At 39.5% G+C, this 60,948-nt stretch overlaps 5 protein-coding genes across 6 annotated transcripts in view; 2 read left to right on the forward strand and 3 right to left on the reverse strand.

The window, feature by feature from the left end:
* smad6a (SMAD family member 6a) overlaps window positions 1-3,588 on the reverse strand; it is a 19,308-nt gene extending 15,720 nt beyond the window's left edge. The window contains exons 1-2 of the mRNA XM_039796074.1: window positions 2,159-3,588; window positions 249-302 (exon numbers count right to left, since the gene is read on the reverse strand). Coding sequence (XP_039652008.1) covers window positions 249-302; window positions 2,159-2,900 — 796 coding nt within the window. The 5' untranslated portion in view covers window positions 2,901-3,588. The remainder of the gene's footprint in view (window positions 1-248; window positions 303-2,158) is intronic.
* Window positions 3,589-19,828: 16,240 nt separating this feature from the next.
* Window positions 19,829-23,499, reverse strand: tmem208 (transmembrane protein 208). Its single transcript, XM_039796209.1, has 6 exons — window positions 23,266-23,499; window positions 22,432-22,527; window positions 21,535-21,594; window positions 21,299-21,435; window positions 20,668-20,752; window positions 19,829-20,529 (listed from the first exon to the last, which is right to left on the reverse strand). Exons 1-6 carry the CDS (start codon window positions 23,269-23,271, stop codon window positions 20,392-20,394), a joined length of 522 nt encoding a protein of 173 aa, XP_039652143.1. The 5' UTR covers window positions 23,272-23,499; the 3' UTR covers window positions 19,829-20,391.
* A 1,641-nt stretch (window positions 23,500-25,140) lies between these two features.
* Window positions 25,141-32,827, forward strand: slc39a1 (solute carrier family 39 member 1). 2 transcript variants are annotated; one of them, XM_039795865.1, is made up of 4 exons: window positions 25,141-25,411; window positions 27,384-27,514; window positions 28,160-28,465; window positions 30,998-32,827. In XM_039795865.1, the coding sequence occupies exons 1-4, from the start codon at window positions 25,297-25,299 to the stop codon at window positions 31,349-31,351; spliced, it is 906 nt and encodes a 301-aa protein (XP_039651799.1). In that variant the 5' UTR covers window positions 25,141-25,296; the 3' UTR covers window positions 31,352-32,827. The 2 variants fall into 2 exon arrangements, with proteins under 2 accessions (XP_039651799.1, XP_039651801.1); XM_039795867.1 differs by having other exon boundaries at window positions 27,384-27,508.
* A 2,998-nt stretch (window positions 32,828-35,825) lies between these two features.
* On the forward strand, window positions 35,826-40,885 carry rlbp1a (retinaldehyde binding protein 1a). Its single transcript, XM_039796020.1, has 8 exons — window positions 35,826-35,952; window positions 37,672-37,710; window positions 38,038-38,166; window positions 38,312-38,516; window positions 39,360-39,538; window positions 39,620-39,778; window positions 39,866-39,976; window positions 40,081-40,885. Exons 2-8 carry the CDS (start codon window positions 37,702-37,704, stop codon window positions 40,225-40,227), a joined length of 939 nt encoding a protein of 312 aa, XP_039651954.1. The 5' UTR covers window positions 35,826-35,952; window positions 37,672-37,701; the 3' UTR covers window positions 40,228-40,885.
* A 1,509-nt stretch (window positions 40,886-42,394) lies between these two features.
* LOC120555798 (monoacylglycerol lipase ABHD2) lies at window positions 42,395-60,267 on the reverse strand. Its single transcript, XM_039794879.1, has 13 exons — window positions 60,077-60,267; window positions 58,435-58,485; window positions 58,267-58,317; window positions 57,610-57,651; window positions 57,113-57,328; window positions 54,205-54,380; window positions 53,173-53,340; window positions 51,425-51,608; window positions 50,344-50,436; window positions 49,652-49,753; window positions 49,463-49,532; window positions 49,279-49,363; window positions 42,395-46,317 (listed from the first exon to the last, which is right to left on the reverse strand). The coding sequence occupies exons 5-13, from the start codon at window positions 57,319-57,321 to the stop codon at window positions 46,109-46,111; spliced, it is 1,296 nt and encodes a 431-aa protein (XP_039650813.1). The 5' UTR covers window positions 57,322-57,328; window positions 57,610-57,651; window positions 58,267-58,317; window positions 58,435-58,485; window positions 60,077-60,267; the 3' UTR covers window positions 42,395-46,108.
* Between the last annotated feature and the right edge of the window lie 681 nt (window positions 60,268-60,948).

A 60,948-nucleotide genomic window follows, 5' to 3' on the forward strand; every position in this document is an offset into this window, starting at 1 on the left:
CATACAGTCCCTCAAACTATAGCGCAGACTGCCTGTTTGCACAAACAGAGCCTCCCTATCATATACTCCAGATTTCAGGCTCAACAAAATAGAAGATGAACACAGGTAAAACTCAACTAACTCTGTGTCGCTTTCAACACAAGCAGCTTTTCAAAGATAATCTGTTTCCATTCTAAAAATATGATGGTGACGATACCCTCTGTGTCATTTACTGGTTTGCAATGTGGTCGCAATTCTTCCAAACTCACCCAGTGGCTTGTGTTCATCTGAATGGGACAGAGAGTATGGGGGAGGAGGTGATTCTGGAAATACAACAAAAGTTAAGGTTAAGTTAAAGGCTGTTTGGTCTAAATGCTAAATTATCAACTGAGAAAAAACTAAAACTACTAAACTAATCATGCCTCACATATTTTAGCTGCTGCATGAGTCTTCTACATTAGTGCTGCCAGCTGTAGATTATGTGAAATGATTACAATTCGCATAGTTAATTAGTTTGATATGTTGGATCATGAACTTCTTACATATTTGCAAACAAATAACTCTGTCTTTTGTCTCTACAAAAAGCAAAAACAATTACAATCTGCCACAAAAAAAGCTTTCTTTCCTAAAACACAGCTCAAGATTCTTGTAATCATCAATGAAGAATGTTTAAAATACAAGCTATAGCTCTTAAATCATTATATAATGTCAAATAAATGGACTTCATCTTCAGTCTCATCTAAATCATATAACTAACAAAGTCTTTCATCTTCAGGTAGACAGTTCAACCCAGCTGTTCCTATAGCTAATGGTAATGTAGACCGTGTACCTGAATGTAACTGAGCACACTGTAGGCTCCATGCACTATAGTTTTTATTCATGAGGTAATGTTCATTATTTTGGTTTCTACCTTGCATCAACAGACATACAACAGACACAACAGCACATGATGGCATAACTGTACACATATTTAGTCTTTCTTTTGAACTCCTAATGTGTATAATTCAACAGATCCAATCTGAACCTGCAAGGTTTCCACTGTATCTTTCTTTTGTAACTGTATCTTTCTGTATAGAAGTGTTTGATTGTTCAGTTTTATCTTTATAAAGTTTTCCGTGAAGACATTTGTATTCACACAGGCTCACATGATGATTTCTGTTTAAAAAGCAGCACTGTAAATTATGAGCAATGCAGCTGGGAGAGTCCCGTCAGTCCAAAGTGGACATGGGTTTGCGGCTGCGGCCCCTTTAAGAGCAGAGCCAGTAATTGCCGGAGTCCTCAGTCAGTCAGATACCCAGCGAGTCAGTCTGGCGCCAGCACTATGCAAACTGTATATTATCGGCACTCCTTCACCTAAATAACAAGAGGAGGACCTCCTTGTCAGAGAAAAAAAAGAGCCTAAGTGCAACTTTAGAGCGACCTTCAATTGGATGATGTTAGAAGCAGCAAAGTTTTGCGCACATTTAAATAAATGTGTAATGTGTTTGGAATGTAGAGAGGAAATCAAAGTAATGTTTGACCAGAGTAAAAGCTAGAGTTATTTAACTGGATACTGGATAAAAGGGAGTTTTTTTTTTCCATAAATAAAACAAAACAAAAATTGCAGTAAAACATACGTGATATTTATTCTCTGGGGTTTCAGTGTTGCATTATGCTTTAATATAATTGTAAATGTAAGATGGCTTCATCAGTATTAAGTGACGAAAAAGAAATCACCAAAAGGGGGTTCTTTTTTCGCTTGTGACGTTGTTTGCCACTTTAATCCACAATAGCAACATTCTTTGGCTGCAGGCAAACGACAGTGACTGATTGGAAACTCATTAACGTCATGCTATGTGTTCATAGGGGTATATGGGCCATCAATCTTTATGCTGCATCAAATCGAATTATCATCATTCATGGCGCACTTCACTTTTATGAAATTAACTTAATTCTCTGCAAGGCCCTTTACCTGAGTTCGGACCTCTAGGGGTTCTTGAGGAAGTCCCCCCCACCCACCCCACCCCATCATGAATATGATGGTTAATGTGGTGGCAGTAACAAAATGACATGGGTAAACTTATAGCTATCTCTATGTTACTGATACATTGAAAGTTCAAAGTTCTTTTCTGAGGGGAAAGGTCTATTGTACATCTACCCACGCACCCCAGCACCCCCTTCCCTTTGTTGATGTCCTTACCAGGCCCACATAACCGGCTGTAGTGATAGGGGTTGCAGCACACCTTTGCGCCGTCCACTGCGCCGAAGCTCTGGCAGTGCCACAGCGTTTTGAGCCGGGCTGAGAGCGGCAGGTCGCTCCAGCGGTACACCTTACACAGGAGATACTGTGGAGAGATGTGATGAGCACCGAGCCGCAGCTCAGTGCTCGGCACCATGACACACTCGCTGGGTATCCCTCCTTTGGTCTCTACAGCCTTCACCAAAGTATCCAGAGATCTCTCCTTGAGTCTTTTCAAAAAAGCATGAGCAGTGCCCGCGAGTTCCTCCTCCAGCCCTGCGTGCCTCGGTGCGCACTGACAAGCGCCCCCTCCGTCTTTTCTCGGGGCCCAATAAGGGCTCCGAGGTCTGACATCCCATTCCCCAAACAAACAACACGTCACCGTCCTACTGTCGCCCTCCTGTCCCCGCCGGGAGCCTCTGTGCACCGGGACGCACATGGCATCCCGGTCATCGTCAGGCTGCTCCTCTTCCTCCCTCTCCGCGCTCTCAATCAGGTCTCCAGCCTCCGCCGTGTGTCCCGGAGCCGGGTCAGTGTGTGTCACCGACCGCTGCTCATGTCTGTGGAGCTTTCCTGGGTGTCTGCCACACGGACCGTTCCGTCCTCCGTCACCTCGTCTGCTTCCATCCCGCCCGTCGCTCTCGGTGACCAGACGGCTTCTCCAGAGTCGCCGTACAAGACCTGAGCGTTTCGACTTGAACATACGACAACCTAGACAGTTTTGGATGTGTCCTGTCGGCCCCGTCCGGGTCTCGGGAGATGCCACATCGATTTACACTCGTCGCGCAAGTCCGGGGGTTTGTGCACGGTGCGCACAACATGCGCAGCCGGTGGTCACCGTGTTCTGGCTCTCCCGCAGCATTAGAAAGTAATATTCAATCATGCGTTGCGTTAAACATCCCTACACGTCTAAAGAAGGAGAAGGCTAACACACAGTCACTGCTTAGTGACCTGCTGTTGCCAACTCAATTAAGCCACAACTTTTGCAAGCCCTCTCTCAAAGCCTTCCACACTGCAACACTCTGGAGACCCCGCACACCATCCACAAACCATAGTTAGTCCACTCGAGGAGCAGGGTCAGTTTACATGAACAAAAAGAGCATCAGAAACATTAATCCACAAGGTTTCCAGAGTTTCTCCTTGAGTTTAGTGAAGCCCTTGAACCGTAAAATCCTTCCTTCACCCGATGTAGATCCTCACAACACTGAAACTGCGATGATTTCTGTCGCTGGTGGAAGCAATAATCCCGCTGCAGAGTCCCGGGGTAAAGCAGAGATGGTCGGGGACTCCAGTGCCATACTCCGGGACGGATTCCGTGCTGAGAAGTTGTTTTAAAGAGAGCTGGAATTACTCCACTCTCCACTCCCCTGCAAGTCTTTTTTGGACGCACACACACATACACACACAAAACACACACACACACACACACACACACAGGCACAAGCACACACGCTCCTGCACACACCAGAGTCAAGCCAGACAAAATAAACCCAGGCTTATTTGACTATGATTTTCAAAATAAAACCCTAATGGTTTGATGGAAAGTTTGGTTTGCAGCATTGTTGATCTTTAGGTAAATGCCTACTTTTATAGAGCTGTTTCTGTGCTGTGGTTCGCCCTGAAGCCAGATTGATACACATCATAGATTGTGGAGTGATATGTAGGCCTAACTATGCAGTTGTTTGTAATCAACCTTTTATTATTTTTTATATGAGAAAGGGCATAGTCCGATTAAAGATTGGTCTGTTGTTGCTAATCACAGATCAGTCTACGTTTTTTTTTGTTTCATTCAGTAAAAACACTTGAGGGACAAGGGGAAGACTCCTACACGTTTAAAAAAAATTGTAGGAACTGGGTCAAGGGAGCAAGTGAGAGGTTTAGCTGCAGTATCACCTTTAGGGTAATAGGTGAAATATTCAGCTTTGTGTTCACGGTGGAATGATGATGCTGTTGGGGTAGAGACAGGCCAGATCCATTAGTTTGTGAAATTGTCAGAGACATTTTCCTAAAAGAAGGTGGAAAATTCGTGACATTTGGTTGACGAGTGCAGCTCAGCAGGAGTTGATCCTGTGTCTTCTTGATCTTGGGGTTTAGCTGTTTGCCAATATGGAGAATAGAAATTGAGCATTGTTTCGGTTTTCATGTATTATCTGAGAGATGATGGTCTTGAGAGTTTCATTTCTTTGTTATTGCTCTAAAGCACATTTTTAAAGATTTCAAGGTGAACCAGCGGTTTGATATTCATATACGCTTATTCATGGTTCAGACTGCATTGTCATGTTCAGGGAGCCAGGTCATGTTATAAAAAAAAAAAGGTAACATCTGGAATGGATATAACTCTTATATGTAACCGGTTCTTTTTCTTTTGTGATCCAAAAGCCTTAACCAATATAAAATACACAAGTTACTTTAGAAAGAGGTTAAAGCTTTTTATCTTGAAAAAATAGATATGGTAAGAGTGGATTTTGAAGATCTATAATTTCCCAATGATTTATTGGGAAGTTTATATGTAGCCTATTTTTGTTTCTAAGGAAAACAAGATTTAGCTTTGTTTAAACCAAAGCAAATATTCAAAATTCACCACATATGTTAGATTGTTTCCTTGTATGTGGACACATTCCTTGTTTCTTTTATGTTCAACTGAACTGCTGTAACTGACTAAATGACTATATAGGAGCAGTGTACCATTTTTGGAGACCCCATTACATTTCCCCCACATTTAACAAGTGCACAAAGATCTTTCCAGGAAACATATGTTACTTAAAAAAAACATAATGGACATATTCATTACACAATACAAAAAAGGTAAACGTTTACATTTTACAAAACTTAACACAATGCTTTTATTTTGAAACCCAGATCACTGAGCATCCCTTGTAATTCTGTCCACCCTCTCTCCTCTCTCTCTCTCTCTCTCTCTCTCTCTCTCTCTCTCTCTCTCTCTCTCTCTCTCTCTCTCTCTCTCTCTCTCTCTCTCGGGGCCCCAGAGGAAAGCTCTGGAGCCATTGGTTGATTCCCGCCATCATGTGCCAGTCTAGACACTTTGGCTGCATGGGAGCCGCACTGATTGTTGCGCAAACACGCGGTTTCAAGTTTCTTAACTCTTAAAGACGCCACATCCTGCTCTGCTCAAACTGGAAACGTTGTGATGATCACAGGGAAAATCACATTGATCATTCATGGGTGAATATATAGATGATAATAGATAGTCGACATAGGCCTTCATGGCCTGTAAATGTGCACATGCTGTATAAAAAAGGAAAACACCCCCAAAATTCATAACAACAATAATAATTATATAGACTAACACAATAGGATTGATGGATGATGAGATCCATGTGTTGAATTAGGCTTTATACAACTGTGAAGGACTCACTTGTGACAATATTTCAGTGAAAATCTGTTTGTTTTTTAACCCCACTGCATGATGGTTAGGGTAGTACAATTACAGTATTATTTATGATGAGTAGTCTACTTTTACATGAGAGAATTGTGTAAGACTTTGGCACTAAAGGTGCATTAATCAATTATAATATTACTATGATATTATAGTTATAATTTTAAATACCATTTCAAGGCTCACCCTGTCCTCCTGCATTGCTCCCAATGGTCAGGTCAGCACCTTGCATAGTGAGTGACTGAGTGAGTGAGTGAGTGAGTGAAGTGTGTGTGTGTGTGTGTGTGTGTGTGTGTGTGTGTGTGTGTGTGTGTGTGTGTGTGTGTGTGTGTGTGTGTGTGTGTGTGTGTGTGTGTGTGTGTGTGTGTGTGTGTGTGTGTGAATTGGTGAATGAGAGGCAAATTGTAAAGTTGGGTATACAAATGCATCCATCTATTTACAGGAAGAAGTTAAACTACAAACCCCAACAGCCAAAATATGGACTGCACACACAGAGTTTAGTAGAGGGAGCTATTGAACCTTACCAGCAAAGAGCACAGGGGGTAGACAGGGGTAAACAGGGTATCCCCAAGGGGCATCATGCCAGTCCTCCCACTGCCCGTCTCTGTGCCAACGTGTCTGCCTCCACCCCTGGCATTTTAACAACTCTACAAGTGTTGGTTGAAGTGGATGTTACCTCCTTAGGATTAGCACAGTCTTCCTGGTGGGTGACCATTCACATCTCATATCAGAAGAGTTAACCCTGCGTGTCAGTGGCATGTCCAGGTACAGAATGTCTGCTGTGTATCAGGACCAGAACTCTAATGGGGTATGTGAGGGACGACAGGGCTGGCTGAAGACGTGGGAGTCAAGTTACAATGACAGCAGGAGAGAGTCGAGGAAGATGAGTAGAGCAGTGCGTGTGTGTGTGTGTGTGTGTGTGTGTGTGTGTGTGTGTGTGTGTGTGTGTGTGTGTGTGTTTGTGGCTGCAGAGGGCACCTGTTCAAAATGTGTTTCCCTGTGTAACTCAATCAGATGCAGAGATGCAGACAGGGAAGTGTTTTGGAAGAGCTTCGTCCAGAGTTGAATGTTTAAGTGGCTGCATGAACACCACTGGGACTCGCAGCCCCAGGAAATGTGATTTATTAGTCTTTAAAACAATTTATAATCATATTTTCTTCTTTTTTTTTATACAAATAGATCACAGACTCATGCAAAGTTCAGGAGCAATGGCCATCACACTGGTGTTGTTTTCTATACATTACTGTTTTCTGTGTATTAATACAAAATGAAAAGAAAAAAGTGAGGTGGGGGTTATTACTTTAGCGGAGACAAACACATAAATCAAAGTGGGTGTAACATACATTACTAGTATAGTCAACCCTCAGTTACACAGCAAGTTGTCAAAGTGGAAACACAGCAGGTTTATTACCAGGTCAGATGTGACAAGAAAGGCTGGATGCATTTTTATAACACTAATATTAATACTAATAGTAACTTTCTATGGAGTAAACCTAAACACAGTGATATCAAAACTCATAATAAGTAGGCTACACTCACATAAAGCTGGCAAAGAAAATCTTTAACAGGAACATTTTGAACGAACTTTGGGATCTGATTGTATCATATTGCCCTATCGTTAGACAAAAAGCATTAATGTGTTATAAATTCAACTGGAAAACTATGTAATAATAACAGCAGCAGCAATGACGTCAAAAGGCCCAACCCAAAGTCTAACCAAGTGGTAATTAATGTGAGACAGCATGGCACGAACCTGAACAATATTCCCTCCCTATCACATCCCTATCCTCTGGCAATTCCGGTATGCATTCATGGACAAATACAGTTCCCATAGTGTGCAATAGAATAAGTGTGTACATAGTGAGTGGCTAATGTACATAGAGACAAAGTGCAATACATTTACATTATTTCCAGAAAGAGCAATACAGAATCATGTGCAATAAAATAATTATGGATATAAAGGCCACTGTGCAATCTGCTACAGCAATTGGATTTCATTCTTTTTACTCAACGTCTTCCCTGTATATTCTTATTCTATACTGTATACTGTAATACTGTAATAGTAGCCTATTATTTTCATGTTTCTGTATGGCTCTGCGCCTGCTTGGAAATGCAACTGTAATTACGTTGCCGACAATGACAGTAAAGCGCTCTTAAATGACCTGAATCTTGAATCAATAGTCAGGGAACTGTTGAGTCTTCATCACTAAAATTCAAAGAGGACAAACTGGCCGGCTGACCGGAGAGACACTGGTTATTGGACACTTGACAAAAAGCAATAGTCTGTGCAGCCAGACCATCATTGAATTTCATGTTTACTCATTATTACTGTTCTGTGCGCACTGATTCACTAAACAGAAACAGAAGATAAATAGGGGAAGAAGAATAGAAGAAGATGAGAAGCATAGCATTCATTCAATAAAATAAAGAGTTTAGTGCAAGATGTGCTCAATATGTGATCGCAAATGTTCTTTAGAAGTATTTTTTTTGATATTTTATGTTTTTATTTGATACAGTAGAGATGACATGAAATGAGGGGTCAAGGGTCACCTGCTGGAATTGAACCAGGGACACAAATCTCTGATGAAAGTATTGATCTTTGTAATATTGGAACTATTTTCGCTTTGCACTACCATACACTCACCAAGGCTTAGAAGGCTTTCAAAGTTAAACATGTTTACAGACCTTGCTGTGGATTTACTTTAACAAATAGTCCCTATGGGCGCCTGGTTAGCTCACCTGGTAGAGCAGGCGCCCATATATAGAGGTTTACTCCTCGACGCAGCGACCGCAGGCTCGACTCTGGTCTACGGCCCTTTGCTGCGTGTCATTCCCCCTCTCTCTCCCCTTTCAAGTCGAAGCTGTCCTGTACAGATAAAGTAAAATGTAAAAAAAAAAGAATAAATAGAAATAGTCCCTATAAAAACTGTTCACATTCTGTGGGATTACGTGTCTATGTTTGTGGAGTACAGTATCTTTGAAAAGAGATTGTTGCTGTTGAAATTTGTAAATGTAATTCTCAAAAAGCTCTGAGCACCATCAGCAAAATTTCTATTAACTTCATTTGGATTGGATTAGAGGCAGATCATTCAAAACCTGAACAAATAAAAAACCAGAATGAAAATATGTTTTTGTTTTGAATAATTTGGGTGAACTGACCCTACCACCGAATCAGTGTCAGCTCAGCAATTGTTACTGACGCCATGCAAAAACACGTCCTGGTTGCGTGTGTGTTGGTGATAAGGTGTGCATGCGAGTGTGTTGTTAGTGGAGGAAGAGGGGGGTGGTGGTGTATGAAGGTTGGTGGGAGAGTAGACAGGGTGTCCGGCACCAAACCACCTCCCAAAATAAACTCAGCCCCTGCGTCTCTGTGTCTGTCCAGCGGCAGACCCATGGGCTCCCAAAGCTCCAGCAGCAACAACAGCAGCAGCAGCAGCAGCAGCAGCAGAAAGGAGTCTGGGGCCCGGCGGCCTGTCACAGGAACAACATGTCATCAGCTTCATCGCTCCCCTAATGGCTCTCCTCTAGACCAGAGACAGTAAGTTGCCCCACCAAGGCGGCAGTTCACTCTGCACTCGCACACACACAGACACTCACATGCGTACATAAACATTCATGCACGCACAAACACTGGCCAACACCGGAGAGACTAGGAGGCCCCGTTATGAAAACATGCAGCAGTGCTGGAGATAATGTCTAGCCAGACCTCTGGACTCACGCCAGGCTGCCCTCTTGATCTGACGTCCATAGGAATCTCGGCACCGAAACACTGCCAAGGGTTAAGAACATTAGCCAGCTAAATGAAGTATCTGTTGGGAGCTGATCCTGACTTAAATGAATAGTTCAACATTTTGGGAAATACACATATTTAATACACATATGCAGAGAGTTAGATTAAATTGATACCACTCATACGTGCCTGTTGAAAATTAAGCTACCGCTAGCAGCCGGGTAGCTTAGCTTAGCATAAAGACTGGAAACAAGTAGAAACAGAAACCTGGCTCTGACTGATTAAAATCAACGCCTTCCAGCACCACTAAAGCTCACTAATTAAAAGTTAAATTAAGTTATATCTTTTTTGTTTACTCATACAAAAAACAAAATTATGAATTAATCATCAGTCAGAAGCAAAGCTGTTTCTTAGTAGTCTTTATGCTAAGCTAAACTAACCAACTGCTGGCTGCAGCTTTTTATATGTAGCACACAGACATGAAAGTGGTATGGATATTCTCATTTAGCTCTTGGCAGGAAAGCGACTAAGCATATTTCCAAAAATGCTGAACTATTACTTCAAACACATGCACAAAAGACACAGCATGGGAGATGTATTTTTTTTTTGGAGGATGCTAAGTTGAATTAATATGCAGCCTAGTACCAAAATATTCAGCCTGCTTGTTTCTTAATGTCACAAGTCGCCTGAACTGCTTTCCTTGTTAACAGTTCTCAGTTCAGCAGAACACACCCATCCCCGTCTGCCGGACTTCTGGCACCAGAGAGGGCGTAATCAGGCCTCTCTCTGCCCTCTCACTCACAGTTCAGCTCTAATGCTCCACCATCCCTTTGAAACTGCACTCAGCTACAATTTCAATGAATTTCCATGCACTTTTTTTTCAAGGGCCGCATATTTATTTTCTTTCCCTCTTTTTGCAGTTCTGACTCTTCTCACGCTCACCACTGGAGCTAGGCGAGCCGCTGGCTCCACTAGTTAGCTCATTAATCACTCTTCTCTTCTTCCCCTCCGTTCTGAGAAACAGAGTCACTAATTAATGGAAAGCACTTTATGACAGAACATAGGGGTTTCCTGGAAATTAACCATTAATCCAGACTTCCATTATAGGTCTAATAGCATGAGGTGGGCGGGGATGGATGGGTTTGAAATAGAGGAAAAGGGTGATAGCATTAACACCACGGTAGAAACAAGAGCTGTGTAAAGAAAATGTGTAAAAAAGCTCATTAATGTTGATGCAAGTATCATCCAAGTTAACATCTGTGCAGAATGATGTATGCTGGATGTTCAAAGACACATTTCAGATTATTTAGGTGTTTATTATGTGCAGACTCAAGTGTTAACTATTTTGGGGCTTTTATTAGATAGATATAACTAAAGAGAAACTAGAATAACATGCAGTACAGTTGTCTGAACTCACCCAGAACATTGTAATTACATGCCATGTGCCACAGACTATTAGGCCATTAATCATTATCATTGGATGCATCATATTTCCTCATGTCTATCAGAGTCGCTAGAAATTGTTCAGCATAAATTCCCCTCGATTTGATATCCTATTACACTTCGAGGTTTTGCAATATCCTTCCTTGTCAACCAGCTCATTGGACACACTGTTGCTAGAAAACACATTTGTGTTCAGGCTACACCATAGCGTTCAAGAATACATTTTGATATCAGTTTGACAAACAGCTAGTTTGGCAGAGTCTGGAGCAGCGTATGAGCTCAGGATTTAAGATCTGATGTAAATCTGTTGGTCTAAATTTAAAGTAAACACAAAAATGGCCATGCAGCCAGAAATATGCTCTGTAGTACTCGAGCTGACACGATGTTTCCCATCTAACTATTACTGTTTGCAGTTTCTCTGAGACAAACAGGCAAAGAACCTACCTGTCATCCAATTATTATACAATCTCATGTCTTTCGGAATCAGGATGCTCACTTTATATGCAAAATCAAAAATACTTGTGTCTTTTGCTGAACCAGAGTCACAAACCACATTCATACATGGAGTTCCAGTCAGTCCATACTGTAGCTCCTTGGGCAAATCAGACACCAACACCTTTTCCTGGGATCCTCATAAAACTGGGTCTGGATTTGGTAAGGTCCAAGGTTGTAGGGCATGAAAATTGTGCGTTTGTTTACTTTCACAGTATTGTATTTTGTTTAGACTTCCATTGGGGGGAACAGTATCTAAGAAAACAAGGAAGGAAACGGGATTAAAACAAAGGAAGAGGAAGGGAACCCAGTGTGATGGAGCCTGTCCCTCACTGATCTTGGTTCAGCCGGAGTCATGCGGACAGTGGCGCCACCGCTACAACTAATGGCTGTGGTCACTCATGGAGGACCTTTTATTTCTTTTTTTAAAATGAAAGCACAAACAACATAAAGTAATGAATGGAGGCAGACTTGATGTGGCCTGTTTTAGTTGTTATCAAAACTTAAAATCAGTCAGTGATACTCATTGAGGTCAAGTGCAGAGGAAGAACGTGTATTGGAGAGTTTACAGATTAGTGGGTGCATCACATCACTGGATCATGCGATTATAAACTGCAGGGATGTCAATGCTTTGTTGTGTGCTATTTTATGGCATTTTACGCTTTCATTAGACAGATTACAGCAGAAAGATGACAGGAAATGAGAAGCCAGAGAGGGGGAATTACATGCACCAAAGGTCCACGGCCAGATTTGAATAGGGACATTGTGGTGGTCAGCACCTTCACACAAGGCTGCAAGGGTGCCACTGTTCGGTGCTGCTTTTAAAGTATAAGCAAATACGCTTAAATACATTATTTATGTACTGTGGCCCAAAATCATGGTTGTTAGCAGTGCAAGTTACTCAGAAAGTGTAATATATTACTCTTTACTTATTTCTCCTTAAAAAAGTAATAATATTACTTTACTCATTACTTAGTATTAAAAGTAATTAGCTAGGTTACTCGTTATATTACTATATTACTTTTGCCCCCCCCACACACACACACACACACACAAAATTATAATAATATGCAAATAGCATATGCTATCATTTTTCACCTGCTGATCCATGGTCAGTGGTGTGAGCGGGGACACTGCAAGGAGCATGGTCTATTTGCATATTTTCTAAACATTCAGCTTTACAATTAACAGTTAGATTCAACATGTACATTTAACATTTAGATTTACATTTACAGTTACCATTTAGATTCAACATGTACATTTAACATTTAGATTTAACATTTAGATTTAGATTTAGATTTAACATTTACATTTAACATTTAACATTTAACATTTAACATTTACATTTAACATTCAGGTTAAGTTTTGACATTTAGATTTAATATTTAGATTCAGCATTTAACTTTTTATTTTACTTTTAAAAACATTGTTGACAATATAAAATGTTGTTTTTCTACACAAATTTCTGTCTTAAACGGAGAAAAATTAGCTAAATGTGAGGAAAGTGAGCTAACGCCACACAAACACTTTTGGCTGAGATATTACAGAATAGCAAATTAAGGACAAAAGCCAGACATACAGCAACAACATGCATGCATGTAAGACACATCGAATACATTTGCTGGAATACACATTATTGAAATATGTAGTGTCACAAGAGTTTGGAGAGAATTGTGACTCTGTGTGTGCAAGTTATTACAAACTCAAAGTGTGAATGTAACACCTTCCTCTGTGTACCATGAATTATTTATGATCCATTTAGTTCCAGAGCAGAACATTCATCATTAACTTGACATTTCTGCCCATCTTCTGATTAGTTTGTCCAAATACATGTATCCACAAATTAAGCACTTCATGTAAATGATGTGTCTCTAAATCAAAAATAACGTTAGTCTAATCCTCACAGTCTCAGACAGTTGATTATTTAATCAGGAGATGGCAGCTGCATGGGGTTGCTTTAGCCAGCAACTTTTGTACAAAACACAATTTGTTATGCCTTCAAGTTCAAAACCTTTCCAGTGATGACTTGGCAGACAACGGCCTAACAACTTAACTTAATCTAGACAGCCTAACAAGGCTGAACTGAGAATAATGACTAAAACAAACCATGAGATCCTCAGGATGTTTTAGTCATGATGTTCATGATTTTCAGAGTCCAGGTTGAAATCAAGGTCGGCTAGCACTGCCTTTGTTTTAAAATCTCACTATAACCCCCATTTTTGGAGAACTGACTGAAAAATATTTGCTTGTTGGTTACATGATAGTGCTTTTTGATGTAACTTGATTTATTTATTTGATAGCAGACAGAAAGACTGGAGACATTGAAGGAAATAGAGAGACTACGGGGTATGACTTGCAACAAAGGTCCCTGGCAGGAGCGTTGCTCTAAACCATAAGACCACATAGGTCATTTGTTCCTACCCTTTAATACGACCCATAGGAGCCTTTTGATTAATTAGAGCCCTTGGCGGCTGCAGGAAATATGACCTTCAAGAGCATTTTCCATTCTTATATCTTAACTTAATGGTCGCTGTTTAAAACATGTTGTTAACGTTGTGAAATGGTCGCAGTTTGGTTAAGTTTAGGCTTGTTTATGTTAAAAAAAAGATCATGGTTTGGGTTCAAATCAGTACATTTGTTACGTCACTTCACTTCCATGACATAATTACGCATGTGACGTAGAATGTGACGTAGTTCTGTTTCTTCAGTAAAGTTAAAATAACTCGCCGTCTACTTTTATTTCCAAACAGATTTTCAAACAGGACACGGAAACCGGTCTCCTGTGTGAAAGTCCTGTGTTTGTTTGACACATCCACCTCACCTGTCACCCATGCTCAACAACTTTACAAGTGGAAATACTAGTAAGCAGTACTGACTTTGTTTTGGGATGTAGCAAATGACTAAGTGACGTGTAAAACATTAACTTTTTGTCACCTTATATTTAATTTAATAATAACACCAGACCGTCTAAACAAAGTGTTGCCTTACACTGATGGCCACACTTTGGCAGCAGAGCTAGATGTTAACTGCAATATAAAAGTGCGCAGTATTATTTTTAACTTATGTAACAGCTAGACAACAGCATAGATCATTTTTGGGGAGGTGTTTATGTGAAGACACCTAATTCATCTTGAAATATGTTATAGTCCAAAAGCAGAATATGTTTCAGAAAAATTTTCTTAAATGAATCTGCTAATAGTTTACTATTAGCAAACTTTCTGAGTCTCAATATCACGTTACATGACTTCCTGCATTGCCATAATAATGACTACGGCCAATAGAGGGTGCCGCCTAACAATAAACGTAAATGCGTCATAATTGCTGCTTGTACAAACGATGGGATGGGATTGTTTTCCAGGGGAGGACATGAGGAGGTCTTGATTATTGACATGCATCATCATTATTTCACTAATTAAACAAAAATATCCAATCCGTTCATTACATTGTGAGAAAATGTAGAGGGAGTACTCAGAGATTTGGGTGTGGTAGCGGCTAATGTAGCATTGAGTTGCTGGCCTCAAGCAGAGATAAGGACCGGGCTACAGAGGTCTGGTAAAAACACTTTTTTCTATCTCCAAACTGTTAGCCCAAATTAGTTGACTTCACTAGAAATTTGTGTGAAAACGAGTCGCCTTAAACCGTCTTTTTACACAAGGTGAAACTTAACAGGTCAAGTTGTATTAACAGAACGGTAAGTTTATGCAGTAGAAAAATCAATTACATTAGTAGTCATTACTAAAAATCATTAGTAAACTTAAATTACTTCTTTCTGGAGTCATGTTGTCTAAAATAAGCATGTTAGATTTAAATGCTTAGAAACAAAGCAAATTTAAAACATTAGGTTACTTATCACTATTAAGAAATAATCTGTTCTTACATACAGGGTTTTTCTCCCTTTATGACAGTATATATTTAAGAGAAATATATTCAAAACATTAGTTCCAAATAAAAAAAAACAATCATCATACAGAAGATTGAAATTTTCAAATGTATTGTGCAGCATGGCAAGTTCCAGTCAGCAGACCGAGTCACTGATTTCCAATCAGACAGTGTTTGACACTGAATGCTTTCTCCCTGCCCAGACCCCATCAGTCCATACCACACCCAATGGAACAACAATAAATGTAAATAAACACACTAAATCACCAAACACTAAATCAACCATACAAAACTAAAACCCAGATAAACAGATACTATAAATGCACACCCAAAACCTTAACAGAACATTATTAGAACACACACAACTAGGACAGAACCCGTTCAAAATGTATTTTTTTTCTTCCCGTGAGCCTTTGCACCGCTTGAGCGCAGAACAGTTCAAATGACCCCGCCCCTCCCCTATAGAAACTTAACATCCTTAGTTATCTCTGCTTAACATGATCTGTGCACTGCATACTTAAGGAGAATTATTACAAACACCTACTGTGGTTTAGTAATGAATATGGTTTTAAACAAAACATGAAAGAATAAGTAGTGACCACTAAAACGTTTAATTACAACTAAATCTGGGTTTACAGTGCACACCCCCAGAGTTATTTCATTTTCCAACTTGTAGTCTTCAGCCCAAACCAACACTGACTCAAGTGACATGACATGAGGCAATTTTGTCCGCTGGAGCCACAAAAGGCTTTATACAACGTTTGTCACATATGTAATAGTACTCCTCAAGAGAGGCTTTAATGTGCAAAAAGGGTCGAGTTCCACCTGTAAAGTACTGAGTACTTTAGTAGAAATACTAGTAAGCAGTACTGACTTTGTTTTGGGATGCAGCAAATGACTAAGTGACGTGTAAAACATTAACTTTTTGTCACCTTATATTTAGTTTAATAATAACACCAGACCGTCTAAACAAAGTGTTGCCTTACACTGATGGCCACACTTTGACAGCAGAGCTAGATGTTAACTGCAATATAAAAGTGCGCAGTATTATTTTTAACTTATGTAACAGCTAGACGACAGATAATTTTCGGGGAGGTGTTTATGTGAAGACACCTAATTCATCTTAGTCCAAAAGCAGAATATGTTCCAGAAAAACTTCCTTAAATGAATCTGCTAATAGCTGCGGCACATTAACAGATGAGACATTACGTCTATGGTTTTATTGATTTGTCTTCAGCTGGTGACAAACCGGAGCTGATGACCAGCTGGCAGGGGTCGAAGCGAGATGATAAACAGAGGGGACAATCTCTGAGGACGGTGGACTATTTGCCACCAAGTCTGATGTTCAAGATGCATTCACACACACACACACACACACACACACACACACACACACACACACACACACACACACACACACAAACCAAATGGGGCATGAATTCTTCACAGCTTCCTTGTAAGGCCATAGGAGCTGTGAATGCTGCCTGGCCGGTGTCATCTTTGTGCTTAAGGATGACGCTGGAAATAGTGATGCGTATTTGTTTCTAATTAGCTAAAGAAAAAAATTAAAGATGTGTTTGTCTTGTACTAATACCAGCCACTCCTTCCTTCACTACAACCCAAACTGTGAGAAGTTTTTGGGTCAGTTTAGTTTGAGTCAAAACAAGGTAGAAACAGAGCAGAGATTATAAACTTGACTACACCCACTGCTCAGCCAAACACACTCAGAGAGCGCTGATTCTGTTTACACAGTGGAGGCTAAATGTTCAAGGGAACACACTCTGCATCACATGTAATTGCTTGTGATTCTCTCTCTTCACTTCAACGACTGGGAGTGCTGTAGTTCAAGGGTCAAAGGCTCCACTGTTGCCCAAATGCCCCCCAATTTCCTGTTTTGTCTGGATCTGTGAGTGTAAAGGGATCACAAATGTTAGGGCCATGTTCTGCTGGAGCCAATGAGACAAAAGGCTCCACTTCAACGGATTCCTTCCCCGCTTTCTATCTTAGATTAAATGGTTTACCTTAACTTGTAAGCATTTATTCTACTCTCACTGGTAAAATGGGTTTAAACTGTACATACAAAGCCTGAAAATGGAATGCAGCTTCTCCCTTCTCAACTCCCCTCCTTCATCTTGTCAGGATGAACCCTTTTTTACTGCCATGATAAACAAGAACCTCTCTCTCCCACTCTTTTTCTTTTCTCTCGATCTTAAATCAGCAACCAAGACAGGGACTCTCATATGCAGCAATATATTTTAGGAGATACCTCTCTGTTCTGTGTTGCACCACAAAGTAAAGGGGAAAAGGGAAAGTTTGCATATGAGTTTTTTTTTTTCAGCCACAAGGTACATTTTTTCGAAGCTTTCACTGGGCAGTTTCTAAGCAGACAATAGGTTGAGATAAACATGTTAAATCCCCCTTTTCTGCACATCTTCCTACAGCCAGCAAAAACAAAGTACTTATGTGAGTTTTGAGGGGGTGGTGCTACATGCAAGTGAATGGCCCCAGTGCTAAATTACACTGCAACATGGTCCCTCTCAAAGCCCACATCTGGGATTGGCCCTGACAACTGGATGCCGTGCTGCTCTAATTTTGGTTACTTTGTTTATAACCCTATAATAGAGACAGTATAGGACCACAGGGCAGGAATGAAGGAGGGCAGGACACAGGCAAAGTAAAAGCAGTCATTTAGAAAAAAAAAAAAAGAAGCTTCTGGGGATTTCAGAAAGAGCATAAAGTTTAAAGTGAAAATAGCTGTTTGAATGTATTAAATTAAAGTAAATGCCTTGCTTTTTCCCTTTAACATGATCCACACCATCACAGTGATTCCTCTTCAAACCTGAACACTGCAGGTTGTAGCTTGTTAAGGTTGGGTAAGCATGGATGTAACAATAATGAGAAATCTGTAATTATATTGGGAGCAGATCTGGGCTTTACCAGCCCACTCAGTCTCTTTGGAGTCTGAGCATGAACATAATCACTGAATACACTTTGTCAACACTGGATAGAAAGAATAAAGTCACTTAATAGACTTGATAATAAACAACATTTTCCCCCTGAGGACAAGGCTCAACGCACCGGATGGAAACAGAAAAGTGGTTGGCATTTCTTCAGTATTTGGGGATTAAACTGTCATCTAAGAGCTGATTTGTCAACTCTAATCTTAAATCTCTAATCTCAAATATGTGCGCAGTTTAAAAAAAACAAACAGATGATGACGTTGAAGTGTTGCAGCCAGTAACTGATGCTCCACTTAATTAATTTGCTTGACGTGATCTTAGACTGTATTTAAAATAATAATTTATAACAACCTGCTTGCTGTCCTCTTAAAGCCTGAAGCTCCCACATCATTCAGGAGGCTGAAGTTCTCACGTCTTTAGCGCAACTGAATTAAATGTAAATTCTAATATTGAGCAGGAAATAAAAAACAAATTCCAAGGTTAAGGTGTTGTTTTGTGGACTTCTATCTATCTTCTTGTATCTTAAATCAAAACATGTCACTGTCAGGTGAAAACCGTTCTGTTCTCAGATGCAAATTGAAGGATTGCATGACTCTTTATGGATCGAAAACATCCTCTCAAAACACATTATAGTCAGTAATTTAAAACTATACTAGTGCTGAAACAATGACTCAATTACTCAATCAACAGAAATGAATCAACAATAGTTTCGATAATCGATTATTTGTTTAATATTTAAGAAAAGTAGCCTAAATAGAATATTTTTGGATTTTGGTCTGCTAGTTGGACTGAATAAAAATTACGGCAACAACCGCTACTCGCTGTCCTCTCTACCCGACTGACACACTTTCTTGGCTTAAAATTACGGCAACAACCGCTAAAAACAGCACAAACTCACGGTTCTCTCTACCCGATTTACAGCCACCCTTTCTCGGCTTAAAATTACTCACCGTTTGTCGGCTACAGCTGCTGAACAGGCTACACGCTATAAACAGCCGTGGCCCACTTGCCTGGTCTTCTGGTAACTTTAGCAGTTATGGCGTGTTAGCATGGCGGTGTTAGCCAGGACCAGTCGGAAGCACTTTACTGGCTGTGTCTCAGTTGTTTTTGCGAGTAACCAACTCGAGTACACTATATAATTCAATGCGAGTATACAAATGTTGAAATGATATAAAATGCCCGTCCTTTGTAGCCGTGATAAATTAGCCTGAAGCTAACGCTTAGCTACCTGTTCAGGAGGAAATTAGCCAATTCGGCATCCTTTTGGGCTCTAAGCTGTCTCGATCTTTCAATTATATCTCCAATATTTACCCGGGCTTTGTTACTTCTCTGGTCACACAACTGTTAGAAACATGCCATGTGTTTTTGTTTTTTTATAGGTCGGGTAGAATCTATCTCCGTTGATCCAGTTTGTTTGTTTGCTGCTTCCATGGCTGTACTACAGCTGTAGCACGCTGGGTTTGCGTTTTTGCAGGTTTATGTCTGAGCAACAGAACTGAACTAAGCATTTTCCCAAGATAATTATGAGCCATTTCCTATTAGAATTACATTATAACCCCTTGCAGTATGTAAGACCTAGCCATTTTAAAAACCAATGTGTTTATTATGCTCCAAAGACTTCATTAGGGCACCAAAAGCAAATGTTAGCCTCCTGGGACAATTGAAAATAATTGCTCAATACAAAGCCATGACTGAAGGCATAACGTTAACAAAACACACTGAAAAACTTCTTGAAACACATATGATCAACCCCACATACTGGAGAGATTTCTTTTTATTGCAAAAAAGTTATTTTCCTATTAAAACTTGAACAGAACAGAAACAGCTGTGTCATGAAGGATCACTGATGAATTCTGTTACATTAGAGACATTTTTTTGAAAAATAAAGTTAAGTAAAGATAAAAGACATGCCATGAGAAACGTGGCATGGACAAGTGACTCATTTTAGCCACTATATCGCTTGGAACACTTGATGTAAATCTGCAGGGGGCAGTGTGACAGGATTGTGCAACATCAAAAACTCTTAAATCTCTGTATGAGGATTAACGATATATGGACCGTGACATTATCTAAATAGGGAACATTTAATTTCATAAATTAGGGAGAAAATCAGATTACAGGAGAAAGCAGAAGGAAAACAAACACGGAAAACAAGATTCCACGCTATCAGATTTGGATTGAGTGTAATTTAATAAGAAAATTTCTTTCTGAATAACTGAATAACTTATGAGTTCCTCGCTATCTGTATATTAGATTCTGTGTATAAAAATACTGCTCCGTCTGCCCTGCAGCATCAGAATCTCTTTGTCTGTCTGCGCTCTTGTCTTTTCTGCTTCTTCTCATTCACTTCCTCTGATGGCGACTGGCTTTCTGCCATAAACCAGGGGCCCAGGAAGTTCACCCACAGCAGGTGGACGGCTCGGGCCGGGGCCTGACACACACACACACACACACACACACACAGGAGACAAGATACAATTATAAAGCATGAGAAAAGCAGAAAAGGAAAGGAATCAGGCAGGAAAATAAAGGATTTATCCGGGAAGCTGGACACAGAACATCCTCTTACCAGCAGCCAAAGATACCAGAAATAAGAGGAGATTGTGCTGAGCACTTGAACTATGGCTGTGAGCAGGATGACATCCTTCAGGTGCCTAAAAGCAGAACACACACACACAATAAATTATCACTGAAAAATGACATTTGTCTGTACACACAGATAAGAACTTTGTGCCTTTCAGCAAAGTTGTAGGTTTAGTTTGGGAAAATTGGGGGACACAATGAATTCAGGGGTTCTGTAATCAGAGAAAAACAACAATGTGACAGGTATTTATTCATATACTATTATATTTAGCAAGGAAAATAATAATAATAATTAATAACTATTAATACAAAAACTCTATTGAACATTACATTTAGTTTCTTTGATAGAAAAGTGAAACTAATGTACTAATTTACTGATGATGATTTTTCACTTGCCATGTCATTATATCACTACAGATGCATCGACTTCTCTTCCCGTCCCCAATATGCTCCATCAATCAGAGGGTTAGGACAGACTGCTCTCAATACACACCTGAGTATAAAACTGTGTGCATGTCCAAGTTGTTTTTATAGTGTATGTAGACTAAAGACGGAGGTTCTCTCCCCAGTATATTTGAATTCCACTTGTATTTTGGCATGTATCTCATCTTACTTACTCCGCCATTCCCTGCTCCATGTTTAAGTCTATTCCTCCGTCCAGGAGACTCCCATCCTCAGCAAACGCAGCCTTGGCCATGGCAGACATGGAGCGGTAGCTCCCGACATACACTGCTAATGCGAACACAAGCAGCAGCTACAGGAGGCATACAAGGTGTTAGGGCCAGGAAGTTAATGGTACATTAGATTTGCGGTATATTGAGATTTTAAAATCATCTTGATTATTTACACTCACCCATGTCCAAAATGTAGACGAAGTGTAGAAAACCACAAGATTTACGGCAGTATATATTGCCTGTGCAGGAAGAGCAGTATATTTGAAATGGGGTTTAACGACATGACAGTATAATAGAGCTAAAAATAATGATTCAATCATTTTAGCCTTTTTTAAGCAACATGCAATATGTCAAACATGATCTGGTTCCAGCTTCTCAAATGTGATGATTTGCCATTTTTCTTTTTCGTATATGAGGTATATGAATATCTTCAGGATTTAGACTGTGGCCTCTGATACATTTCATAGATTAAACGATTATGTAATTAATAGAGAAAATACTCAGCAGATTAATCGGTTATGAAAATAATTGTTAGTTTAAGCCCTACAGTAAAATCCATCATAGGTTTTTCTATACAAAAATATGGATTTGTTTAATATCTCTGGTAATATTAGGCCATTACAGCCATTGTTGCAAACCAATGAGCAGGACCGCATTATGGTCATTTTTTACTATATATAAAAGATATTTTTATCAATATCACAACTGAAAATAACTTATGCTATGAAAGAGGATATTATCTATATTGCTCACTCCTAATTTGTAACTGAAACAACTGACAGTTCAACACACAGTCATTTCACATTAAAGTGTAAACGTAAAATAATGTGACACACCTTACAACATACAGTCAAGTCTAAAATTGGATCCAGCGTTAGAAAGTGAAACAGTACAGGTCGGCATTGATTCAAGCAACTTGCAGAACTGTTATTTGAAGAACTGAAGTTCGATAATAAGAATAATAAAAGGGAACACAGACATCAGTGAACTAACCTAAATGTGACACCACCCTTTCAAGGACTGTGTGACACTTTCTTCTGACTGAAACAACTCATAAACAGCATTGAGGTTCTTACGTTAGCTCCTAGGATGACTCTGGTGTAGAACTGCAGCGTTGCCTCGTTCTCCTCATAGATCTGCTTCTTTCCCTTTGTGCCAACTTTCCCTTTGGGCTGTGGGGCAAAACACAGAATGCGGATTCAGCATTATCAGCCATTCATTTTACAGTTTCTGCTCAATTATTGTTATTGTTTGGAACTGGGACTGCATGTGGATTTTTTTTCTTCATTAATCAATTCATTTTTTTAGTCAATAAAACATCAGAAAATAGTCAAAATAATTCCCCCAAGGTGATATTTCCACACCCATGGGGATGTCTTAATTGAGAGCTCACTTAATCCGCAAAACTGTAGAGTTGTAAAGTTTGTGTCCTCCGATCTTAGAATTTATTAATGCAAGACCTACAAGCTAATCAGAAATAAAATCTAAATAATAATGGGGCTTCACATAACCTTGGAAATCAAATCAAATTGTTGTAAGTTGTGAAGTAGTTAAGAATTAGTTTCTCTCGTAAAACATACGACCTGGAAGAGATTAAACCTGCTTTATGCAACATTTGGACTTATCTTAACTGTGATTCAGCTCTGTTAAATATCCTCGTTTTGGGGGAACACTGCCATAAATCATATTCTTATGAATTTATTATTCCCTACACAGACCAATTGTTAGCTTCTTCTGCAGCTTGTGGTGTCACTGTTAACTGAGTCACTTTGCACAGCAGCGTCAGCTCTACTCAAACCGTTATATAATATAGAAGTGAATCAATCAGTTGTTGCTGCCTCCGTGTCTCTGTTGCAGCCATAGACTCTATATAAAGACATATACATATCTATACTGTGTGTTTCTCTCACCGCCATTCGCTCTCTGAGCCGCTGCTGTTGATCTCTTCCACTGCGCCTTCTTTGACATCGACCTGCGACCCACCGCCGATTCTCCCCGCTATTATATTATTATTGCATCAAAGAAGAAACTCAAAACTCTCCCTTATGGAAGTATGGTCTCCCTGCGGTGTGATTTCTTGTAACACATCAGCATTTGGGGCTTCTGATGAGTTCAACATATCCGGCGCATAAAAATGTCGTCATCAACTTTTTGTCGTGTAGTGTGCTCGAGCATACTGTGCTCGAGTGTGCAAAGTGCACAGTGTGGCGAAGGTGGCTTGTGAAATTTGGTGATAGGGTACCATCTGCTGGTCATAAAAAAAAAACATTAAATAAATACATTATATAATTAATAACGTTACCAACTGAAAAAGACAAGTAAGATAACTTCATTTATTTATTCCTATATATGAAGTTATTCTATTTATTATTAATAATGTCTCAATTAGACTCTCATTCTTATTAATGCACGATTTTATGTTTTTTTCAAATGCATTTCAGCCTTGGTGAAGTAGACACAAAGCTCCTGCTGTAGCCTAAAACTTAACTATGATACTATATTTATAAGTTAATTAATTAATATTATGCATCATTTTTTTTTTACTAATGCTGTGCAGATCATTTGCAACAAGTTAGTAACAATAACTTTAGGGTTGCCAGGTTTGAAAAACAACAACAACCTCTGATTGATGTTTGTAGGCTACTCCTCCAGTATACTTGCTTTGTCTTTTTAGCTTTAGTGCATCATAAAGTCCTCTCAAATTAACATTTGGACTATTTACCTTCTATAGATTACCATAATGACATTTATAACTGCAGACTTGTTTGGTCAAAAGCTAGAATTACCAACATTGATAATTACATTTCTTCTACCCTTACTATTTATGTAGGTGCACAGCTATGCAGTGAGCCAAGCTAAACTAGATGTTGGTCTTTAAGATTTTTATTGGAAGCAATTGACAACCACTCAAAACCTGTACAACAAAGTGATTACACAGCAGAAAAAAAATACACTATGCAATAAACAAGAGTTACAGGCCTACAACATATTGTAAAATTGAATTAGTACAGCAACAAGACAAATGGATTCATAAAAGCATAGATAACATTTTTGTCTCCTTGTTACGTGTCAGATGAGTTGGTCAAAGTTCCACCAAAGAGATATACCCCATCTAAAATTCATGGTTTCAAAAATAATTCAATGCCCAAAGAGGTAAAAGTATTCAATATTTCACAAAATACAATAATTACCAAACCGTCCAAAAAAATGAATACAAATTTGTACAGCAGAACATATTGTCTTCTTTCTTTAAAATAGTTTAAACTATCTCTACCTCGAGCAGCTATAACAGTAAAATTCAGCTTACACTTCGTTGCATCAGTATTAATAATCAGTACCCTAATGTAAAATATAATATCAGTTTAAGGGGACATTTTACTGCAGATTGGGCGCTTTTACTTTATTAAGCTATATAACTTTGTGCTTTTACTTAAGTAGGATTATGAATGCATAATATAGTTGTAAATAGTTTTTATTTTTTTATTTTAATTTAAATTGTTTTATAGTTTTACATTGTTGTATTGATACTTCAACTTGGCTAAGTAAAATATCTTTCACTTTCTTCCACCACTGATTCTTATTAAAGGTCTGATGGAATAGGGGGGGTAGATTGTTCCTAACAGTCAGTACTAACACCTAATTACACTTCATAACATAGGCTACGCTTTGTTGTCACAGGTTAGTAAAAAGATTTGCTTTGGGGCACCCTGTGCAGTTTTTCCGCGATGTCACTTTTGACCCTTCTCGACCACCGTAGCCTGAACGTCAGAATTCATATCGGCAGAATCTTTCCAAACAACACTTCTGGGGCTGCTTCTGTCTCAGTGAAAGTCTTATCGGTTAGCTAGCGGTTAGCAAGCTCCGGCTTCATAAATAACTAATCAAATGATAGTACAGTTAGGGTTGACCTCACTCTTGAACTGACACTTTTATGCTACAAAATGGAATACCTGCTTCAGGTGAAAATAGGCGCTCTGATCGGTTTATTGCTCTTAACTCTTCTTTTTGGATTTATCCCTGCTCGAGTCAAATGGTTCAGAGACACAAACGGGTCAGGTTGGTAAACCTTCATGTACTATAAGCAGCTAACTTTAGCAACTGTTAACGTTAGCAATAGTGTTCATTAAGATATCACAGAGGGACGTTAAAGTCGCCTTTAAACTCCGATAAACAATGTGGATTATGGCATACAAAAAGTAAACGTTTTACTTTGATTGGATTACTTGTTCATTTATTACACCGATGCCGAACTAAAAAGAAAATGTCGCTGATTCATGTACAGTTGTCATTCCTGTTCTACGATGTTTTACGATTTGCAGGTAAACAAGCCAACCTTTAATTGCCAGAAATTTGAATGAAGTTTGGTGTAATAGTCACGGCTTAGATTAGCGCAAGGTACAATAATAATAGTGGTTCCTTGTCACCAGCCGTTTGTCTAAATCTGAATCACATGTTTAAGCTGTAGATAGTGTTGTAAAGGCAATGTAACTGCTATTGATTTGATCAACTGTGACTTAGAAACCATTAACACAGTGATAACAGTGAGTAGTGGTAAAGTGGTTAATGATATCATACATCAAACACGACCACTATTATAATCAAAAACTACAAATTCTTCAGGAAATGTTATAATGTATTTTCTTAGAACATTAACATATGGCTTTTGATGATCTGGCACTTTTTACTAATGCTTGCACCATTACATTGTTATTATTATTATTATTATTATTATTATTATTATTATTATTATTATTATTATTATTATTAAATGTCAACCTAAATGTGTAAGTTCACTGCTACCATTAATAAACCCCCCTTTAACCCCTGGAGTCACCTGACCGGGATGGAGCCTGAAGCCCAAAGCCTTCTTGGCACATGGTCACATTATATGTAACGTTATGTAGCAGGCAGAACAGGGCTGTCTTGAAAGTGAACTTTGGCTTTCTTAAATGGAAGTGAGAGTATCATTTCTCTCCATTACATCCATATGTCTCTTAGTGCTTGCTGAGTCATTTTGACTACTGTGCTTTCATAATCATGATGTGTCATATGATCTTCCACTGAAAAGAATGAGATGCCCGCACTCTGCTAATACTCCCATACGTTTATTGTTTTTAACGTTTCGACCCTGCTGGGTCTTCCTCAGGCAAGTGTGCGGCCATCACGTTCTTTTCAGTTGTATCCAGACCCTTTTTGCCCCTTCACGTCACCGACAGGGATGTGCACACTACCACCACTGCATATGATCTTCCAACAATTATTCTAACTTTGGAAGGAATAACAGGGATTTCATCCCTGTCTCTAATGTAGCACAAACCCATCAGATATAGGCCAATCCAGTTAGAGTTTTTGTAAAATGCCCCATTCTTACGTAGGGCATCATGAATACTAAAGATTGTCTACAAAGGAATGCACAACAGCATAGAAACACATATGCTTTGTTTACTCTACACTTAATGGCATTTTGTCTCTAGTAGGCCTGCACGATAAATAATTATAAAATCGCAATCTCAATTCACCCCTGTTCGCGATTTAATTTTTAAATGACTTCGGGTTTTTTTTTTTTTTTTCTCCAATTAATTTATTGAAAGCATTTGACATTGACATGTTTTAATTATGTAAAGATATGTTCAAGGAGTTTAGATAGAGCCTGTATCAGGGCCATATTTAGTTCAATGTGTTATGTCACTATTTTTGGTAGCCTACTGTACTTAAATGGCCAGTATGTACTTTATTTTCTTTATTCATTGAAGCCTCTATGTTTACAGGCTTGTGGGAATGTGACAATGTGCGATAGGTGCCAAAAAAAATCTATGTTTGGTACTGCCAATATGTATTGTTTTGTCATGGTTCATGTGTGCAATAAACCTTACACTTCGTGAGAAAGAATCGTGTCAGAGAATCGTGATATCAATTCTAAGCTAAAAAATCGTGATTCATATTTTTTCCCCAAACAGTGCATGCCTAGTCTACATTGTATGTAAGTTAATGTTGAAAAACAAGATATGTTTTATCTTTCCATTTGCAGAAATCCACCGCACAGTTCTGAGTCTGATCAGCTGTTTTGCCGGAGGGGTTTTCCTGGCAGCATGTCTGCTCGACATTATTCCAGATTATCTGTCAGACATCAACGCAGAGCTGCAAGCTCAGAAGGTGGAGGTACATCCAAGTATGGACTGATTTGGAGAAGCTCAGGGTAGCTTGGATAAATCGTCCCATATATTAGGCCTGTATACACACTCGGGCTGCAACTAACAATTATTTTTTATTTTAAATCTTTCTGTAAATCTATTTTTCAAATAATCTATTAGTTGTTTAGTGTATAAAATGTCAGCAAGTAGTAAAAAATGCAAAGAGCACAAACTGCCCTTCTGTTTTTCAACCAGCAGTCCAAAACCCCAACAATGTTCAATTCACAATGATAGAAAACAGAAGAAAAAAAACAGCCAATCCTCACATTCGAGAAGCTGGAAATACAGAATGTTTGGTGTTTTTTTTAACTTGATAATTTACTGACACGATTAATCAATTATCTAATAAGACATATGTTGTAAATAAAGTAAGAACAGTCGACAGTTCCTACAAGAACTTTGTAGTTCTTCAAGAATAAAACAGCTATTCCTGTTGTTTTTGACAGAGCACTTTTAGATATCCTATCCTGACTACAGGTCTTTACATACATACCATACATACATACATGTACATACATACTGTACTGTAATCTTTTTACAATCTGTGCTTCCTAATTCTTGACTTTATCAGATTGACCCTGCATACTGATTAATCTCTCTCTGTCTCAAATAGATCAGTTTCCCCTTGCCAGAGTTCATCATGGCTGCCGGCTTCTTCATGGTCCTCATACTGGAGAGGATTGTCCTGAACTGTCGGGAGACGAGAGGGGCTCAGGAGGAGAGGGCACCCCTTATACCGGACACCAACAGGCATGGACACGGCCATGGAACAGGTCCAGATCTGGAGAGCAGCGGCCACCACGTCCACGTTGACTTTCAGGCTCACTCCCCCTTTCGCTCCTTCATGCTTTTCCTCTCTCTCTCGCTCCACTCGGTTTTTGAGGGTCTTGCTATCGGCCTGCAGAGCACGGACTCAAAGGTAAGTTTACCACCACCTGTAAAGTAGTGGAATAATATGACACCATTGATTGGACTGTGTTTCGTGTCACCTGTGACGTGAGCATGCATCCTTAACAAAACGAAAGACCCACTTTTAGAAAAGCAGCTCCATGGCGTTAACCAGAGGTCTAAATCTCCACAGAGATCCTTTTAAATCTGCTGAGACTTCCAGACAATATGCAGCATTTGTTTTCCCCACTCTTGTTTTTCCCCAGAGAATCAAGTTCTTATTTAAAGTTAACTCTTCTTCAGGCTGTATTATATGTCATGCACTTTGTAAACATTTGTCTTAAAAAAGTGCTGCGTAAATAGAGTTGGAATCATATTCCCGACATTCTCTTATTACCAGAAGAAAGAAGGGTTTCAGTTTATAGCTTCAGGACGCTTTGACAGGAAAGGAATCTCGCTGTCATGAGAGTCAGATCTATGTACTCTGGTCACAAGACAGTATTAACAGTCTGAGCATACTATCGGTGTTCCCTCAGGACTTTTCATGTGCATGAAATGTGTGTTATCTGTCTGTTCAGCTGGAAATTTACTTCACTATTTAGAAAATAAAAAAGTTATTTCATGGATCCAGGATACTATGCATCCTGATAAAGTTCCCTTAGCCTTTGGAATTAAAATAGCCCCACATCATCACATACCCTTCACCTACACTATACCTAGAGATTGGCATGGTTTTATGTCGGTTAGCCTAATAGCTGGTTTGATTTGCATTGAGAGATGATCTTATGGAAAGTACCCCATGTTAATCTCTAGGTATGGTGAATGGTATGTGATGATGTGGGACTAAATTCAAAAGGCTCAAAGGAACTTTATCATGATCATGAATAACTAACCTTAAAAAAATAAAAATCTGCCTGCCTCTATGGGAATTTAACATAGGGGTGTACTGACTTTTGTTGCCAGCGGTTTAGACATTAATGGCTGTATGTTGAGTTATTTTGAGGGGACTGCACATTTGTACTGTTATACAAGCTGTAAACTTAATACTTTACATTGTAGCAAAGTGTAATTTATTCAGTGTTGTCCCATTGAAAGATATAATGAAATATTTACTAAAATGTGAGGGGGTACTCACTTTTGTGAGATACTGTATATTATACATGTATATCATGTTTATTTAATTAGATAAATCTTCAATAAATTAAGATCTCATTTTCAAGGGGGCCTAAGTACATAAATATATTTTTAACTACATAATTGAAAAAATACAACAAGATGCCAAAGAACAACAAAGGAAGAAATTATGAATAAGACATAAAATAATAAAACAGACATCACTGTGGTAAAACAAATACATTTTAAACCATACCATGCTGTGGATCTAATGCAAGGACAATCAACCAATCAATCAATTTATATTTGTCACATGAAATCATGCGAGGGACAATTCCAGTGTCCCATTCAACTTGTGCATGATTCATCATGAAGCAGAATGTGGCCGTCGGATAAGCACACAGAAAAATAGTCACCCGGTTGTTGGCACCGGTATCCAGGATCCAGCCGAGTCTCAGCGACAGGACACCTGAGCTCCCGACATCCTGCTGGAAACCGCAGAGGCCACCAAGCTCACTATCTGACGGCTGCACACTGGCTAGCAGGATGCCCAGCAGAGAAGTCACAGTCGGTGTTCAATTCCTCCACGATTGCATCGGTGCCCCCTCTGATGTCAAGATGGAGATGGACCCAGAGTCGGTCCCACTTGTCCATATAGTCGGTATCATAGCAATAGGTCGTAGCTGATAGCCATCTTCACCTTTTCCTCTGTGTTTACTCACAGACAGAGAGGCGACTGGAGAGGTCTGCGCCTTCTAGACAAACATTGATTTAGCTGACAAAAGTCTACTGTATTATTATGAATCTAGTAACTTAATACCTTGAGTGTTTGCATTTCTCACCTTGGTTGCATTTCTCACCTTGCTACAGTAAAGTAGAAGTGTAGCCAGGATGTGGTCAGTACACATAATTAAATTAACAACATAAGCCTGTGAGTTAATTGCAAAAGTTGCAGACTTGCCCATACAGTACATTGGGCTCAACTGAATATATCAATTAATAAGTTACCCATCTGGAAGTGAGCGAAATGGATAAATCCTCGATTGCTGTAATCTAAGAATATGTTGTTTTATATTTTGATGTCGATAAAGTATGTTATTATATTGTAAATTTTCTGGACAATGAAATGAGATTCAGTCAATGGATAAAACAACCAGACATGAGTGTCGGTTTTTGGCTAATCCAGCAAATTGAATACCTGAAAAATCAGTGCACTTTATTGATAGAGCTTATATAGAAATCTAATTTTGCTATAAAGCAGCCCTGCTCTTTGATTTGCAGCATTGCCCACAATTACCTAACATTACCAGAGATATCATAATACAAAGCTACCATGGTACAAACAGTATGGCAAAAATATCCCACATCCCAACATTCACTTTTGTTTGGGTTTCAATAGGAGCTGTTAAAGGAGCTAGAAATAACCATAACACCTCTTTGCTTTCTCCAGGTATTAGAGATCTGCATCGCTATACTTGTCCACAAGAGCATCATAGTGTTCAGCCTGTCTGTGAAGCTGGTCCAGAGCGCAGTTCGTCCATTATGGGTGGCTGCTTACATCGGAGTGTTCGCCATGATGTCGCCTATAGGAATCGGCATTGGCATCAGCGTGACGGAGGCTCATCTAGCGGCTGGAGCACTCATCCAGGCCATCCTGGAGGGGCTTGCCGCAGGGACGTTTATTTACATCACCTTTCTAGAGATCCTCCCACATGAGCTCAACTCCCCCGGGAAGCAGCTTCTCAAGGTGCTCTTCATCCTGCTGGGCTTCAGCGTCATGGCATCGCTGACGTTTCTGGGCTGAGACTGGGAACAGACTGTATTTCAGCTGTCAGTATGTGACCTGGACACTTTGTGGCAACTTCTGCAGCTCACACTAACGTGTATACAAACTATCTTTATTTGAAAAGAAGACGTAGGTTTACAACCGCCCACCTCTGGAGTTTTTAATGCCTATGGAGCAACAGATGTTGGTGTTTTATTTCTTACAATATACTTTTAAAACCATTTTTGTATATATAATTTCTTTTTAAGAGGATTTTATGTAAAGAGGAACCGTTTACTGCAATGATAAGTTTGTCGAATGACAGTGGAAATAAGTGGCACATCACTGAGTCCCCTTATTTGTCACTGGCCTTGTTTTTCAAACATGCTTTGGACCTGCAAACAGAGCATCTGACCTTTGACACTGTTGAGGAAATCACTGAAAACAAAGGGCAATGTTGTATGTAAATCATACCTTGTAATTAATTAAATCACGCCAGTATATCAGTACCACCAGATCTTTAGATGTAGTTTGCCACATCAGGCTGCTTTCACTTGGAATTGCAAACATACTGGAATATCAACATGTTCATATTTTTCCAGTAAACTAGCGTATATGTAAACTGACTTCCTGATGCCTTGAGAATCTGTATGCCAAAATACTGTTTGCACTTTAAGGCTAAAATGTAATCGGCTTTTAACAACACACTATTTAAAAAGTATGATCCCTATTATTTACATTATGTTGACTCACTTAAGTCCATTCCGTTTTGCCACTCTGCTGCCTGCTTTATTAACTTTCTCAATGTAGAGTGCTTTTAGTTCTCTATTTTGATTGGACAAAATTAAGCTTTATCAGCACAAAGAGAAGTGCAAGATTAAGAATGAATTCTGCAAACGGATACGTATGGTATTTCACTAGCGCGCATGCTTGTATTTGTCTCAAGAACTCAAACCAAGCAGGACACCACACTACAGCACATTGGCCACATTATTTCAATGTTAGTAGAGTTAGTGAAAAACAACATATTTTAAAAACAGTGTAGCACACGGACTCCAGCATGTTTCTGCCTTCCGCCTGCTTACACTCAAAGTCCAATTATTGTAAACTGTCTATTTTTTTTGTCACACTTCCTTTTTTAGTCATGGGATAGTCAGATGGTAGAACAAAGCAGGAAGTTGGAAGCTTTGTATTGGTTTATCCTTATACAGCAAAAAAAGAAGTTGTGTAAGTACGATCAAATGTGCCAAGTCTCAAATTTACTTTTTTTTCCCCCTCCATTCAAAGACATCTGATCAAGACTAATGAAACTGTTCCCCAAAGGGAAAACTACTCCTTGTTAATGTGATTTTGTGTAAAAATAACTTGTTTGTACGGTTCAAAAACATCAACTGTCTTTTTGTAAGCACACCTACATTATTTTGTGCCTTATGATTGTTAATCTCATGAAAAACTATTTTGATGTCTGTTGTGTAAAAATTGATCAAAGTAAAGATAAAAGAGGAATTGTCTGCAGACTTGTTTGTTGTGTGCAAAGGTTGCTTTTACTTATGGTGCATTCACTTGCTCCTCGAGTGGTCCCATTTCCCAAATTGGGAAGTACTTCCTTCGACTTGTGTTCATGAGCTTGAGGTTGTAATGTGAAAACCACCATGTAAACCATGCATATTTTAGTTTCTCTTCCTCTAATTTTAATCCAAAGAAAGCTTGACTTAAATCAAAGTATTAACGGCTACTGAACATTTCTGATGAGGGCTTGTGGGAGGTTTGAGGTCATGTGGGTTAATGTGGCAGCAAGCTAACTGGTGCCACTAGGTGGGAGTGTTGGTCCTCTGATAGCCTCCAATAATGAGGGCAGTATTTCACAGGAACATGGAATACTTGAGATTACTAATAAGATCATTTCACAAGATAGTATAACTTTTAAAGACCCTCACTTAATTTGCCTTTTTCACAGAAGACATTTTGACATTTTTCCCTGTGTGAAAAGCAGAGGTGTAAGTGAGAATGAGAATGACAGCCAGACCACACTGCCATGGCTTACTGGGAGCCATCGTTATTGTTATTAACACCTGTCCATGTGATTTTACCTCTCTATCAGTCTTCAGTGTCTTCAGGCTTCTGACATTAGTGGGAAAACTCAGCACGACTGTTGTAATGATCAAGTAATTTAAATTTACGTATACATCAGTTTCTGTTCCAACCACGAATGCTCATCCATCATGGATATACCATATACAGCCTACTATCTAATAGCCTACTATCTAATAAAACGTTCAAATTATAGATCACATGAATATTTTAAACAGCAGAACAATTCATAATGTGCATAAAAATTACATTTGTATTCACCCAGGCCTATTTGTTTGCTTGCATGGTGGCATGATTGGCAGGAATCCCTTCACATCAAAGAGCTTAACAGTATACCAGAGGCCTGTATAGCCACGGCATTGTTAACCCCTGTTTGTTTTTGCGAGGGAATAGGAGGTTATTCATGAGCGTCCACTAATGAGAGCTGCTGATGGAGGAACAACAGCGCAGTACAGTAAAGTCTGCCAGTTCTGGATCACAGAGGCCTCAGTGTGTGGAGGAGGGAGACCCAGCAGAGCCTCCAGCTTCAGTGTGGGATGGATGTTTCCTCTGTTCACCCACAGCTCATTAAGCTCTTCTATCAGCTCAGCGATGGCATCACACTGTTTTCTCCCCTTTTGCTCTCTCAGACATGATGCAGAATGCATCCTAAGCCTAGCACAAGCTCTGCTTTTTCATGCTTTATTCTCGAGGTGCACAATGTCAAGAGGGAAGAGAAAAATATGCAAAATATGTTTGATCATTTAAAACTTTTACATAAACAATTAGAATAATGCACAAAACAGTGTAGCTCTTCCTTTACTATAGTATAAAGACATATCTTTAAAAAGGGTCTGAAAAAGGTTAAAAGAATTGTATGCCATTTTGGGAAATCTCACTCTCTTGTCGAGAGTTAGGCGAGAAGATCTCATGCCCATTAAATATGAAGATAGACCTAGGAGACGGTTAGGTTAGCTTAGCTTAGCATAGCATAGCATAGCATAAAGACTTTAGGTTAGCTTAGCATAGCATAAAGACTTGGAGTGAAATCTGTCTACTCCAAGCCAGGAAATAATTCAGCACATAATAACCCCCATAAACTGTTGTCATGCACACTTAGTTTTTTGTACAGATTATACGTTATAATGTTATAACGTATTAATTTATGAGCTTTAAAGGTGCTAATAGGCAAGTATTTTTATCTTTGGACGAGCTAGGCTAGCTGTTTCCCCCGTAAAAAAAGATAAATGTCCCCTGGCATGGTGTCCAAATCTAAAACAAATTGAAAGGACAAATCCAAGTGGAAATAGAAAGTCTAAAGCCACGGTGAAATTAAATGTGCAAATTTGAAGGTAAAAGAAACCACAAACTTCTGGTGGTGCTACAAGAAAAGTCAGGAGATCACCAAAGTCAATGGAATTCATCCTCTGGGGAACATGAATGTCAAAATGGCAGTCGGTCCAAAAATTGATGAGATGTGTCAGTCTGGACAAAAGTTGCTGACCAACCGTCCAATCAAAAAATAACCTCAAAATCATTCACTGCTGTAAATAACAAAAAGTTGGAGGCAATGAAGATGGAAATAGAAACAGGGCAAACTTTCATCAATCTCCAAAAAATAAAAGCAAACCTGATTGTATTCTAAATTACTGTAATGAATGACTGGCACTAGAAGAGAGGCAAGTTGTCTGATGTTGTGCTATCATGGATGAGTAATCCATAATCTGGGTCACAAAACAAAGTAGTTCCCTCTGATGAGGATTTCAAAGAATGTGCAGAGTATGAAGCATAAATCCCAACTTTCATGTCACATGTCTGGGGTTAAATATCCTTTCTGAATGGAGGACAAGAGGAATGTATGAAACAGCAGGGAGAAAAAAAAACATGCAAATTCTCCTAAGTCATACAATATGATGTTTAATAGGTAAATACCGGTTTGTGGAGCTGGAATCGGCACATTACTGAAAAACATAAAAATCACTTAAAAACCTTTTAATTATCTTCTCATTCTTTAATTTTTCTTATTGATAGAAATCACGTGTGATGAAAATGACCATCAGACCAGAGTACGGTGGCCCAGAGGCGCAAAACACAACAAAATTGCATCAAACACACAGGGTTTTCTAAAATGTTGTGGGGTTTTTTTTCTCTCTAATTTTGTTGTGTTTTCAGAAATGTCATTTCATTTTCTTTTTGTTCATGTTTTCTGTTTTGGTCATTTGATGAGGTTTTTTTGTGAAATGTGTTTTCTAAATGAATGTGTTCCGTGTGTTTTCTGTAACGTCGATGTGATTTCTAAAATTGTTACGTTTTCTATTCTTTTAATGTGTTTCGTCAGCTGTGGTTGTGGTTTGCCCGTCAGGACCACCGTAGACCACCAGAGTGAGGGTCCAGACCAACACACCTCTCCTCCTCCATCCCAGCTCCCCCTTCACTTCGCAGTTTGCATTATGTAGATCAGCCGCTCATTGTAATCCACTGTGTCATTTAACTCCTCCCCTCCTGATCCTCTCTCCTCTTGTTGTCCTCTCTGCCACTCCGTCTACTCCTCTCATCCTGTCTGCTTAAAGGTAGGTCTGCTCTTCAGTTAAAATAGCACTTGCACTGTAAGTACTGTACACTATTGGTATTTATTGATCAATCAAATCAATTAAACTGGTGTGAAAAACAATAATTGTTTTAATTGGATGTTGAATGACAGATTGTTTACCGTAATGGATGAATGTGTCATAAAGTGTGTAAATTCAGTTTCCATGCATTGTGGTTTTGTGCGTTGCACTGTTTGATGTTCTGTATTTGACTGAACTTACAGCCACAAAGATATACCCTAAGTGGTTGATTAACACACTCACGTTTCTTTTCTGAAGAGGAGCTAGGGCATTTGTGACTGTAAATCAACTTATGTCAACATTAGTTTTTGGCTTTATGCAATACTAAATTAACATTATTTGGCCAAATATATGTTTCTGTTCTTTTATTAATTTTAAGATTTAAATGTTTATATTGTATATTTTTTGTAAATTTGTAAATTCTATTGTATTGTTATACTGTATACTTAACAGTATTTTTTCTTTTTATATTTCTTACTGTCCTTTCTGTTTTTATTAAGTTAATATGTTAAGTGAGTGTTGTACTTTGAGAGCAAAGATTAACCAGAGTCAAATTCCTTGTTTGTTTACGCAAACTTGGACAATTAAGCCGATTCTGATTCTGATGAGATTGCTTGATCAGTAATACTTTGGATGTACCATGTCCAGTAAATTTAGTTTGAGATAGCATTTAGAGTGGGTACAGCTCCAGTTTGTGCCTCTCATGTGTTACCATTACATTCAAGTCACACAGGGAAGCATCTGGTTTTACGAAAACAAATACACAGTGAAAACCGAAATGACAGTTTTTTAAAACACTATCTCGCTTACTGCTGTACTGAAGGTATTTAAAAAATGTTAAGAGTATCTTCTAAGCATCTGGATGTAAAGAATATTCAGTTTCTTCACGATAAAAACAAATCCAAACAAATGTGGTAGCCTGAATATGTCCTTGCTCAATTTGTACATGAATCAAAATTTAAAGAATTGTAATAGATGTTGTTATATACTGATGTTTCTGCATATTTTCATAAAAAAAGAAACACATTATACTATTTTGTGTTTTACATCAAGACATAGGACAGTTAAAACTCTTTGTTTTTACTATGCAGCAACAGATTGCAACAGATTTTTATTTTCTATTTCAGATAGTTAAATGAGGAAATATCTTCAGAACAGAAGCAAGTGTTGTTAAACCATCTTTTGGGTTTTTCAAATATCGCCAGGCATTAATTTCGCTTAGCTCTGTGGTTCACATGTAATGATAATACACGAGGAACACACTGGGGCTAGATTTGGTCATTCAGTTTCATGGGAGAGTGGTGGTCATTAGATATCTGCTGTTTTGATGTATTGTGTCAGGCTCTTATGTAAGAGGATGTCTGCTCCACTGATGAGTAAAGAAACCACTCTTCATTTAAAATGTTTGCACATCACTGAGCCAAAGGAAAACGTTTTCCTTTTCTACACCACCACCTTTTGTAGGCTATTTATGTAGATCATTTATGTAGATGATGTAATATATTCCAATAACTGCATTAAAGCTTTTCTGACCTCATGGCCTCACCTTAACAAGCTCTGTCAAGAATAAACTAAAGGTCTGGATAACTCTGAAAGAAAGGTTTGATGTGTTGATTTTCTGTTTGTGCCAATTCTCTTTCTTTCTTTCTTTCTTTCTTTCTTCTCATTCTTTCTTCACAGTTTGTGAAGCTGCTGTGAGACGCTGCAACCATGGCTGCTGTAAGTTGAACTACTTTGCAACACATCAAGAGAGAGCACTTGAGTGTTACTTTGTCTCGGTTTAAGCCAGTTTGTCAGTGTCTGGCCTCACTTCACTGGTTGGCCCTACGACAAAAACATCAGCTCTTGGAGGTTTGACTGTCAGCGCATGATGCTGTTATTGTGCCAGTAGATGCTGGCCCTGGGATGGACCCTTAAGCTGTTTTTAAGAAGTGGCTTTAGAAGTCCTTTCTGTAATCACGTGAAGCAGATTAACCAGTCCTTCACTGGTGTGCATCGTTACGGGTTAGGGGTTTTCTTTTTATTAAGCTTTTCTTCTTTATACAGATTGGGTCTTACCGTATGGTGTCAGAGGAGGAGCAGGCCATGAGGTCTAAGCTGGAGAATTTGTCAGTGAAGGATCATGGGCCAGTGTTTGGGCCGTGCCACAAACTGCCTGGACACACTGTGCAAAAGGTAAAAAAAATAATATTTAACTGGATGCCTGCATATACAGAGTAGTTCAAATCAGAATATTAGTCCACATTGTAGAGACACTTTTGTCCCTGCAGACAGCAACATTTTGTCTTGAAGTGTTTGGCTGTTTTTCTTCTTCCGCCAGGCGAAGGATGAGCTGAGTGAGACAGATGAGAGGCGGGCGTCGACACTGAAGGACCTGCGAGTCATGATGAAGGAGAGAGCAGCGGAGGGAGACGATTTGGCCAAACTGGTGCTGGAGCACTTCGGGGACAAACCGGACTCTCTGATCCTGCGTTTCCTCAGAGCTCGCAAGTTTGAGGTTGTCAGAGCCCACGAGCTCATGAAGGGTTGGTAGTTAGTATGCTATTACATTTCTATTGTAGAGAGACAAACTGAGATATCAAAAGTGACTTGTTTGTGGCATCTACATGCTTTGATTCCATTTCTGCAGACATTTTCCAATAGCTTCAGTAATTGAGGGTGAGAACTCTTTTGTGCTCCTGGTTTGCATGAATCCTGCCCATTACTCAGACAGGGAGGCATGTGTTCATTAATTGGGGGCTTTGAGTTGCTTCTGAGTTTCCCCTGACAAAGGCCTCATTTGTGTCCAAATAGGACAGCAAGTTTACTTAACTTGTGAACTCACAGTGTTCTTCTGGGAACTTCACAGCGCATGTGCTGGGGGAGGAGATGAGATTAACAGCAGAGTGGTTTGACACTCCTATGAGAAGATCCTTATGACTTGCCTATTGTTTGTGTGTGTGTGCGCTTAGGACTCATTGTAAAATTGTATTCATAATTTAATATTTAAACAACTACTAACTCCAAAATGAATTAACAATTATCAATAAAATAATCCAGAATTACATTGACAGAATTCACTTGGTCAGGGCCAACAGTTTCAGTTTGGATTTTTTTTTTCTTGCTATTGCTGTGAGAATATTTGACACACACACACACACACACACACACACACACACACACACACACACACACACACACACACACAGGGTTAATTGGTGCCTCTGTATGAAGGGGCTTGGAGCAGATGCACAGTGGTGTCATTGTGTTTGGCAAATCAGCAACCTGCACTGGACACTCATACCGTACACAAAGGGTTTAGGGACCATTAGCGCCCGATAACAGAATGCAGCTAAACTTTGTGATGTGTGTGTTTGGGGGTATTCTAGGTTATGTGCGCTTCAGGAAGGAGTATCCCGAGCTGTTTGAGAATCTGACCCCAGAGGCAGTCCGCAGCACCATCGAGGCGGGTTACCCTGTGGTACTGCCCAGCAGGGACAAGTATGGCCACGTAGTCCTGCTCTTCAACATCGAGAACTGGGACCTGGAGGAGATCACATTCGATGAGGTAACTGTAAAGCAACCTCGCAGAGCACATCTGCAAAGGACTGGGAAGTAGTTGTTTGAAATAAGTCTTTGTGTGTCACAGATCTTAAGAGCGTACTGTGTGATCCTGGAGAAGTTGCTGGAGAATGAGGAAACCCAGATCAATGGCTTTGTCCTGATTGAGAATTTCAAGGGCTTCACCATGCAGCACGCCTCAGGAATAAAGCCGACCGAGCTCAAGAAGATGGTGGACATGATGCAGGTCAGAACAGACTCTTAAAGGAAAAGCTAAGAATTTCTTGATGTGCAACTTAAGAACTGTTTGAACCAAATGTGTGTTCTTGTGCAGGACTCTTTCCCTGCGCGTTTCAAGGCGGTCCACGTTACTCACCAGCCCTGGTACTTCACCACCACATACAACGTGGTCAAACCCTTCATGAAGAGCAAGTTGCTGGAGAGGGTATGGATGAAGGGCTATCGACTTCTTTAATCTTAACCCAGCATTCAGTTCTGCCCCATTTGCACCAGTCATCTCCTCTGAACACTGTTGATAACTTCCCTCAGGTCTTTGTTCACGGCGACGAGCTGGACAACTACTTCAAAGAATTCGACGCAGACATCCTGCCAGCAGATTTTGATGGGAAAGCCTCTGTTGCAGACTGCCAGGCTATCGCCACCAAGCTTTTTGGCTCTGAAGACACTGCTCTCTGAAAGAACAGCCCCTCCCATTTCAAACCCAAGAGTTATAGTGTCCTTCACCCTAGATGCTTCTTTTGTGATCAGATCCGGTCTATTTTGAAGCTAGGTTGACATTTTGTATTATTATGCAGGCAGTTCCTATGAGCAAAAAGAAGTATCTAGAGTTAGGAGCAGGGAATGGGTTGCCAATGAGTAAATACATGGTGATATAAATAGGAAAGAAAAAAGATGTTTAGCTATTACAGAGAGAATAATTGATGTTTAATGTCTGTTACTTTACAGCGCTAACATTCATTGTTACTTAAGGAGCGGAGGGAGAATGAGAGAGTTGATAATGTAAGTCAGTTTGGTTTGGAGTTTTTCGCCTTAAAAATGAATTTCACATCATACAGAGCAGCTTTGTGCCTACAATCCTGTCAGTTGAATGAGAACATAAATGTTTCAGTCTCAGGGGTTTAGAAAGGTATGAAGATTGGAAAACTAATAACGGCTAAGCCAGCATTTGATAATTGTTTTAGGAGCCTTCTGATGCAGTGTCATGGAAACAGTTCTTTGTCTCAACAGCCTTGTTTGAGTTGTGACTCTCAGATGCCTGATTTACCACAAAGATCCATTCTGCAATTTGCACTGTATTGGGAAATTTTCAATTAAATTGTTTTTTTTTGTGTCAGTCATTTTTTCTTCTTGTTATTTCACCTAACCTGATAGGATTTTAATAAGGCAAGATTAAACCATAAAATCAGGTTTATTTTCAGCTGCTTCATAAAGGAGGTTTAAATGAGTCTCACTTAAGTTACCATGGAAACCTACGTATCCCTCCAGACCATTAACGGTGGTGGAAGAAGTACTCAGATAATTCACTTAAAGGTCCCATGACATGAAAATTTCACTTTATGAGGTTTTTTAACCTTAATATGCATTCCCCCAGCCTGCCTATGGTCCCCCAGTGGCTAGAAATGGCGATAGGTGTAAACCGAGCCCTGGGTATCCTGCTCTGCCTTTGAGAAAATGAAAGCTCAGATGGGCCGATCTGGAATCTCCTTCTTATTCAATTCAATTTTATTTATAGTATCAAATCATAACAAGAGTTATCTCGAGACACTTTACAGATAGAGTAGGTCTGGACCACACTCTATTATGAGGTCATAAGGAGCAAGGTTACCTCCCCTTTCTCTGCTTTGCCCGCGCAGAGAATTTGGCCCACCCATGAGAGAGAGAGAGACATCATGGCTTTCAAACGAGCAAAGTGGCAGTTGGTCCAAGCCACACCCCCACCCTCCACCTTGCTCCCCCCCTCTCCTCCTCAATAGCTACAGACACAGAAATGGCACATCCTAAGGAAAGCTCATTGTGGGACTGGCTCTAGTGGCTGTAATTCTGCGCCAAGGCTGAATTTCGGGGAAGAGACTTCAGATACAGTATTAGAAGACCACTAAGGCCTATATAAAAGCATCCAAAGAGCACCATGTCATGGGACCTTTAATTAGCAATACCACCGTGTAGAAATGCTGTTACAAGTAAAATTCCTACATTGACATTTTTACAAAAAAGTACAAACCTACTAACATCAAATAGCCTATAGTATACTTAAAGTACCAAGTATTGCAGAATGGCGCATTTCAGAATCATGTGTACTGACAGCAGTACATTAGACAGATTATCTGTACAAAAAAATCCTTATTTTGTTTCTCTGCCTCCTCCTTGCGCTCCTAATGGCATTTGCAAGAATCCAAAGTACCCAAAGGAAAACAACCAATCAGAGCCGAGCAGTCTCTAACTGTGTCAATAAACTCAAACTTGGCCGCGCTGATCAAATATGAATCAAGATCCTGTTACAGCATTCTCTTTTTCTCGCCTCAAATGTTTTCAGATACAGGTTTACTGTTTTAGCGGTATTTCATTAATGTGATGTAGTCGTAGTTTGAATATTGGTACTTATATTTATGTAAATGCTCTGAAGAATTCTTCCACAACTGTATGTCACTTGTGCAAACTAAGTAGTTAAAGTTGTATAGTGGAAAACATTATTAGGGGTTTCCAATGTGGCTCAACTGAACTGTATTAAAAAGTAAAGGTCTGTCTTTTAATCCCATAGCCAAATGTTTTTCACCAGGTTAGTTATAAACCATAAGATATTTTTTTTTTTTTTTTATTTACTGAAAGTAAAGACACTGAAACATTTTTTCTTTTGAGAAAATAATTTATTTTGGAACACAATAACCATATTTCCTCACATATTTAGATCACACACACACACACACACACACACACACACACACACCCCACTGGTTTTCTTCAACAAAAACACCCAGTGTTCAATATCACTTGAGTACATCATGTTGTGTCACTATGTGTGCCCCGTCTTCGTCGCCACGTCCCTTTACGATCTTAAAACATCAAAATGCTTGTAAACACTAAATTAAAGCCGCATAAGGGTTACTGTAGCTTAAAACACGATGGGCTCTCTTCCACTAGGTTGGGCTTATAAGATTTAAAGTAAAAAAAAAATCCTTTTAGAAGAACCCAACACTGAGTAATGTTCATCCCAATCCAATTTTTTGGATTCATTGACAGATGCTTGAAGCCCTGGGGTTTGGTTAAATACACAGGAGCACATTCTCATATCAAAACAGTAAAACAACATTTCAGATCCCATACTCCATGAAGAAAATGATCTTAATGTATATGACATATTATGGTCTAATATAATTTGACATTTACAGTCACGTTGAAATGATTAGAGGATTCCTCCTGGTTGGTTATTGCCTTTATTTTTCATATCGGTTCCCTTAAATATTGTAATATACACTATCTCTCTCTCTCTATATATTTATATATATTTCTTTAGGTTTTTCATTGTTAAAGTGAAGAAGTTTTGGTATTTGTCAATCAGAGGTGACGATAGTATTCATCTTACTCATTAACGCTCACGCTCTGATGCATTTGCACAAGCAAATAAAACACAAGAAGTCATACAAAATACCCCAAATAATTGACTAGAAAAAAATACATCCAAATAATACATCCAAACCTGCATTTTTGTGCAAAGTTGGGTGAGGCAAAAATCTTAAAACGAACATAAATGGCGCTCACTGCAGAAACTGGGTTTGTGCTGGTGTCATCAATATTCATCAGAACTTTGTTTTACGACCCAGAATAAACTAAACCACAGCTGATTTGGTTGAAATGAGAGCTGTGGACAGAGTGAACCATGGATATAATCTCAGTGCAAATGAATAAGAGGATGCACTTGTAGTTTGGTCTGCCTGACGACAGATGGCAGCAGTGAACAGCGATTTGTGTTTTGAACAATGTAGGATGACATGATATTTTGAGGCAAAAAAGAAGGCGCATTTGGGGATTCACCGACCCTATCTGCCACGATGTCACTGATCCATGTTAAATACAGTTTCATTGTCAATGTCATTATAAAATGTAGCATTCCTACTTTCAGTTTCAGTAATTCAGCTATGGCGGGTTGCTGACCTACTGCCATGGCAATCCCTGCTTTCCACAGCGCATCAAAATGATCGAGTTCCACTCTGTGAGGTGTACAGATTTGCAATGTGGGGAAAAAAAGAGAGCACTGGTCTCGGATCGGTGCATGGTATTGGCAGATACCCTGAGTTGAGAGGGATAAAGTTGGATCGGTGAATCCCTATTAGCCAAGCCAGCATTGGCGAGATACCTAGATTTCACAGTATTTGCACACAAAAAAAAAAAATAACTCCAATAAAAAGGAGGTTAAATTTAAGCCAATTACATCTCAAAAACTAACAAATCTACATAAACTGTGGTCATGAAATGGTCTTTGAGCCAAAAAAAAAAAAAAATCGACAGATTTAATTAGTGGTGGTTGGTGACTGGCTACTATATAACACATATTTCCCAGGTGAAGAATGAACTTTAATGCTCAGGATAATTATCTGTCATAATGTTGCAACTAACAGACACAAAGCTAAATATAAATCGTCCTGACATGCCAAACTTCCTGCAACAAATGCTACTACTTGCAAATACTATCAAACCCAGATCTTTTAAACACATAAACAACCTAAACAAAATGTGCTGTTGTCAATCACTGCGTACCCCTTTGTCATCTAAAACCATCCATCTGTCTCATCACAGTGTTAAGATTACTTGGCTGGACTTTGCCTTGGAAGAAGCTTCCTAAGCCCTTACAAGGTGTGCAACAAGTTCTCTATTAGATTCAGGTTTTGAAAAGTCCACAGGTCCCATTATTGCAGTATAACTTCATCAAGACACATTTCAGATAGATTCCAACAGCTTTAACGCTCAGCTCAGTCAAGAAAATAAGCTTTCAATGCAGTATTTGCGACAGAAATATTCCCTTGAATTATTATAATAATTAAGTATACAGTATAACAATCCCCAGTAGGATTACTCAAAGTACAAACAATCCACTTATAAACATTTGGTTTAGCACTGTTCTCCCTCAGCTCTCCTTACTCATCACACCTCACAGCTTAGATTAGATTACAGGAGAATATCTGCTTCACACTGCTGAACTTTCCCTAGGCAAATTAGAGGACACCACAGAATCATCTGCCGGAAAACGCAAAAGATGTTTGAACCAAGTCAAATGTTTAGAGGGTGGAGTGCTAGCGTCTGTGTAGTAAGAGAAGGATATCAGCCTCGGCTGGACCTGCAGCTGTTCAAAGGCGGAAGAAAGAGTAAGAGGGCTCAAAGACAACAGACAACACAGGGAACATATGGGTCATCTAACTTTTCGTTATCATCATCGCTTCTTTCAGTTCTTCCTCTCGTTCACGAGGAGAGCTAAACCATCAATAAACTCCATAAATGCGCTTTGACTAATGAGGGTGGAAAAAAATTCGGAAAAAAACAAAATTGTGTCATAAAGTGCATTGAATCAAAGTGATAAAATGCGACCGTGGGAATGTGCACGGATCCCCACTGGGGTTAATCCCTGGTCACGTCTGGTAAGCACTGAACACTTTCTATTCAAGTGCCAAACACAAGTGTCAAGAGGATGTTATGAGCTGGAAATAATGTGGTAAATCCCACCATTATACTTGCATTTTCTACTGTACATTTTCTACCAACAACAGAGCAACAATTTCACCCAAAAGAACAGATATTAGAAGGGTCGATAGACCACGAACAGAGAATTTGGATCACACCTACCAAACACAAAAGACCACATGCTCCGTCACGGGTCTTTAACTCTCGGTCTACACAGGCACACACAGACATACACACCAAATCTGTGTTACATACATACAAACATACATACATACATACATACATACATACTACAAAGATGCTGTGTTGGTTAAGACAGCAGACTAGGCTATATGGCCTTGGCGGTGATAAGCAGTGAGCTTCTTACAGGTGCGGTAAATGGGCACCGACTGCAGCACAGTCCTTGATTACTGTAATAGGAGGCTTCTTGTGTGCTCTTGTTTTTCACTGGACTACTCTAGAGTGGTGCTCTCATTTTACTTTTTAATGCCAGTTTGACTTCATCTCTCCTCATATTTAGTCAACGCCTCCATTAGCCAAGGATCATTGTTGAGTACATGAAGAGAAACAAAATGTTCCTGCTCTGAATTCAAAGTCTTCGCAACGGAAAAAGAGCACAAAGGCAGTTGTTTTTGTTCCTTTACATAACGTAAGGTGATTGCGATTACAAAGGGGAGACATGTTTGACCGGGATGTGGGTCGGGAGCGGTGAGTAGCACCAGAGGAGAAGGCAGAGAAGAGAGAGCAGTTTAAGGTTTAGTTTAGGCGTCTCCTCAGTGCTGGGGCATTAGTGTTGGAGAGGGTGAGAAGGTAGGTAGGGAGAGGGAGAGGGAGAGGGAGAGAGAGAGAGAGAGAGAGAGAGAGAGAGAGAACAACGGTCAGAGGTTTACGCTTTTTCCTCTGCGCAGGAGCTCTCACTCAGGTGGCCACTTTGGCACGGCGGCTTTTGTTTCTCCCACTGGCACATGGCGTTGGCGTAGCCCACAATCACTTTGTCCATCCAGGTGAGGGGCTGGGGGAATAGCACTGCGCCCTCAAAGAAGCCCAGGTGGCCTCCGTGTAGCGTCAGGGAAAAGATCACATTTGGCTTCTTTGCTGGAGGATGATACAGCACACAGGAATTAGGCTTCTGTACTCTGCACAGTGTGTAATCATCAGTATCATAAAACCAACACGTATCCACATATGGGCTTGCCAGGGATTGTTTTCTGCCAGCTACAGATAGCGTAGGTGTGTAGATCAGGCTGTCACACAGCTTTTTTGCTTGCATGGTTGCTGACACACCTGTCCACGCCTCGTGTACAAACAAGGTCCCTAAAGAAATGATCTTTTTAAGTGTTTTGTAAAAGAACTTGGATTGGTTTGCAGAGAGCTCTGACCCTCAACCCCATCAAAGTTGTTTAGGGTGAACGCTCTTGTGGCTGAATGGGAGCAAATCCCTGCAACCAAAATGTGTGGAGAGCTTCACAGAAGAATGGAGGCTGTTATAGCAGTGAGTTAATGACGCAACGAAATTAAATGCTACACACACCCACCAGGTTTCAAAACTTTCCTTTAGACACTTACGAGTATGGGTGAGGACTGAAGCTACAACTGTGTTTTTCTACAGTCTATGAATAATGGAAAAATGAAGTAAATCCATTCATACTGATATAATTTCAGTCACAATAAATAAACCCTGAACTCAAAGTAGGGCACCTCCACAACGCAGACAAACCCTTAATCTCTTTCTGATTGGGGTATGAACCTATGCAGAGTGCTGCAGCTGTGGGCAACCAGGCAGAGTGGTCTCCTGAAAACTATTGGCCTGGATCTCTTTATTCTCCTGCTCTTATCTGGGTTAGTGGGGTAGCCTGATGCGGTTGACTTGTGAGTAAGATCCCACGGGGCTTTCACCACTGTGCGCTATTTATGACAGCTGCTGGGACAAGTGAGTGCTCGTTCAGACCCAGAGCCACCGCCTCTCCAGGCGCTGGAGAACAGCTCGTAAAAATAGGAAGAAGAAGGCAAACTAAGTTATTGTTTCAAGCTTTTACTTTGTTTTACTGTATACAACCTGCCGCCTCCTTTCCAAGTGCAGCAGTCATACTAATTAAACGTTATCCAACATCCTAACATTGCCACATTCCGTACATAAAAGCAATAAAGAAAACCAGGGGTGTCTATACCTTGTATTAGCATTTTAGACCAAATGAAACACTTTCACAGCCACAGAACTGCCTTAATATTAAGATGTAAACTCTTATCATCAATAGGGTTGGGTACCGAAACTCGGTGCCAATAGGGAACCGGTGCCGACGTAAACGGTAGTAACGAGACCGACTAAGAACGAAAGTTTCGGTGCCTCATTTCGGTGCTTGACTTTACACTACACCTGACAGCATGTAACGTTAGCCTACCTTTAGCTAGCAGCTGGATTAAACACCGGTAAAATGCTGACAGCTAACGTTAAACAGTGTAAAGTGTGACTGTATTTCACTGTGGAGGACTTCAACAGCGGGATGTAACAGTCTGCACTGCAGCGCAGCAGCAGCTGCCGTTGTCGCAATTCATAGATATACAGTACGTTTATATGGTCGGAATTAAACAACACAGACGGTGCGTTCACTTGCAGCTGCCGTTGTCGGAATTAAACAACACAGACGGTGCGTTCACTCGCAGCTGCCGTTGTCGGAATTAAACAACACAGACGGTGCGTTCACTTGCAGCTGCCGTTGTCGGAATTAAACAACACAGACGGTGCATTCACTTAAAACAGGTTGCCTCGTGGTGCATTCACAGTAATTGTAAAATACCCTTTTCCCATCTGGGGTTCAACAGCAATTTACTGGTGAAATAAGTTATTGTTATAGTTATTACATTATTATTAAATCTTTAATTTTGACCATGGCCTTAGCAATAAACAAGTCACTGACTGTTGTTTACTACCCTTATTTTTTTTCTTCTTCTTTTTTTTTTTTAACTTTATTGAAAAGTACCGGTTCAGGCACCGGCACCGTTTTAAAAGTATCGATTTAGCACCGGAATCGAAAAAAAACCAAACGATACCCAACCCTAATCATCAAACACATTTAATCCAAGGTAATTACAGCACTAACACAAGCGAGTGTATTTTTGTTGAGTCCCTCCCTGGTAGTTATGTGTCTGAGTCACTGTATCGCATTTTAGGGCAAAGGGCAGCTGATCCTCATTTCAGAAAGTGTTGCTCTCTAGAGACACATGTAGGATAGAGTCCACACAGACACACACACACTTAAATATAGCACAGGCTGAAAAGAAGGAAAGAGTAGATTGCCTCTTCTTGTTTGTAAAATGAGGTTCAAACACTACGCACAGTGCTTCCCCAGATAAAAATCTGTCAAGGCGTTAAACTCACTTCAAACTAGAGCTGGGAAATATATCGATATTATATCGATATCGTGATATGAGACTAGATATCGTCTTAGATTTTGGATATCGTAATATCGTACTATGGCATAAGTGTTGTCTTTTACTGGTTTTAAAGGCTGCGTTACAGTAAAGTGATGTCATTTTCTGACCTTACCAGACTGTTGTAACTGTTCTATTATTTGCCTTTACCCACTTAGTCATTATATCCACATTACTGATGATTATCAAAAATCTCATTGTGCTAATATTTTGTGAAAGCACCAATAGTCCACACTACAATATCGTTATCGAGGTATTTGGTCAAAAACATCGCGATATTTGATTTCTCCATAATCGCCCAGCCCTACTTCAAACACATAGTTAGAGGGACACTCAGCTATATGTATGAGTGAGTGTATAGCTGCTCTAACACACCATAAGACTATGTGCCACACCCTGTTCTGTTCAAGCCAACTCATCAGAGGTCCTTCTGGGATTGCAGACATGTTTTCTGAGAAGCATGGGGTGTTTGATGCAGCCAATAGTCAGACAGAACAAGCCTGTTGTATTTAAAAACCTTTTGACTCAAAAGAGGATCAACTAGCATGTTCTTGCTAAGGTGAACATAGCTGTTTAACACTATGGTTTAGCGTTTCTGCTGTTGCTGGGCTGTGTACGGTTAGTTACCTGCTAGTGTGCGAGGGATGGTGAGCAGTGATTCATGAACCAGAGGGTCATCTGCAGAGTTCACTAGCAGCAGTGGCACGTTTACCTGGAACATAAACAATGAAAATCCACACATCACACAAACAGACCAAAAAGAGAAACATAACATGAGATGATGTGCGGTGTACACGAAAGCAGTTCTTACATTGTGAATATAATGTACACAGCTCTCCTTCTCATAGTACTCTTTGAGAGAGCTGTGGCCGTGGAATTTTCTGTTCAAACCCCAAAAACAAGAAGTGTCATTAAATAATCCCATTCAACAAATACATCACAGATATTTCATATTTTCACAATTGGCAAGCAATCTCAAATTATTGGTTTCCTAACATACCTCATGATGTTGTCGTCGATCTGCATGAGAGATGTTGCTGTATACAGCGGACCAAGATCTAGATCTATCATTTTAACTGGGTTTCCCCCAAACAGACTGTGCCTGTAACATGCAAACAAAATACATTGGTACATACACAAACATTATTCATAAAACATGTTGAAATCACTGACTGCTCAGTGTCCCTTTGACTTAGAAAAGACTGCAATCGCCTTCGACAATATCTCCAAACAATATAACAGTATTGGTGTCATTCATAACTAAAACAGGCAAAGCTAAAAAAAAAAACTATTACTATTACTACTAACTATTAAAGATGGTGTTCCCTGAATACTTAACCTGAACAGTTAACCATAATACGTTAACAGAATAGTATTTGGGTATTTGTTCTCCTTTGCTCTCCCCAAAAAGTCACGACTATCCTCCCTTCAGTAAAAAGAAGAAAAAAAATATGTGACCCTCTACTCTTTTTGACCCCCTCCCTCCCTCATGATTTCCATACAGTCCCTTACTTTTAAAGTGTAACCTACTAAATCTAAACCATATTCTCTTCGAGCAGAAAAAAAAGTTACTGTCTCAACCTGCTTAACACACACAGATCTTTCATTTAACTGATTTGCCTTGCTACATCAGTGAAAACTGTAGCAGAAACTAAGATACATGTACAGCATGTTCAGGACCAACAGTGATACCTGTGTGAGAGGATGATTTTCTTCATGTTGTCAGCCATGAGAAAGTTATAGAAGCGTCTGAACTGGTCCCACTGTAGGAATGTTTCCTGTGCCCTGAGAAATAAAAGGCAAAACACACAGGAAGTTAGCTTTGTGCAGCCTGTCTGCATTCCAAACAACACACTAAATGTCCTGTGTAATCCGCTGTACAAAGAGTCACGCTGGTGGAGAGTAGCAATGGTCAGGCATTAACATGCAGCTCACTGACAGAGACAGGCTAAACCAACACAACAACTGAAGATATTTAACATATAACTGACCATTAAATAGAATGTTTTTCTTTTTCCTTCGGGCATTTAAATACCATTTGAGGCTAAATACATAAATAAAAATAATCAAAAGTATGTTTTTTTAATCACATATTTGTGGAAAAGAGGGATAGCTAAAGTTCTAAAGGAATGCTGACACAAGGGCCAGCTTAGACACTGTTTGGACACTGATTTGAAACAAAAAAAAAAAAGAAAGAAAAAAAGGGGGACAAAACTGAAAATCCAATTTCTCAAAAGGCCAGTCCATAGCACACACCCTTCTGCACTGCATTCATCCAAATGTTAACAGACCCAGCCTGTCATGTCTGCCAAGAGACGCTGGCTGCATTTAAAAACACAGAAGGTGTGGCTCATTCCAACATGCACACAGGCTACAGAGTCTGCTCTAACACCCACATGCACTAGTGGTTTAAAAAACACCACTATCATCGTAATACATTTGTTCGTTTATTCTGGACATGTTGGCAGTGAAAGGGATTTACTGTAGGCAAAGTCTCTCTTCAAAATGACAACTTAAGCAAAACAGTGCTATCTATCAACTAAGATTAAAATACTAAACTGAATAGCTGAATGTTTAAACAGCTGCCGAGAGATGCTTTACAGACTTGTGACTATACATGTGATTATATTATGCAAACACTAATCATTTTGTGGCATTATGCTAAGCTTCATTCACATTTAGAAATGTGTGCACATCAAGTGATAATGTAATAAAAAGGGGCTTTGATTATGCAATGCTTTTTTAATTAAAAGATGAGAGGACAACAACCCACCTGAGAGCGCTGTACCCCTGACAGACGCTGACACAACACAGCACTCGCTCCTGGTTCAGGCTGTTCTCGCCCAGGAACTTGCATACGATGTTTCCACCTAGACTGAAGCCCACCACCATCAGTTGGGTCTGAGGATACGTCCGCTTAATGTAGCCGACCATGGCTGCAAACTCCCATGTGCACCCTGTGAGGAAAACAGTACAGTTACCAATCAATACCTAACACCTCTGCTGGACGCAGCGTTTTTTTTCAATGCTCAGCTGAAGGTGCCTTTAGTTCAGAGCATTACATTTGGGTCTCTATCAACCTTTAAAATAATTCGCAGCAGGTCTGAAATCTTATTATCTCTAATTCTGGGAGCTTTAGGTTCACCCACCAGCTCATATTGCCTTTTACCTTGAAATGAGTTAGTACAGGGATTTCTTCTAAATAAAGGCAAATTGTAAAATACCATTAGCTAAACCGGATTACATCAAAATGAAGTTGATCTTTTAAAACTGCTTTGAACTAATATTCAGCTGTATTCACTGCTATGAGAATGGCTTTTGACCAGAGCCTTCTTAAGCCTCAGACAATTAAATGAGAGCACCAGACTGAGCCAAAAAGTATGATGCAGTACTCCTGATAATTTGACAAAATCAAATCCTTTCCTCCCCATTTAGAAAATAGGTTATCATTCCTAGATAGTCCCAATTATGAAAATGTGATTCTTAAGCCCCTGACAGACCAACCCGATGGCCGGCGTTGGCAGAAAAGACTGATCAGTCGGCTCCCCGAGGTCCAAAAAGTGCCTCAAAACTAGAGCTGGGCGATATGGCAAAAAATCAAATATCACGATATTTTTGACAAAATACCTCAATGTCGATATTGTAGTGTGACTATTGATGCTTTCACAAAAAATTAACACAGAGTTTTGATAAATAAATCACCAATAATGTGGATATAATGACTAAGTGGGTAAAGGCACATAATAGAACAGCTAGAACAGTCTAGTAAGTTCAGAAAATGACATCACTTTACTGTAATGCAGCCTCTAAAACCAGGAAAAGACCACTTGTGTCATATCAGGATATTACGATATCCAAAATTTAAGACGATATGTAAAGTCATATATCAATGTCGATATAATATCAATATATTGCCCAGCCCTTATTAAGAATGCACTGAAGCAACACCGACTTGAGTGTACGTTCTGCGCATGCGTGAGATGTAATACGTCTCCATAACAGCAGGCGCCGCTAATATGTATTTTCGCCCAAAAAATGAAAACAGGCAGCTGATTGGACTAACGTATCACGTGGGTCTGGCTGCTCCCAGATTTTTCAACCGGGCACAATGGCGTCTTCCTTCGGAATACGATATCATATTTCACCGAAAGATGTTTCTGAAAACATTTTAAGCGAGAAATAGGCCATGCAGTTGCTGAATCTGTCTTCATTTCAGATCGACAAAGGTCAGTTCAAAAGATTTGTCAGATTTTGAGAGGCTTAGTCTCTCAAAATCATTTCCGGGTTAGGACTCCACCAATCAGATTGGTCATTGAGTCCGACTGCCCGCCCTCCGACCCAGCAAGTCAGATCGGCCAAAATGAAGGCCGACGGCTCCTCCGACGGACAACGGCACGGAACTCACTGAACAGCCTCGAGTCACTGACCTCGCCAGACTGTCTGACGGCAGATTATGGGGTTGGTGTGTCAGGGCCATTAGGTGACAGGAGAGTAAAACTGAAGACAGCTCTTTGGCCTTACCGTAGGTAAACATGCGTGGAGAGGTAAGCTCGATGTTGGGAAGAGCTCCCAGGTGGTTCAGCACAGCACAGCGGTAACCGTCCTTCTGGGCGTAATCCACAAAGGTTCGGATGTAATGCTTCTCACTGTGGTTACCAATACCAGGGCATATCACCATGGTGATGTCATCTGGTGAAACAGGCAGATGGATCAAAGGGATATTAGCCAGTGAGAAATATGTAAGCAGAAAGTATGTTACTCTCCTAAACAGAACATTATTACATTTCAAAAAGCAAGGCAAAGCACTGCAGCTGATCCAAAATAAAGGATAAGGCTTTGTCTGTAATTTAGAGCTTTAGAAAAGCAGAATGGAAATAGTAACGCTACTTTTTTGGGAATCAATGTCATGTGAGTCTTAAGCTTTCATAGAGGACCACAAGATCATAGGTGAGGTGGGGGGTGGGTCAGGGTTCAGCTGAGGCATTCAAAGAAAGGAATCCATCTTTAAAACTGTCCTCACGCAGCTGCATTACAAACAGTTATGGCCCATTTAAAGATTAATGACTTAAGACTGAGTCATTTGTATTATCATAAGCTGAACTGGTAAACTTAAATATTCAAAGATGGACATAATGCCAGTATTTTTCATCAGTTGGTTTTTCATATATCTTGAGTCATGTTTATTTATATAGCTCAAGTCCCACAGTCTGTCAATGGGTCTCAAACTGGATTAAAAAAAAAATAAAAAAAATACAACAAAATGGGAGAACTCTCAGAAAGATCAGCAGAGGATGGATCCCTCCTCCAGGGTGGACAGACACTTAATAGGTGTCACATAAACAGACTACACAAAACTAGCAGTAGTAGAATTGCAATATAACTAAACAGAATTACAATATACAACTAAGAACTACAACATATACGATATATCTATGTTTGGCATGGCAGTGAAGAGCTACTTAGCCATCATCTAATAAGTATCGTCCAAATAGCAGCAACCAACAAAAAAAAATTGTTGGTCAAGAAAAAGTAGAGCCTGATCAAATGCGTCACCTCCTGTTCGATGATCCCCCTGTGGCTCAAAGAGGTCAAAGGTCGCAGTGGCCCCGTCCTGCATGGGTAAGTACTTCCTGACTCCACTGGGGTGAGGTGAGTTCACCCGGCCAAGTTTACCATACAGTGCCGTTTGGAGGTGGCCGCTTTTACCCCACAGTAAGGGAGGAATGTACCTGGAAAACATTACCACATTGTTATCCTGAGCAGATATATTTGCATTGGTGGTTTATGACGCAGGCATGAACATTCTGGCACATACATTGCATACAAAGTCACATGTCTCTTGCAGCTTTTGAAATATTGCTCCATGCTCCTAACAGACATCAATGTTTAACGTTGGTCTGTTGCTATGTTTGGATAAGTTATGCCAAGCGTGTGCACTTGAATTCTAGTTACACCTTTGTAGGAGTTAGCTGTAGGAGTCAAGTCTTTGGATTACATAATATTTCTTTGAAATATTGAGCCTTATATTGTGCCTTATAATGAATCACCATTTTATTTACACACTGAGACCAAAATAATGTCAATAACTTGACAGGAAAACCCTATTTTTGTTTTTAGGTGCCGTTTTTTTCCCGTTGGCTATCCTATCATGTAAAAGAAAGCCAAGTCAATGCAATATTGTAATCATGTCTAAATAAGAGTTATAGAGATAACCATTTGTTTCCTTTTCATGTAATGTGGCAGTCATGAAAAGGTGATAAATGAATGCTCAGTTCATGTGACACTGTCATTCAGTATTGACATAAGCTATTCAAGGGGAAATTTAGGAACACTGTAGTTCACAGGTTCAGTTAAAGACAAACTAGACTCCATCTGCAAACACACCCTTTTAACAGTACAAACACAACTTGTTCATTGTGTCAAATCATTGTGCCTTTTTCTTCCTTTTCTTATATAATATAACATCATATCTGAAACCTTGGTAGACTTCCTGACAATGAGGTGAAGAGTGGGCCATTTTGGAGGTGATGGGAATGAGAAACAAGATCAGCATAACTGAACTAAAGCACAGGTGCCACATGGACACTAGTTGTGTATACAGTACATAGACCAAACACATAGACAGTAAGTAGCAGCAGAGGGCAAAGGGTTTAATTACATCAGTAGTTACACAAGTCCCCAACCTTGTGTTGCCTCCTCCCTTACTCTGCCTCCCAGCAATTACTGCACCTAGGAGTGGTGTCAATCAAAAAGCAGTACTACTTCCATTAGGTGACGAGTTGATGTAACCACTTCCAGTACGTACTGTAAGTTAAAGCTTAACCACAGTTTTCTAGAAGGTACTCTGAAGGCCTAATCTAGGACTACAAGTAGAGGATAACCCCTCGTTTTAATATGGATAGGAGGATAAGCACACTTCCAGGTTAGTGGAGTTCATCCATAGGTAACAGACAACTTTAAACCCAAATAGCTTTTTATGTTGGTATTTCCACAGTTTGACAATCCCTATTAATAAATCGAATTAAATACTTTTAAACCATTCAACCTATGTGATAAAAAAAAAATTTACTTGTTGTGGAGTTTGTTTCTGTATTAAAAAGAACTTGGGAGTGGCCGCAGGTGAGCCTTCTGTTTGAATTTATTTTAGAGTCTGTTTTTTTAAGTGGTAAACACAGTGATGTGTGCTGTTGTTCCTCAAAGCTATTAGGTAACGGGAAAAGGAAACAGATGCGTCAGTGTGGTTTGATGAAGCAAAGATCTTAAGTCCAGATCAAAGTCCAGAAGTAAAGTCACAGGCCTTTGGTACTAGCAAGCTGGGAAACACCAAACACTAAGATTAAAAATAAATAAAGACTAAATGGCTTGTCCTGACAAATTGTTTAAAAAAAAAAAAATTATTATTATTATTTATCTTTTCATTTTGCCTTTGCCTCTCATTATTGTTAGGCTCTATTTAACTATTATTCTGCCTATGTTTTGCCTGGGGGCAAAAATAAGTTCCTGTTCATAAAAAAAAGAAAGTCAGAGTGACCAGATAACCATCTAACACCCAGACGCATTTAAAAACAAATTGTTATGTATTGTCCCAAACACAGACGAACAAAACTGCTGTTGACTCGGTTAATCTCACGACACCCCTCCTATGCTTTCCATTGTGCAATTGATCTCTGTTATACAACACAGCAGGATTACAAACGTGACTTCGCAACAACACCGATGATGCCGACGGGTTCCAGGAATTAAAATATCTCAGTTCAACTACACACCAGGGAATACATTTCTGTAAGCAAAATATGGCTGTTCACAAGGGAATGATAACAAGCCAGGCACAAAAGTAAACATCCGTCACTGCAGCTGAAAGGCAAAGTACTCAGTAACAATCGGTTATATAAGCAGACACTTGCGATGAAGGCTTAAAGAGAGCCACCACAGAGTACAACACCAGCAGACCCAAGGACATGGACAATCAAGCTTACTTTGTTTAAAGGCAGGTAGAGGGTTTCCTATGACCTACAGGACATTACAGCCCAGCTGCTAACCTGGTTTAGCCTTCACATGCAAGACCTGTCTCTCACTGCCCTGCACCAACAACCACTGGTTTGCATCAGTTCATATAAACCCAGATGGAAGATTCAAATGATAGTAGACATCAGAGTTGCCCTACGTGGAAGACATGCATCGTCATATATGCAAATGTGTTTGAGTCTATATTCGTAATGAAAGTATGACAAACCCAATCTACCTTTGGGAAAACCCCTTAAAATACAGCCTGGGGTTTAATTCATGCCAGAGCTGACAGTACAGCCAGACATCTCTGGTACAGACACACCCAGGTCTGGGTCAACACTGATGACAGATGGGACCACCGCCAGACAAACTGCTATCTTCACTCACAGCCCCAGGTGGCCGAAAAAGCAGTGTCATTTCCATGGAAACACAGAGAGCTGAGAATGCAACTCACTCTTTGGTCAGCTGAGGACAGGACTTGAGAAGGAAGCGGTTGAGGGGCGTGTCCTGGTAGGTGAGGTCAGGGGGGGCAGTGGGGCTCTTCAGATTCAAGCAGCGGACGATGATGTAGAGGACCGTGGCCACCGCCGCCAGCTTCATGCCGTCGAACATTGCCGGCAGCTCTGGAGAGATGGTGCTCACGTCTGACTCGTGGGGGGTCATGATTATTCTGAAAAACAACAACAGTGGCCCAAACTTGTTTCAGTGCTTTCCCTTATGAAAACACAAAACATACTTCAATAGTAAATTAATTAACAAATACACAGGCAATAAATTAAGAAATGCATTTTCAAAACAAAGTTGTACTGCTTTTAATGATTTAAATATGAATTAATTAAAAAAATACATGCCTTGTACAAAATAACACAATTATTTTCTGGGGTGATTAAATCAGAGATGGGATAAAGCACAGACATGAAAAAGAGACATATCTCTTGATGTCTGACTGACCTAAATATTCCTCTTGGTGCCCAAGGCGCTGCAGCAACAGATCTGTGGGAATAGAGAGTAAGAGCAACTCAGTAAGATAATAAAGCACGGTCATTTATTTAATACACTCACCTTAATTACATTACAGTTTACGAAGTGCCAACTGGAAGTCTCGCTACATAGAAAATAGAGGTGCTGAGACTACTTTAAATAAATCCTTACAATTAGCAGATACACTGCACACATTGCTTCTATAGCAAAGCACTGATACAGTTGTGATACAGTTGTATCCTTAACACTTTTACTTAAAAATTGCATTAATGCATATTTTCAAAGCATTAAACAAGAGTTGTGAAATTACAGTTTTACTGGGACTGTAAACAGTATAGAAAGGTCTCCTTTAAGAAAAAGTTGTGGTACAGGATTTTCAATAATAGATGACAGCGATACCATTCTTATGATAAAGTTGTCACATCAAATTGCCATAAAAAGAAAGTGTGCTGTGTTGTCACCATTGGTACAGATAAATGATAGCCTGACGTGGTCATACTCAGATTCTAGTAACTTCCCGACCTCTAATTTTGTGGGCGGGGCTAAGATCGGCTGGCATCCAGGCTAGATAAATGATACCTTACGCAAGAATGAAATGAAAAAGCTGAAAATGTATTTGATACTCACATTTTATGCTTAAGTTAGCCTCCAAACAATTTCAAAAGTATGTTGTCAAACCTAAAGACAAACAAATTGAAAACACAATTAGCCCTTCATTATAGTAATTGATCAGTATTATTTTCCATTTTCCCATAATTATGTTGAAAGTCTCATATGAATGCCTCGACTCCTCACCGGCATCCTGTTCAGTGTCTTCTTATTCCAGTGTCTTGTCACAAACGGACTCTACATAAGATGCACCAGAAAACAGATGTCAGAGTAATTTAATTTAGTGCTCAAATGATTAGTCAATTAATGGATATTGATATTGGATTGATCATTAGCCTTTTATCAAGTAAAAATACCAGTGAAACCATGAGATCATTAGGGGCCGGTATATTTATCTTCCCATGTGTTCTTATTACTATAAAGCAATTAAGTGTATGCTGTTATATTCTACCAAACCTGTAAATAATAATAATAATAATAATAATAATAATAAATGTGCTGTTAATTATCAATAATTCATATCCGAAACATGTTTGCTTTATTCATGGAGTGGTGTGTTGCCATAGAGGGGGAGTTACCACCACTGCTCTTATAACATTTGAATTAATGATTATCACCTACAAAATAGCTGTAGCCTCAGTCTTTTAGAAGTAATGGATTTAAACACCACTAGGTCTGCACAATGTTTTTTTTTTTTTTTTTTTTTTTAAATCGTTATCGCCATATCAACTTGCGCAATAAACACATTATGAAAGGCTGCAACATATTGCCAAAGACACTTAGATATTTTTTGTGTTGAAAGAAGATCTCTTCGATCAGTAGAAAACTGCACTTTATGATGTAATTTTTTAGTGGTGCCTTTTATGTTCAATTCAATGATGTTGGAAATGATTTTGCTCAACAAGCCATTTATTGTGTTTTAGAAGAATACTGAAAGCAGCAGAACCGAGTACACTTTCATATCTATTTATTAATCGCAAATAATATAGTTATCGTGATATTCAACAACGTTATCGAATATCGCATATTTTTCTCATATCGTGCAGCCCTAAACACCAGCTGTAAACACAAATCAGCTTCAAACAAACATGGTGCCAAAATTATCCCCAGCTGCGTAGAATTAGCTTCATTAAATCCACATAGCTAATCTCATCCACTGTAAACAAATCCAGCGAGTACCAGAAATACCTGGAAGTTGTGTCTGGCTAATGCCAAGATAAGTGCGTTTATTACTGTATAAGCCACGCTGTGTCACTAAATAAACATTCAATTTGGCATCAGAGCAGCTGCTAACATTAGCTCTTCCTTCTTTGTCACGACTGACAACAAGCCAAAGAGGACTTTACAGACACCAGGGCACAAATACTGCCGTTGGTTACCGTTAGTTAGCTAACATAGTGAGAAAATGGTTATAAATAGCCGAATTCCTGGACGTAAAAAGGGAAGTTATCCTGTTCGTCTGTGTCTGTGTCTGTCTGAGAGCAGGCCAACAATCCCTGCCGCATCTGGACTAGAAAATGAAAATCCTGTCGCCTTTTAGACGAGTTTGCTGCTGGTCATCCTGAATATTTAGCTAGCGCAGTAACGTTAAATTCACATTATAGCAATCCAGACGAAAAGCAGCACCGTTAGACCTGTGTCCTTCTTAATCCTAGTGTCACGGATCAAGAAAGAGTTATTATGTTATTAAGCAGAGTATGAGTGTTCTAAAGCTAGCTATTTCATATTACTGCCGTCAAGTATCTATCGTTAATGTAGCAGCATCATTTAAGCAGCGACACACTGACCGCACACAACACGCACACAGCAGCATCTTTAGCTCACTTACCTCAGTTAACAAGACGAGCTCCTTGCTGCTCAGACGCGAATGGTCTTATTTATATTCGTGGCCTGTCTTTTGTTGGTTGTGTGCCTCTGATAAACCATAGCTGCTGGATGTGTAGCTAATAACGTTACGCCCTCTGTTAGCTAGCCACATTAGCTCAACGCAGCAACAGAAGCACCGACTATGGATTTCATTTCCTGGAAGAATCTTGAAATTTGCATACCGGCTCTGTCATTGGTTAAAAGAGGCGATGAGCTCGTTTTCCACGCCCCCTTATACTGTATATTTTTATTATACTATATGTTTACCTTTTTATGACAGTGTTCTAGGATTTTTTTTCCCGCAGGTCTCACACCTTTTTAACTAAATCCTTTCCTCAAGTGACAGGAACGTGAGCTGAAACTGGCATGTAGTTATGATTTATTGGCTCGCCAGATACTTTTCGGTTATGATTTCTCTATCAGCAAATACAACTGACGTTTAATTTTTAAACGTTAGGGTATTCATATATCCACATCCACTACGAGGCAAGAGCTTGTTACTTAGTATTGCTGTTTAGTTAGATATTTTCTTAACCAGAGCTTAGTGACCAATAAAGTTAAACGTGTCCAGTAGTGGAGTCCTACTAGCCTACTACGCATGGTTCTTGTTGCAATTACAGTATAATATCCACCTGATGGCGACAGTTTAACATATGCTTATAAGCTCTCAACCCCAATGGTCTTCATAACAGTAAAATAAAGTTACACTTTGCGAAAACAGAATAATAATGCAATTTCTAGTATAAATATAGTAGTATAATAATAGTAATAATAATAGGCTAATAGCGATAAACTGTATTTGTACAGTACTTTTTGTTTTTTACAAAACAGAAA

The sequence above is a fragment of the Perca fluviatilis genome, chromosome 3 (genome assembly GCF_010015445.1).
Source record: "Perca fluviatilis chromosome 3, GENO_Pfluv_1.0, whole genome shotgun sequence".
Lineage (NCBI taxonomy): Eukaryota > Metazoa > Chordata > Actinopteri > Perciformes > Percidae > Perca > Perca fluviatilis.

Coding starts and splice junctions, on each gene's coding strand:
- slc39a1 (XM_039795865.1), top strand. CDS start 25,297: ATGGAATACCTGCTTCAGGTGAAAATAGGCGCTCTGATCGGTTTATTG. Junction 25,412..27,383: donor CAGAGACACAAACGGGTCAG/GTTGGTAAACCT, acceptor TTCCATTTGCAG/AAATCCACCGCACAGTTCTG. Junction 28,466..30,997: donor TGCAGAGCACGGACTCAAAG/GTAAGTTTACCA, acceptor TGCTTTCTCCAG/GTATTAGAGATCTGCATCGC.
- rlbp1a (XM_039796020.1), top strand. Junction 39,539..39,619: donor AGGAGATCACATTCGATGAG/GTAACTGTAAAG, acceptor TGTGTGTCACAG/ATCTTAAGAGCGTACTGTGT. Junction 39,977..40,080: donor AGAGCAAGTTGCTGGAGAGG/GTATGGATGAAG, acceptor AACTTCCCTCAG/GTCTTTGTTCACGGCGACGA.
- tmem208 (XM_039796209.1), bottom strand. Junction 21,436..21,534: donor CGTCTACATTTTGGACATGG/GTGAGTGTAAAT, acceptor TGCCTCCTGTAG/CTGCTGCTTGTGTTCGCATT. Junction 20,753..21,298: donor ATGGAGCAGGGAATGGCGGA/GTAAGTAAGATG, acceptor TTCTGCTTTTAG/GCACCTGAAGGATGTCATCC.
- LOC120555798 (XM_039794879.1), bottom strand. CDS start 57,321: ATGACCCCCCACGAGTCAGACGTGAGCACCATCTCTCCAGAGCTGCCG. Junction 49,364..49,462: donor GTGTACATTATATTCACAAT/GTAAGAACTGCT, acceptor TTTATGTTCCAG/GTAAACGTGCCACTGCTGCT. Junction 46,318..49,278: donor CATCCCTCGCACACTAGCAG/GTAACTAACCGT, acceptor ATCATCCTCCAG/CAAAGAAGCCAAATGTGATC.